The 72,089-nt window shown below is 37.9% G+C and overlaps 1 long non-coding RNA gene across 1 annotated transcript; it reads left to right on the top strand.

Annotated features, from left to right (window-relative positions):
- Positions 1-26,917: 26,917 nt before the first annotated feature.
- Positions 26,918-71,138, top strand: LOC108499925. Its single transcript, XR_001875696.1, has 6 exons — positions 26,918-27,002; positions 28,356-28,495; positions 30,723-30,779; positions 31,647-31,819; positions 63,431-63,524; positions 69,613-71,138. It is a non-coding gene; the product is annotated as an uncharacterized LOC108499925 (long non-coding RNA).
- Positions 71,139-72,089: the final 951 nt, after the last annotated feature.

Below are 72,089 nucleotides of genomic sequence, written 5' to 3'. Positions count from 1 at the left end.
AAGAACTCAGTACACCAGATACAGAATTCGAGTCTTGCTGTTGCACTTCTCTTTTCCTGAGATCCCGAGATTTGGTATCTGAAGCAGCTATCAGACCAATATTTGTGGTTAGAAGAGGAAAAAAAAGGCTTTGGTGGGATTTACACATGATATTTTAAAAACAGTGAGAAGGATTGGTGTGAGTAGTAATGAGTGATGAGGCTGTGGAGGGAGAGATCAAGACTGTGGAGGGAAAAGGAAGAAAGGAAGCTTCAGAGATTAGATAAGCAGCCATAATTTTCATGGCATACTTGATCCAAACCTCAGAAGACATTGTGGTTCATATATCACTGGATTTTGACCTGTGCTGGAAATTCTTTTTAGCAGAAATACTGTAATGAATTGGCAAAACCCATAGAAGTTTTCTTTGAAACCTCTTGTCTTTATGCCAATATAAGCAAGAGAAATGCTTTTACCATAAGCCTTTAGATTTCCTACAACCCGTGATCATTGTTTCACTCATAACACACTTAAGCAGTGGGTTAAGGTTTTCTCCTTGCCTTTTTTTTTTTTAAGCACAGTTTTAGGATTTTTCCTTGTATTGTGGAAAGAATATCCCACTGGCCAATTACTTTCTGCTCATCTTTAGGTCTCTCACATTCAGTAGAGCTTATCAATGGGCAGCACCAAACATTAAAATGCATGAAGCTGAATTAGACTCTTCAGCCCCCAAAATGGCCCCATATGCAGACACCTTGAAAGAATTGTCATTTAGAATACAACTAACAAATAATATGTATTTTAGGCTGGAAGCTAGAGGCATTTAAAGTTTGAATTGTAATCATAGACAGGGGAGTATCAAAAACAGTTGTGGAATGAAGCCAAGAAATTATCAGTTTTTCAAAACACCATTTACAAGAGGCATTTTTGATTTTTCTTTGGTTACACGTCCATAGATATTATGCAGGCAGCATACTGAATCATGACAGAAAGATCCTTGGTGTATGAGGTGATGAGGTTTGTTTCTTCAAGTTTTTCCTTTGCTGCTGTTTAATCTGGAATTCGTTCCTATTTCCGTTAATTTTAATTGTCTACTACGAATTTAGAGGTTTTATGTTGGTATACTTGGCATACTTCCATTTTATCCTTCCTTGCCGTGCTGGAAATGGGCTCCGGATCAGACACTGTGAAGGACATGCATTTGCAGCTATTCTTTTGAAAACAGGCCTATCCCCACAAGCACACATCTGCTTGTTGATGCTGCTTCACAATTCAGAGTGCTTGTCATAGGTGCAATCTTTCAGTGTCTAATAATAGTGGGTGAACTGATATAGAGAGAAACTCGCTCGCTTTACCTTCATAGTTGTTTTTAGACTATTTGTGACACCTGAGGGATTGAAAACTGATTCTGGAGCATTATCCAACACCAGGAGCATTTGTATACTGCAGACAAAAGATGGCTTTTCCTTTCTCTTTGTTTGAGACCTTTCTGGTCAATCGAAGTGCATGCCTTCTTTCTGTATTGACTAACATAATTTTTCTTTGTAAATCAAATACAGCACATCTGGAGGCACCTCCTGCCAGATACAATGCCATACTTACAGAGGATCAATGTTACTTCACTTCAGAGGACAATTCTTCAGTCATGATTTCTCAAGTTTGATTGATCCCAGTAGCACAGAGGAATATGCTGCTTTGTGGAACGCAGAGCTGGTGTTTTCCATAATGGTTCTGCAGATGTGTGTCTGTTCTAGTATGACATATTCCAGTCTGTTCATTTGGTTACTCTGGGGCTGTAATAGCATAGCATGATCTTTTCCATTTTGAGATTTTAACACAATGGCAGCAATTATATTGTCTCTAATGTGAAGGGTCTTTCTGAATTTTTGTAGAGAAGACTGATCTTCAGATTCTGTGTCATATGGTGGGATCAGAAAACACTCTAAGGGAGGGAAAGAGAATTCAGGTGTGAAAATCCATGCAATGTATCCTATGCTATGCACCGGCTTCTCATATACATTCTAGTAAATAATCACTAACTTTCAGAAATAAGTAAATTAACTGGTTTTCTACCACATTGGTATACCACATTCACATGATCTGATTCTATTAGTGCGCATCCTCCTGACTCGCACTGCACTTTTTTGCCTGAAAAATGGGCTTCAAAGAGACAGGAAATCTATCTGTAAAGTCTCCCAATTCCTGCCATGTGACCACATGAAAGTGAAGCAGAATTTGGCTTGTCATGAGAATTTTACTAGTAATACTGTAGAGCACATTTGAAGGAACCCAAAATTTTCTACTTGAGTAAAATTTGTTTTGCTGATGAAATCTGTGGTGCTTAAAGAGGAAACCCTCTTTGGTAACTGAACAAAGCCATCAGGTATGTTATCTGACTTGACAGTCTGGTGTTTGATTAATCAAACTGTTAATTTGATTTTAAATGACTGATGCTCTTTTAGGACTTCTGACTTAAGTGCCTGTTTATAATTACGGTACTGAATCAAAGGCTCTTCCCAACCATTGTACAGATTAGTTTGAAAAGATGTGTTTTGATTTTAGTAGTCGTAAAAACTAGCATTGGTGTTTACTTTAAAGCACAAATATGTTCAAAGAAACACATACTTAAAGTGATGAAGCAGTGCCCTCACACTTTTTATCTGAAAAAGGAATGCAAGGGTGCAATTTTTAATAAGTTATATAAACAACACACTTTATCTTCTTAAAGAGATAACCACTTTGGGGGCATTCATATCAGTTTGATTGGTGGGCACTTAGCTTTGTGTAATGAACATATATCATGCAAAAGTTTTGTAAAACTGCTGGAGGTAGGGGATTTAATCTTATGTGCAGCTGCTTACATCTTATATTTTGCTGGGAATTTGTAAATTCCCGGTGAACTTGGAAATAATGGTATCTTGCAGCCTATAATAATTCTATATGCTGTGGTGTATTTTCCAGTGGATTGCACTAAATGTTCAGATATTAGGATAGCTGAATATTTAAGTGAACAGCATGGGTAAGGTCCTAATCCTACAGACAGCGAAGCACACATTTAATTGAGGTAATCTGTGTAGTCCCATTTGGCCTGATACTTACATGAACTCTTAAATGCAAATCAAATCTATCAGTTTCCTCAGGCTTCATGTATGATTATATCTATAACTGCAGGAGAGTGCCTGCACTTGCAAAAAAGGCCAAAAATCTCTGCAAAAACCACTTTTTTGAAATAGTTTAGATTATGGCTGATCACTAAGGTGGTAAACACAATCTCTAGTAAATGTACGAAGTACTTTAAAAGTATCGTCTTGGTGTAGCAAATAAAAAATGGCTGGAGGCATTATTCCTGCCTATTTTTAAACTCTTCATGTCTCAGATAATACATTATCATCCCTAGTTTTCCTCTCAAGCTGCTTGAATATCTCAGGGGTATGTATTGCAACACTGTAATTATATAGTAGATAATCCAATCACTTCACAATGACATTTTTTCCAAGTGTCTTTTTGAGCATTGTAGTTAAGTGGGTGTTTAAAAAAAAATGTTCTAAATTTAAAGGAAGTTTTCCATGCCTCCTTCTTGGTTACCCAGCTACACGGAGTTTCAAGAGGCTTGATTTGCAGAGGAAAGATACTCAGCACTTTCTGGAAATGAATATCCACAAAGGCAATTCAGGCGTTGTAACAGCCAGAATCATTAGTCATTCTTGAAAATCTTGGCTGAAGGACAGTAGACAATGGAATCTCTATTTCTGTAGGGTTTACTCTTTCCTGTTTCTTTTTTTCTCACATCACAATTTCATAAATTCTTCAGTCACTGCAACTTTTCCAGAGTACATAGACATGAATTTTGACTGTAAAACCAAACCAAACCAAATCAAACCAAACCACCTCTTTAATTCTTCCCTTTAGTTTTTCATATAGCATATAGAGCAGTATGAAAGGATGAAAAATCATTGTTTTTTTCCTTAGCAAGGCATCTTTTTTGAAAAAAAAAAAATCTCTAAAGGAAGTAAATGTGGGGAAATATAGTTTGTCTCTCCCCTGCCCCCTTCCAAACACTAGACAGCTGAATATTCTCACTTAGCATTCCTAAATGACCCTTACTTTGCTGACATGTCACTAGCCTGGATTTTTTTAACCTGGTTTATTGAAAGAATACTGAACTTGGCTGCGTGAATGGAGCTTGTGTCCTTTGATTGTGCTAAAGTCTATCCTGAGAAGTTATATAAATGCATGGATTTGATTTTTTTTTTGTTTTTGTTACATGACTGTCTATTCTTTCTGTATCAAATTCACAAGCAGGTTACTTACAGAGCAGAATACATTTGTGAGAGCTGTGTATCCTCAGGACTCCAGGGTGCACCAATTCCTGGGTCATGCATCCAGAGAGTTACTCTGGGCTCTGTTTTACTTTTTCCATCTGTGTTCAAAAACAGTGCAGGTTTGCAGTAGGGAGCCATGTCATTGTTCATTTTATTCTGCCTTAGACTGTTGAAGATCCTTTCTGGGGACTGGAATAGCTTAGAAATGGGGTGAATTTGAAGTTCAAGCTAGCTAGCTAGAAATGTCTACTGGGAACATTGAATGCAGTCTAAGGCAGTGGCAGTGGTTATGACTTTGTGAAGCCATAACACCAGTGAGAATGGTATTTTCCATAGGTTTTCAGAAGCCTGCAGGGCCAAGTGAAAGACAGGAGCATCTGTCCTACGTGTTTCTTAGGTTTGTGAATAATTTTTTTTCTTTCAGAATGAAAGAAAAAAGGAAAACTTTTTTACTGAAGGAACCCTAGGGATGGGGCCAGAATTAATTTCAACTAATTGTAATACCCAGCTGAGATTAGGAGCCCTGTTCTACAGTGCATGAGAAGAGGCAATTTTAGAGTAGCAACACTGAATTATCCTTTAAAGCTGTCTCTCAGCATTGACTTATATAGGCAACCTTTGTTGATGTGGCTCCTAATTAGGCACCCCAGAGAAATTCCTGCAGTTAGTGAGATGAATTTGGATCTCAGTGAAATAAAACTTCCTCAAATTTATCTCCTGTACATAGCAAAGAATTATACAGAAGAACATACAAGCATTTAAATTTAACACAAAGATGTATTTTTAATCTGGAGAGTTGATCACTAAAACTTACTTTGATAAACTCCTTGTCTTGCTTGGCTAAGGAGATTAGTCAAAGCACAGAATTTTTTTTTTCCAGATGATTTTCATTTGTACCACCTTTAATACTTTCCAGCATATTTTTACAGTCTGAAGTTCAAAATTTCCATTTATATATCATAGTTGATGAGTATATCATATTTGGTGATGCTTTGCAGAAATATTGTTTGATTTGGATGACTCTTTTATGGAGAAATGGAAGTAATGTTACTACATACCTGCAATGGCAGCTGTGAAGTCCAAAAAAAAAATGAGTAATATTTAAGAGACAATAATATTGCACCTTTTATAACAAAATAAGAATAGACTCTTTTCAGCAGCCCAAAATTTGGCATTAGGTTTTGGATATACTTCATTCACTCTCATTCTTCTGCTATCTAAACTTAAAATCTAGATACCAAAGAGCATAATTATACCTTTTTCTTTTAATTTGCATGTTTTATATGGCTCTCTTACTAGACCTGCGTGAGGGGAACACCTAGTTTTCAAACCAGATTAAATGCTGCAATGTGGTAGAAGAGCTCTACATAGAAGATTTAATATTCCTAAAGAAGTGTTATTACTATTCATTTAAAGAAGTCTGTGCGAGTTATCCAGAATAATTCTTGGAGTCTGAAATAGGCATTTTCTTGCAGACAGTGCTATTCACTCTCTTCTCTAGCAGTGACCTCCCAGAGAAATTCCTTCATGAAGAAGATGTTTCTGTGGGGAAAAGGAGGAATGTGAACTTTTATATCCTGATAAGTAGCTGCTGCTAAATTATTAACTGAATATCTCAACCTCAGTTCTGGCAGTTCCAGCTCTTGTTCTCCTTCAGAGCAGCTTTGGCTTTAAGTGTAATAATTGGTAACTACAGCAGGAAGACTGAAAGTGAAGGGAATGGGGGTTCATACTTAACAAAAAATCTTGCTGCAAACCTCTCTTGTTCAGGTGTCCTGACTTGGTTATAAATAAATGACAGTACATTATCATGATTGTATTCATTTTTTTTTTCTGGTGTGGGGAAACAGATTTTTATATATGTAATTAGGAAATTGATCCTGTACTGCCTACGGATTGAAGTCAAATGCTATTAACTTCAAGTATTCACAGCTTTAAATCCACCAAGGCAGAGAATTTACGAGGGAAAAAACACCTATATGGATGCACTACCGTGTGCTAGGTCACACTATTGGAATTTCTTTGGATATACATAACATTTAATGATGAAGTTGGAGTTCCTAAGCAGTTTTATCCATACACCAGTTTTGGCTGGGAGCTTGTGCTGGTTTTAGTACTCTGCATTTTTGGCTCGGACTTGCCAAAGTGCTGATGTTCAGTTCTGGATTGGTCACTGCAAACAAACTCAGCTCAGCAGTTTGCAGTAGTATGGAAGGGGAAGGAATTTGCTGAACCCCTGAGATCTGTGACAGTATGTACAGGGCAGAAGAGGAGCCCAGGCAGCTAACATGACAAGGGAGTTCAGAGGGATTATTTTTTAATGTTTTTGTTTGCACCTTTGGTCAATATATTAAGGATCTTCACTTTGAAGAAGCTGATGTAGCAGTGACACTGCCTAATTGGTCCCAAAAATTCCTACGAAAGACCTTTTTTCCTAGTCAGACCTAGCTGTGTGCCCTACACTGTGTGGCTCCTCCAGAGCAGGATGGTCTTACAGGCAAGCCCTCTGCAGTATTTGCTCCCATCTGCTTGCACTTCACTTTGCTTTCTGTACAGTTGATGGGGTTTGTTAATGCTGCTGGACATTAACATATTAACCCTGCTTGAGAAGTCTTCTCTCCATTTTGCAACTGTTCCGTACAGAGTGCTTGCTGCTACCTCTGCTGGGTATTCTGCTGCTACCTCTGCTTTTAGGGTATTCTCCAGAGTGGATGGGCTATAGGAGAATGACTGTTGAGGTACCTAAACTGACTTTAACTGAGCTAATTTCTGTGCAAGGGTTAATCCAGTTTAGAGCTCTGCGCAGGTTAATGTTGTCCTCTCCCAAATTAGCTTGCAGAGTTCTGTGCTCTGGAGCAAAACTGTTCTTGTCACTTGCACTGGGTGTTTAAAGCCGCTTTGTATATTTTCAGACTGCAAGTAGGTTAGATGTACGTTGCCCCCTTTATGTGTTTAAATCCTAACTGAGGAGCCTGAAAATATGCCTGCCTAACTTTTGAGGATCAGAGGCATCTCATTTTTCCCATATAAAGCAAGTCCCTGAACCTGTGAACATACGGATTCTTCCTTTGTGCCCACACGTCTAATAGCTACTTATTGCAATGCTCTGCATTTGGGCACAAATCCTTGGGGTTTTTTTTCCTTTTTTCTTTTCTATCTGTATTAGTGAAGACTTTGGAAGGTGTCCTGTTGTCTTGGTGATTCTTGGACCATTTGGAGAGTGGGAAAACAAGAAGAAGGTGAGTAGTAAGAGAAATCCTTTGTTTAACCTGTAGAGGCCATTGTGCAAATTATGATCCTAATTTTCTAGTTAGAAAGAAGAAAATGTGTATGAAGTTAGTGGTGAGTAGCTGTCGCTCTACAGTTCAGACTAAATCTTGTTTAGGTTAACTGGAATATTTTCCTTATCTACTACATAAATTGGGATTGGATCCTCAAGGAAAGTTTTATGAATGGGGTATACAATGTAATATTTTAAAGCCTTTTTACCATCTGATGGAAGTTTCTAAACTTTAACAATATGGGAGAGAGAATATTCTATTGAACACAGCTATGCTGAATATGTTTTCTTAATAGATTTGTAGATGAATGTAAGAGACTATTATAATTGTCTATTCTAATGTTACTGAGATGAAAAAAATTTATTCAGTAATGTTTTTAGGAAGTCTATTACTTCTCTTTGAGCAGAGGTGTACAGTACAGGATGTATCATAAATATTTATACACAAATATATGTACATGCAGCCTAAACTTAATGAATGAGAATTTGATTGTGGTCAAATTGAAGACGTGGATTTCCAGAGGGGTTACAAGTGCTAAAGGGTAACCCAAACTAGAAAAGATTAATGTAATTAAAAACAGACTATTGCGGATTCATTGATAATACTTCTACTCCAGAAGCAGAGTTGGCATGTCTTTATTGTTTATTAAAACCCCTCCTTTCTGCTTTGATTCTCTCATGCTGTGCTTACAACATTTGTTGAGGAATTAAACATTCACGTTTGCTTCCTGAGTATTTTCTTAAGCTTGTGTCAGACAAAACGAAAGAAAAACAAAGATTGTCTGGAAATGCTAAAGTAATTTAGTTTTTTAAATCCTTTCTGGAGATCCTGTGTTTACTAAGTGAACTACATAGGGTTAATTTACTAAAGTGTTCTGAAGGACTTGCTCAAATGAGAAAAGAAACATTACCTAGAGTTGCTGTTCTTTGCCAGGAACAAAAGTAAAACAAATCAGTGGCAGGATGAGTGGATCCGGTTAAATAATAATGTTTCTCCAGCAGGAAGTCTGTCTATCAACTGAAAGGTGAGACAGCAACATAATGACAATGCCCTGTGGATCAACCCTGAGAGTAAAAAAAAGCACCTTACAACACAACTCACCCCCAAAAACCCGTCAATGAAAATATAAGATGACAGAATTCACAACAGCATTTTTTCAGTCTTTAAGCTCAAGTGTCTGGAAACACATTTCTTCTCTAGGTTATTCACATGCAGATTCCTCCTTGTGGAATGCCCCAGGGTAACGAGAGAGCAGAATTTGGCCCTTTCTGTTTGCTCACTGAGGCCAAGTGCTGCTTTCTCAGTGAAATACCTGCCTTAGAGCTGTACAGCTGCGATATGCAAGAGCAGCTTTGGCATTTCCTTTTTTTTTTTTGGTATAGGAGGTGAGTCCTGTGAAAGCTGAAGACTTTGTGTGGAAATGAAACACTCAGGGGTAGGTGACATGCACGAGTTTTGGCCTGAGAACTCAGGGTATCGAGGCTTTTGTGACAGCAGAGGTAGAAATAAGACTTATCAGAATTAATACCAAGTTGTTAAAACATCCAAAAAAGCTTTTCAGTCTGGTGCTCTGTTATTTGTATTTCAGTTCTGGATGAGTGCAATGCTCCTAGGATATATGAAAATTCCCTGGAATTCAGCAACGGTTGTAAATGCTCCTTGTCTCTGAGAGAAAATCTAGTTGTTTAATGTGTTATTTAAATATGGATTTAACAGCTGACAGAAGTTTGAAAACTTTGGTCTCTGTTTCTAGGATTTTCAGCATATAATTTTTCAAAATCAGTATACTCATTTTTTTTTAATATATGATGCCTTATCACAGTGGCATCAAGAAATCCCAAATTGCTGTTTGTGTGCTTAAAACATCTGCAGGAAACAAAGGTGTTGGGTTGCTTTGCAGTGATCAGTTCAGATCTCATTTCCATTTGGTAATTGCTGTGAAAGGTTTACCTGCTGTAGTGTAGTTTATTTTGTCTGGAAACGCCTCTGTCTCTGTGTATGGCTGCTAAGCAACAGCCCAGATATTTACTGTCAAACAAATAAAACAAAAGCCTCATCTGCCACTTGGAGGCCCGACATCATTGTTACTGAACCACTCAGCTGGATCATCATATTGGAGAGTCAGCTCTAAACTTAGTCTTCGAGTTTTGCAACCACACAGTAATTTAACTGTAGGAATCCTTTCAGTCCTCACGTTAACTAGCTAGATTAGAACTATATGAGAGTATTCTAATGCCTCATATATTATTTATTTTAAATTGTTATGCTTTTCCCCATCAAAGCAGAAAAGGAAAACTTACCTCATGGACAATCTAATTTTGAAAAGTTACCTTCTTGGTTCCCCTGGAACAATGAGGGATTTCTTTAATAAGTTCCTATTGTGATTAGAGCTGAGCCCTTCCCTTCTTTTACCTCCCTTGCTTAACCGAAAACATAATCAAAATATATTTCTTGGAGCCAGTCTGGGGAAAAAAGAGAAAAATAACAGAAAACCTAAGTCCCAGAAGGAGCAGTCAGGCAGAAGTGCTACTGACAAAGGGAAATTACCATTGAGGCAAGTAGATAATCAATAGTAATCAAGTTGGTGGCTCTAAAATACAGCAGTTTCCCTCAAGACTTGTATTATGTTCATCTGCAGTGGGTCAGAGGCCAAGGCACACTAATTGCAATTGAGGTAAGCTTTTCAGAAAGATCCAGGGGACTTGAGAAATTCACAGTTTTTAATAGCTGGAACTTGTCACCTTCTCCTGGGCTGCAGTCACTAACTGTACCCTCTGTCCCTATGAACACCAGCGAGTCGCTCCTTCCTGTTTCGGCAGGTCTGTGTTAGTGTTCTGGTCAGTTCAGGAACTGGGAGCGACATCTGCCAGGTATGTACACATACAGTCCTCCAGGTGAGACCTGAAAAACACAGAGAGGTTTTTTTGGCAATAATTTCAGTGTTGCTTGTTGCCATAATTAGGCACCTAATATCTCCAGCTCCCATGTACTGTACAACTCCTTGTAGGCATATGCAAATATTTTGATGTAAGGTAAACAAATTTTGGTCTTTTCACCAGATGTGCGCTGGAAATGAGTGCTCCTGGCACTGTGAAAGAAGTATTCAAGGAAGCCATGCCACCAAAATACCGAAGCATTCCAGAATTGCCTTTCGCTGTGGCAGGTTTCAGTATTTGTGGAGCAAATAATAAGCAAGGCCTGAAAAATAAAATCCACTAAACCGACTTCATGGGTTTTGAAGCAGTCAGTACCCATACAAAGTCCTGCTGTATATGGGTTTGGAATATTAATTTTACAGGCTAATCCATCTGGCCATCTGCTCATCTGAAATTCAAACGAGACTGTGTATTGCAAGTTAATACCCTATAACAACCAATAGCTATAAATGATCAGCAGAATATGTCATTCTGTCTTGCTCCTCCATCAGTGAATGACTGCGACATGTCATTTAATACTTCAGCTACTGATTATTCCTGATGGGGAGGAAAGGTGAGAAAGCGAATGATTGAGCTGGTAGTGATATTTGGCATGCATCTTGTGGATCCACTTTTTTGTTGCTCTCTCCTATGGTCCAATTATTATGGGTTGTGCCAAAGGCTAGAGGAAAGACTGTGTTTAGATCTTTAGATTGGAAGTAGTGTGACAAATAATTTCCTCTGAGAATTACTTTCCTGTGGAAAGAATTGGTCTTGACTGGATAGTCAAGACCAATATTTCAAGCTCTTGACTAGCCGGTGGAAACCATGAATATATGCAGTTTTTTTCAAACCTAGTAAAAATTTGATTTGATGTGGTTCCAACTGCCAAACAGAGGATTTCTATGCAGAACTGAGAATACATATTTAGCTTTTTAATTTGTACCTGACTTTATTAAGCATTTGGTAAATAGCTAATACTCTCTGAATCAACATCTTTAATCACGAAGATTTACCTAATATTTTAAAAATTCCAACAGAATAGCTATAACAGAACCAGTATTTATCATTGTTTTTTTTTTCTAGCTTTAACCCTAAATTTTTTTTTTTTTTTTGACAAAGAATTCCTTTGCAAGCCATGTGATTTGAGTAGTTGCTGAATTCTTTGTCACGTCAGTGGTACACTTGAAATGTGTAAGATTGGATATTATGATCATACTCTTTTAATTTCTGTAACTTCTCAATGTGATTATGGCATTAGTTATGTAATAAACATGAAACTCTAAGTGATAGTTACTTATTCATTCTTTACGTTCTTAGGTGCAGTAGCATAACAAGGGAAGGATTTACAGAAATAAATGTGAGGTAGGATCCAGTTCTGAGGCTTTCCATAATGATTTTGTGGCTGACCACCTTCTGTGCCTTTGGAACACTTCAGCTGTGTAAGATACTTAAGAGTCAAACCTTTTTTTTGACAGAAATCTTTCTGCCATTTTGTTACATGAAATTGCTTGATGTGGTGTTTCCATTTCTGATTTTTCCAAATGCATATGGTCAAAATGATGTCACTAAATTCTTTGAAAAAAAAAATTGAATCAGAACCCAAATTTTCCCAGAACCTAAATGTAATTTGCTTCTGGAGTAGTTCCATTAATTTTTCTAGTCTCTATGAGGAGTGGTGGCAGGATCTGAATCATAATGTTTGGAAAGGACTTTAAAGTATTTAGAAAACTATAAAATATTATTAAGTGTGTAATTAATTGCTCAAACTCATAGTCTTCCTAATGGGTTTACTTTGTTGTTTTAGTAAAAGGAGAAGTTAGATTGCTCTAGGAAATACATTTTTTTTGTAAATTTTGAAACCACAGCAATTTAGGTAACACATTTAGCCTAGATTATGGTTATGAGTTGCTGCATTACAAAGATTCCATGTAAAACCACTTCATACCATAAGGGGTAACGCCTTTATGTAGATGAATAATAACCATGAGAAATCAAATGGAGACTCAGAAGAAATAAGAAAAGGAGGAAGACGAGTGTATGTAAATCATAACATGAAGGAGATGATATTTTTGTTTTCTCTGCTGTTAGTTAATACTGAGAGAAAAGCAAAAGGCTTGTTTTTTTCTCTATTTGGTATTGGAGAGGAGTCAGAGAAAGAAATCCTTTTGCTAAGAGCTCTGAATTAACTCAGTTTTGTTTGGCACCATTCAGGTGCCATAGACCAGGATAACAAAGGAAGCTTTCAGTTTACCTTGTTAAGGTTCACTGAAAGAAGAGAGTGTGACTGAAAGAAGAGTTTAGGTAGAGTGTAGGGAGGCAATTATGTAATTTAAATATTTCTGTTTGCTTTTCACTGGAAGACAAGGTAGAGTTTGGAAAATACGCAGCCAAAAATATTGTGCATCTCCCAAGCAAGCCCGTCTTAGCAATGTCCTACCCTGTCATCACCTGAAAGGTAGAAGCAAATTTTGATACATTTAAGACCAATACCAAAATGCTAAGTGCAAATGAAGATGAATGATAAATGATACTAATAATGCAGATTTTAAAGAAACACTTCATAACATTTAACATTTTCTGAAACTGTTCACACAAATAAGTGACTTGAAAATATCTCCTTGTAGATATTAGTAAGAAACTTGCTAATCTGATAAAGTTATTGTACTGAGTACACAATATTTTCTTATCAAAATATACCTGATTTCTCTTCTCCTTCTATGATTATTTTTACTGAGACTTTTCTATATTTTAATGTGACTGGAATAATTTTAAAAATATATATTGAATACTTTCTGAGAGTGTTGAATTCTTGGTTTAAGTTTGGGCCAAATGAACAATTAGTATATTATTTGCAATGTGTTGATAGTGTCTATGTCTGCATGTGTCCCAAGGAAAAATGTAAGAAATCCATTTCTTACTGACTTATTTTCCATTTTTCTGTTTTTGCTCTTTCTAATGCCTATTCTGACAACTCAAAATGTTGAACAAACAAAGTAAATAAGCACTATGGAAACCATAGATCATAAAATATTCATATGCTTAGAAAAAAATACATATTTAAGTTTCTTTTGGTCTCTTCAGGATGACTTTTGTCTCACTGTTTTGGTTTCAATAAAAGAGACAGCATGCACTAAGCAGATAAAATATCCATTTATGTTTGAGGACATCGAGCCAAGTTTTGCTATCAGCTGTACTACTGTAAGTGCTGTAACTTCATTGGAGTTACTGTCGTATTATCTTGACAGAAGTAGACAGCAATTAATGAGGAATATAGTTACTGTATATTTTAGGAAATCTTGAATAGTGATGTCTAACCACAGGCCAGATTTCTCCCTTCATTTCCAATAGAAAACTAAAATCAAATTCAGGTTCTAGGTGCATTTGGTGGATGTTCACGTATTGCTCTGTGATGCAGTGCAGTGCCATACTAGAGCACTTTGATCAAGCTTTAATTTAGTGGTTAGGGCACTTTCTTCGAAAATAGGAGATGAACCCCTTTTATCTCAGGGGAACATATTACCCAAGTCTCCCAGGATCTGATTATATACTTTAGTTTCTCTACTGTCATTTAAAGCAAGGGCACTGACAATTTTTCTATCAATGTTGAAAGTGTGCAGTATTTCTTCTCACAGGAGAGAAACAGGCATCTAGCTCACTGCCTAATGGAGAGTCCCACCATTCATGAGCAGTGGCCATTTGTCTGGGATTTCAAAGAAATAGAGTTGAGAGGTGTGAAATATTTCTACATGAATGAACTTGTGTTAGTAATTCAACTCTCTCCCACCAAAAAAAGAGCAGTGACAGAAACCGGAAACTTTGTGGTCAGAATATAAACTGGATTGCAGGTTTGGAACTATTAGAATACATCCTTTTTGTGGGATACCTGTTAGACACATGGCACAGAACATTAGTGAGTTTGAGTGCCAAAAATTGTGTTTTTGTCAGAGTCATTTACCCAGTAATTCTGTACCTCCTGGATGTGTTTATGCAGGTATTAAAATTAGTAGGGAAACAAAAGATTGAAAAATGCAGTGATTTTTCAAGGTACCATAGAGCAGACATTCCCAATAATAAGAAGAAAGAAGAGGGGAAAGGCACTGTAGTAAGTGAGATTCCTTGGCCATAGACCTTGCTATATTCCAACCAGAGAATACAGGGAATTTGTACCTGCAGTTTTTGTAATCAGTTATTGGGACAGGAGGATTTACATCGCAGGAACTTGTGCTGCTGAAATGTCATCATATGTTCTACCAAAGTGTTTACAATTTAAAATGTAAACAGTCCTAGAACTTCATGTTTTAGATAAGCAAAATCAGCTGGTAAAGTGTCAAAGCTGCTGACCAGAAAGAGCCATCAAGCTAAACTAAATCAGGGGAGATGTGGAGAAAAAGGAGGCACAGGTCAGTAACATGGCAGCTCCTGGGCAGGTAGGAAAACTGCTTTTGTAGTGATGAGTTGGTGTAAATGTGACAAGAGAAATCCTTCTCCCCTTCTCCATTGCATTTAGGAAAGAAACAGTATTTTAAAATCTGAAATGGATACCTTTTGCCAGGCAGAAATATCCCTCAGCTGAAAAAGAATGAATTAAATTTCTTTAAATGTAACAAAAGTCATTAGACTGTCCTTTCTGTTCAAAGTTGTTATTTCTCAGGTAATCTTCATTGTTTTTATTGGATGGTGGAACATGTTTTTCAAGTGCTATGCTATTTACAAAGTTTAAGAAATCTAGTCAGAGAAGAAAAGTTGTACTGTTTGACTGGTAGAACCAGTCACATGGCTGGAAAAGTGAATTCCAAATGTTAAGTCCACAAGTGAATGAAGAACAGCTCATGTGCATCCACTTATATTTGTTTTGTTTATAAGCAGTGAAGGTTGAATGACTATGAATGATTCACAAAAATTATGTCTTGCAAACAGCCTAAATGTGAAAATTGAACCAGTTCCTCATGACTGGAATTTAACCAGATTTAAGTGTAAGAAACAGATGTTCTCTATTTCCATACATATTCAAATGCATTAGTTTTTACAAAAAAAGTGGATTTTTTTATTGTTCACATGCAGCTGAGAAATCCTGAGTAAAGACTGATGACTGTCTCCACTATCTTACATCTTATCTAGAGGCCTTCCCTGTGCAAAACAACTGTAAAATGCTGCCACAGTGATGCAAATATAAATGATAACGTGAGACAGCCACCCAAAGAGTGGTGGCTGTATTAGTAATTTTAGGCCCTGGGTAAGAGTCAAACCAAGTTTTCTTTGTAAAACCATGATTTGTAACCCAGGTTACTTAGTTACTTGTGAGCCCTCTATTTAATCTACAGTAGTTGTAATGAGCTAACTAAGTACCAAGACTATCTTTACTAAATCCAATGTCAAATCTCCCCATCACCTGTTTCACAGATCTGAAAGAAGACTAGAATGTCAATACATGGGATTTAATTCATATGACTATTGAATATTTGACATATTCTATGCTAGGGATTTACCAAAACTGAATCAGAATGAAATAATTTGTAGATGAGAACTCACCAGGGAAGGACAATGTTGTGCAGTGTGAACAAGTCTGGATTACTGTCTTTAACTCTAGAATTCTTCATTGCTATTGATATGTGTCAATGAGCCGTTATTGCTTATTCACTATTAAAAAAAAATTTGATTTTACTGTTGGACAAAAGTATGTCTCCAGATAGAAGCTCCACAAACTCTTTCAGATATTTCATTTTTCATCTTAAGTATTTGGGGGGAGGATTGTTCACTTTAGTATTTAAATGGAAGAAATAATGATGAATTAATTCCTGCTGATTTGGTATAACAAGAGTATCTGCTGCAGTGCTGTTTGCAAATTCATCATCCATCTGTTGATTTTTTCCCCCCTAAAGAAGCAGAAATCACTGTGCTTTTGAGAATATGATAAGTTTATGTTTGTGTAGTCTTGTATTACCTTATATTAAGCCTGGTTTCTTCTTCAAGGTCTGTAGCAAGTGTATGAAGAAAGTCTCTAAGATGATATACAGCGGGAAGTTTCTTGGCACTGGCAGTGGTCACACAGCCATGTTGAAAAGGATGTACACATTTGAGGTTGCCAGATTGGTCTCACCATATTTGAGAGATGTCTCCACTGATGTGTGTTCTATGTGCGCACGTGGAGAGAGTAAATTTCACTTAGAGTGAATAAACTCCTGGGATTATTTTTTCCCAACACTTTTGTGTAATCACCAGAGTGTGCCACCTCCTTCAGCTAATATTTGCAGTAACTTTATATGTTAAAACAAGGCTATGCAGTAGCTGTTGGTAGCTTAACCATGTGGCTGCGAAATTAACCTTTGACCTTTCGTAGCCTAATCAGGAAATTGACTTCAGGAGCTATTCCTTAACCCAGGATATGTGGTTAAAGTTAAACATCACTAATGGGAAGTCTAGTAACAGGAAATGTGTGAATGCTAATCCATACAAACATAAACAAACCTTTGGCTTACATGCAGTTTTATCGGAATTTTCCTCCTGACTCCCTTTCATTCAGTAAGTCAGAAAAAATTACAAGCGGCTTGTTAAAGTCTTTGAAAAACCCGAGTTTTGTGGCTGTAGGTTCATTAGTTTTCTGCTTAAGGAGACTTTAAAACTTGGGTAGAATTTTGTGAAGGTACCTCAGGGCAGGTACATGCAATTCACCTTCACTGCAGTTCTGATCAATGAGGTTATTTAAAAGGAAGAGCACAAATTTTTAGGCAAACAACTAACTGGGAGTATTTCTTTTTGTGTAACAGAACTGGGTGATTTAGAGAGGAAGGGCTTACAAAACAATCTATTTCCATAAGCTCATTTTGAAATCTTTTTAGAAAAAAAATTGTCAGAAAGTCACTGAAATGAATATAATTTTAGTACAGAAAATTAACTTTTAGTATATGAAACATTTTTATTGTTCTCATTGGATTTCTGTTACATTTCATTTGGAAAATAGGCTGGTGTAACTTGAGACTAAACACAAGCCAGTTAACCACTGCAGATATAAATACAGACCTTACCTGGAAACCTCTGACTTTTACTTTTCATACTGAATCAACAAAACCTTCACATTCAAATTGATCTCCACTGAGTTCAGTGTGATGTTGTGTATGTCCATTGACACAGATCAGCTTTCAGGATTAGGGCCAAAGTAATTTTTCTGGGAGGAGTTTCCTTTAAGTCAAAGGAGGATCTTATGGGAACAGAAAAAAAGTCCAGTCAGAAAAAATTCTTTCTCAAAACAGGAAAGAACAAGATAGCTGTAAAACAGTAGTCTACAATCTCTGTAATTCTTCTCTTGACCTCTCCAGGATGGGTAAATCAGTGATATTCATAAAAAAACCCCAGGCAAAGTATTTACTATGCATATTAAAGTAGGGGCTATGTATGGCATGAGAATAGTGTTATATATGTTCACTTCATATGTATTTACAAAGTTGGCTAACCCATGAGGCACACAATTCATGGCCTTACTTTGCAGATAATTTTTTTTCCTAAGGGAACATTTTCAAGAGAGTTCTTTACATGTACTATTATGTTAACTTCAATAAAAATCTTATTGCATGTAAAATGAATATCCGATGATTATCTGAAATGTGGTTAATGATTAACAGCTGTGAAGTAAACTGTAAAAGAATCATATCAATCCAACCTTGTTAAATAAATTTGGGACTAATTCAATTTGCCTTAATACAGTGTATCCTCTAGAGATCATAAAAGCTTCTCTTTGGGGCACTGCAAAGTTTGACTTCCCTTAGAGTATTTGGTTATCTTTCTATTTCTGGAGCCCTGTTTGCAAATTGATGTATTGTAGTCATTCACACCACTGTAGTCCAAAAGCTCTTTGCCTGTGATAGTGAGGCAAACTTGAAAACTTGATTTTGATCACAGCCTCATTAGACACATGCTTTACAGCCTCGTTCCACAGATGCTGAGTGAGGAATATGCAGCCTGCAAGAGCCTTCCCACTTAAATGTAGTAATGTTTAAAAAATGAAGAAAAAGTAACTATGTAAAGGTGTGACTATTTATAAAAGCAACTCTTAGGGCCTGATTCTCTCATTAATCTGGTGCTGTTGGAATCATTCCTGAATTCAAGAAATTTAAATATAACTCAGGATTTGATCATAAGTTAATGGAATTTAATGAAAAGCTGTAAAAAAGAGTTGGAGTAAGCCTCATAGTAGTATTAAGCTATGGGGTTTTTTGCTAGCAAAAATAAAAGTTTTTTTTTTTTATAATGCTACTTGGCAAGGGTTTTAATCAGTTCCCTTGAATAACATTTTATAGTGAATTTCAATCAGGCAATAAATTTAATATTTTAAAATATTTGAACCTTGTGACACTAGTCTTTTTCCACAGGAAAAACTCCTCACTTTTCATATAAATCTACCTTTTCTTTCCCCCCAGTCAATTTTTTTTTGTTGTTGTTTTCTCTTAAAAACCTGTTGGTACCATTGAGAAAGAATCTGTCTTTATGAGGCTTGTTTTTATAGAACAGAAATTGCTGTCAACATGTCTATTTTTACTTCACTGCATGGCATTCTAAAGAGGAATGTAATTTGCCTAATTAAAAGGTTATCTGTAAGATGGAGGTATCCCTTATGCTGTTGGAGTGAGCACAGAACTGTGCCAGTGTACCTGGTGAACCTGGGAATCCCTTGCTTCCCCCAAGAAGGAAAGATCTGGTAATTCACCAGAATATCAGTCCTGAGGCTTTGTCATTCTAGATGCTGGAAAAAATTATGAGGAATCTGTCCCAAGTTTTACACTTCAGGTACCAGATTATCTTCTGATACCTTAAAGGGTGGTGCTGCCATCCAGAGGGACCTGGACAGGCTGGAGAAATGGATGATAAGAACCGTATAGAGTTCAACAAGGAGAAGTGACAGGCCCTGCTCTTGCCGAGGAAAAACCCCATGCACTATTGGTATGCTGGGGGCTAACTGGTTAGAAAGAAGCTTTGCAAAAAACAACCCGGTGTCCTGATGGATGCCAAGTTGATCATGAGCCAACAGTGTGCCCTTGCAGCAAGGGCTAAATTTATCCTGGGCTGTATTAGGAGAAATGTTTCCAGCAGGTCAAGATCCCTCCCATTTCTTAAGCACTGATAAGGCCATTCCTTAAGTGCTGTGTCCAGTTCTGGCCTCCCCAGCACAAGAGACACATGGACATACTAGAGAGAGTCCAGTGAAGTCCATAAAGATGATTAAGGGACTTGACCATCTCTCCTGTGAGGAAAGGCTGATGGAGCTGGAACTGTTTAGCTTGGGAAAGAGAAGGTTCGGAGAGAATCTTATCCACATAAGTAAATATATGAGGGGAAGGTGCAAAGAAGAATGGAACCAGCCTCTTCAGTGGTGTGCAGTAACAAGACAAGAAGCAACAGACACCATCTGAAGCATGGGAGTTTCCCTCTGAACATGAGGAAACACTTTTTCACTGTGTGGGTGACCGAGCACTGCCACAGGGTTATCAGAGATCAGGAGGAGTCTATCCTTGAAGATATTCAAAAGCTATCTAGTCATGGGCTGGGTAACTGTCTGTAGGTGATCCTGTTTGAGCAGCAGTGTTGGATTGGATGTCCTCAAGGGGTGCCTTCCAACCTTGACCGTTTTGTCGTTCTGAATGTGTGCTGTATTTGTTTTCCAGACTTTCATGGGCAGTGAATCCAGTGACAGATTGAATATAGGCTATATCAGTACAGTGTATTGTTTGAGCAGCCATTTACTGATTGTGTGAAATAAAACATGATCAATGTCTTGAGTGGAAATGGAAACCTTAAGCAGAAGAATAGAAGAATGTGCAATATGTGGTTGCAGGGCTTCTAATTTTAGTCTGGTTAAGGATGTTATTACTTCAGATTTGTGTAGTGGAATGAGTTAATGGGCTCACCTCACACCTAATAGGCAGGTATCCTAAAACTGTAAATTTACATCTCAGTTAGTTCCAGATGATGCTCTTTCTGGTGTTTTCAGACTTAGATCTAGTATTAGAAAATTTAGCATTCTGTTAACTTGTCCTCTATCTTTAAAGAATTTTGTAAGAAACACAATGATTACTTATGTTATATATTTTATGTAGGATGTCATTGTCTAGAGACATCAGTCAAGAGCAATCCTTTTATAGAAAAACCCCAATAAATAATCTTGTTTAATTGTTAGGTTCTCCAAAGTTTTTAATACGTCATAAATCACAAAACTGAAGCCTTGGCTTCTACTAAGGTAAACCAACGTTTTTCAAATGGATACTGTTTATGTTACTTTATTGCATACCTAGGTGAGCAAGGGGCTCTAAACAAACTTTTTCCCATCAGAAGTATCCCGTAGCCAGAGTCTGTGGCTCAGTCCTCTTTCTGTCCTATATGAACACCTGCTTCCTCAACTGTAAGAGCTATTTCACTCTCAGTAGTATCCATTCGGAATTAATGGCAGTTAAGGTCCATTAAATTCAAACTGTTGTTATGATAATACTGGCTATACAAAATGTATTTAAAGTAGTTTGAGTAAAGGCTTATACAAGGGATGTGATGAGTTATTGCAGACTTACAGTTTTAGGTGTGCTGAAGGGACAGCAGGAGTTTATTGTATTTCTATAAGGATAAAAGATATGGATATTTCTTATCATAGTATTATGGTGATAGCCAACAATAAATGTGTGGGAAATCCCTCCTAACAAAATCAATACAATCTAAAGAATTGTCTTTTGATTTTGGGTACAGCAAATTCTGCTGAAAATGATCCTCACAAGGCAAATGATTTGGAGGTCCTTGACCATACTGGTATGGTAGGACAGACCTATTAAAAACCAGGAGCTTTGACATGGATGGTGGCTTCCCACTATTATCCCTTCCTCATTACCAACCACTTCCTCATGGCTGACAGTCTAGAGCACATGTATTTGACACCTGTTTAAATTATACAGAACCCCTAAAATTTCAGTTGTAAAATAAAGGAAAAAGGTTTTGAAGCCAGAAATTGGGAGTGAAAAATAAAATTCCCTGCTGGTATTCATTCTGCCTTAGTCTCTGGAATTTCTTTTTTAAGAACTGCAAGTAGCTAAATTTCGGGGCATGGTATTTAGTCAACCCAAAATATTTTGCCACAGCTCCCTTCATTTCCAAGCCCTTGTGGTTGAATTCAGAGTCTCTGTGTTTAGCTTGCACATTTTTGTGGTTTAATATGTTTTCTGCTCTTCCTGATACATTTGAGGCATCTCTGTGCTGAGCTGTCTCATCAGAAAGAGGCTGACAGCATATGAAGGCAGAGAAGTATCCTTTGATGAGAAAATGCAAATCCCAAACAAAACATTTGCAGAACCACTAATCACCATTTCCATACAATTGAGCAATGATATGGTATTTATTATAGAATGACTCAAAGGTAAGGCTCAGTCCTTATAAGAAATGCAATGAATAACTTCATATACACCCCCTCCACTTATTTCTGCAGAGGCTAATTTTTACCTCATTGTGATTAGTGTCAGGACTCCCTCAGTGTTTGGTGGAACTGAGGTTTGATCTCTCTGGCCTAAGAACTGACTTGTGTAGTTTAAGGAGTTGTATAGCAAAATAGGAAACTACTTTGGCAAATATTGCCAAAGGGAGTTTCTAAATTTGGAAGAAGGTGTGGGGCTCTGGATCTGATATTCAGAGATGCTGGGTAATCCCAGCTGTCATTGGTTTTCATGGTAGTGAATTCAGCACTTTGAAATGAGGGAATTGGATTTTTGCATCTGGCAATGCAAAAGTAGAGGTAGCCAAAAGCTTGGAGAATTTGGAAAGTATTGGTCTTATTTTAAATTTTAGTTCTTCGAGTTTGCTATAATAATTATGGCTACTTTACTGCTTAGTTTTCACAATGCCCTTTGATAAAGAAAAATGTGTTTATGTATCTATATCTATCTATCTATCTATCTATCTATCTATCTATCTGTGAGCTTATTTTTTGATTGTTTTATGCTTTCCTTATTTAGTTCAACTTGTACTTTAAAATAATTTAATTTGGCAGAAGCTGTTTTAATTCTGAGTAAACCTTAATTTAAAGCTGTGGACATGGTAATGAGATTTGATTATAGTGAGTATGGGTTTTAAAAAACCTTAGGGTATAAAAAATACAGGGTTTAAAAAACCTACATCAGTTCAGGGTGGGTCTAAAGTCTGATATTCTACTACATTAGATCCTGTTTATTTCTACTAGTAGAGCTTGGTTAGGAAAATGAATTCAAACCAAGATTCAGATTTGGATTTTTCTGTATCTGTTAGAACATAGAACATCCAGATATTCAGCTGTGATTGCCTTAGACAAACTTCCACTTCTCATTTGGATTCACAAGGGTTGAAGAAAATATTTAAACAAAATATCTTTTTACTTTTCTGCATTACAAAACTAATAAAAGGCAGCTAAGATGGAGAAAGCCAAAGGTTCTCTTTAGTGCTGAAAAACAAAGTGAAGTAGCTTCAGTGTAGGGTAAGTAGTGTAAGTGCAGTGCTAGGGGAAGAAGAATTTGGACCTTCTGAGTCTAGTAACCTGCAGTGTTTTGTCTCTGTTGTCAGCAGAAGGTTGCATTGTATGTTCAAAATTTCTGAGCTAATAATTATGTTCTATTTTTCAAGTCAGAAAGAGACTGAGTCATTTGACTTAACAAAATTTAAGGTGTGATCAATCTCATTGTAGTGTAGATCAGCAAAAATAGGTCAGATGAATCATTTTTAAATGCTTGTTTTTCTTCTTTAGCTTAAAAAAAAAAAAGCTTAAATTAACTAGCTCAGATATAGACATATACTCTCTGTGGGATTAAAATATGGTAAAATAAAGCCCCCACAAAATATTCACTGTTCCCAGCTGGATTAAATAGGCTGTAGTATGTTTAGTCTGGTTCAGTCTTAGCTGGTCACATAGCTGAGGCACTGGTCGGTACTGAAAATCTAATTGCCTTAAAAAGCTAAAAGCTTAAGATTTTGGGATATATTTCTGTCTTAACTGTATACCTGCAGGCAAGCAGTGTGCTGGTAGTTGGGCTTATATGTTGACGTAGACCTGCTTAAAGCACTTAGTTGAGTAGAAAGAAACACTGTGTCCCTCCAGATTTGTTTCCCTTCTGACCACCACTGGCTAATGAATTAACTTTCTCAAACACTTTGCAGCCAGCGAAAGGAGAAAGTGTTTGTTAAGAGACTAAGACCAAGGAATGAAATCTATGGGATACTGAGGTGTCTCCAAGTTAAAACATCCCAAGAGAAGGATATTTCATCTGGGAAGCTTTGGGTTTACTTTTATGCTGTAGGAAAGTAATTCAGTAAAGGTTAATGTCATACTGAAGGGGTGGCAGAAGCAGTACCACTAATTGTCACTTCTGTTAAAGATATGTTGCATCTGTTGCCATGCCAATTATATGAGGAGATCTTTTTGTAGGTCAAGTGGCTCTACATTATTAATCCTAGAGTGCATGTATCTGAAAAAAGACAAATATGGAGAACATTAATAAAGTTTAGGTGTACACATCTTATTAGGAACAGAAAAGCTGTAGGAGTCTCTGAGTGTGCTGAAAGGATTATTTTATTAGGCTTTGTGTTTTGCCAGTTCATTCCTTTTGATGTTGAATATCCTTTTTTATTTCTTCCCTTTAATTTCAGACCAATTTTTTAACTTAAATCTGTTACCTTGCACTATCTCAGGGAAAAGAGCTGAAACTTCTCCTACAGTTTTCCAGCTTGTCCCTCTTTATAACTCTATTTTCAGAGTTTAACTTGGGATTTGCCAATAATTGACCATGAGTTCAATTTTTTTTGATCAACACCCCCTTTTTTTTGTAACTTTCTGCAGTTTCCTAAGTTTGCTACTGTTGCCTTGATTATGTATTGTGTAAGGAATTGGATTTCTTGAAATTAAGCTGATTCTTGATTTCATCAATAATGAGTATCCATCAAGCTAGATTTATTAAACTCAATCTGACCAGTACTTGTCTTTAACAAGAGATTAAATGTATACAGTTCCTGAGGTTATGAATGTTCTTTTAATTTGCCTCCAAAGTTGCTACTAAGTTACTTCAGTATTTTCAGAGAGCTACGGCTTCCAAGGATCTGGCAGAGGAGATAGATCTTGCTTCCTAACATTGCTATAATCAAGCTGTAGCCATTTTGTATGCCTTCTCTGGCTTTGTACCAAAAACATACAGTTGGTTCCCCCTTTGGTTCTCCTCCAGTGTCTGCTGCTCTTCCTTCTTGACTCCACAGCTCTGATCCATGCAACCTTCCTGCCATCAAACACCACACTGTTCCAGTCGTGCCTCTTTCAGTTCTCTGGTTCTTCCTGTTAATCTTCTGGTCTGTAGTTGAGGGAGAGGAATTATGAAATAATTTATATTGACATTTATAAACCTTATCTCTCTCCTACTTTAATTTGGAATATAATTGAAGCATGCAACATCCTTTAAAAGGGGCTGAAGTTAAAAACGAGGTTCCATGACCTAACTGGGTTATCCATAGTTTGAAAAAGTCTAAGAGGAAGTAATAGTTGTCTAAGAGCTGTAATTCTTTCAGTGATGGAAGGAGTCATTTTATGACAAATGCTAATATACTTCAAAGGTAGAGGGAACAGGTGAAAGTGAAGCCACTGCTTGTACTAAAACTTGAAAGTCACCCTATCAGTGCTCTTTCAGAGTAAAACTGACAAATCTCATGAAATATCTAGTTCAAATGTGTTTGCCATTGACTATCAGGCATTTGTTTCCAAAGCTGGTAGAAGCAGTTTTCATTCTTCCTGCCTTCTCAGTGATTGATCTGTTTCTTTTTGGTTTTCTTTCAGAGAACTTAATTGCACTATGTTTATTCAAAAACAAGCACATCAAATGTCACAATATTAGCATAATCATAAAAATGTCAAGCATTCAGTGCATTTGCATCAGAGCTTCCTACAGAATATATTTTTTCATGCGATCAATGTGAGTCTCTGGAAAATGCCTTTGAATGGGCATCTCTTAAAAAGGTGACTGATAGTTGCTACAGATTATTCCCATTAGGGAAAAGAATAGTTTGTCCCTAAAGTAGAATAAAATTGGTCCTTAAAAGCAGTAGATCCTAAAGAAATAGACAGACGTAAAAGGTCATCTGAGAAAAGGAAAGTTTACTGATAGAATCATAGAATCATAGAATGATCTGAGTTGGAAGGGACCTAAAAGACCATCTAGTTCCAACCCCTTTGCCATGGGCAAGGACATATTCCACATTGCTGTGTCTGGCTGACTGTATTGATCTCCACCTGCAAGAACCTGGAAACCTGGATCACAAATTTCAGTGCCTGTCATAATCTGGATGCTACCATCTGTATCATGCATAGTATTGCTTTTTAAATATAGATAGTTGATTAATGCTGTATATTTAAGATGACTAGATAAGTTAAAAAGCATCTGATACATACTAATACATGTACTTTTAAAATTGCATCTAAACTTGCACAGACTTTGTTGCACTGCTTGTACTTACTGCAATGCATTATTTGGGTCAGTAATTTAATGGAAGGATTTGGGACTGTGAATCTCAATGGTAAGGATGTAAGTGTGGGAAATGGGAGTTTCAGATACACTATGTAAAGCAACTATTATAACTTTCTATGCAGAGTACCTTCATCTTTCTTGGCTGTTACAGATGGAAATAGCCAAAAATGCAATAAAAAATTTGGACATAGGAACCCAATTTATTATTAGTGCAGTATTTTGCTCCCCAGCATCCTCTTTTGGATTGTTTCCAGAGGTCTTCACTTGGTTCGTGAAAGATGTCTTCATTAAGCTCTTGACTGCAGTTGGTGAGACTGTTATCTTAAAAGATTCCTTGGCATTGTTTTTTCCATGCATGGAAAGCTGTCTTATCATAGACACAGTCTGCAGTGTTCTGGTATGATCCCAGGAGAGGAATGCAAGCATGCCGTGAGCATGGGTCTCCTCATCCTTACAGCCTCTGAATGTCCTACTAGGTTTTTCTGAGGAGTACATGTAGTAGCACAGGACAGCTCTGTCTTACTGCCTTTGTTTGGATTGGCAGAAGTTTGTTTTTTGCACATTTGCCCTTGTGAAAAATACAATGGAATATAAATAGGTCACACAGCTGGCAAAATGTGCCAAACTTCTAAATGTGTTTATGGAAAACAGTGGCCTGGTAAGCCCCTCTGTTTATGCTGAGGACAGAATCATACCGGTGGTCTTTCCTAATGTCTCCTAGTCTTCTCCCTTTAAGGAATAAAATTAAGTCTCCCTGCCTGGTTCTTACTGACCAGTGCAGTAAGTTAAGTATTATTGCACTGGGTAAGAACTGACACCAAATGGCTGGATCCGCATCCTCTAACTGCTCTTCTGAACTGTTCTGTCCTGAGACAGTATATTTATGCTGCTTTTTAATTCCTCTTTTTTTTTTTTTTTCCTACAGATACCTTTCTGTGTCTCACAGCATGTTTGATGTTCATTGAGGTCATGTGTAGCTGCATGTCCCTCTCCAGGAGCAGAAAGGAGGTAAGGGTGGCTTCAGTCTGTGAACTGATTGTGAATGAAGGGAAGCAATGTGCCCACACACACATGGACCCACTGCAGTGCGTGAAGAGGACATTTTGCTCATTCCTTCTAATTCATGTGTCCTTACATTCTTCTCTGGCCTAGGACATTTGAATCCCTCTCCTGTAGTGTTTGAACACGTTTGAACACCTCTACTCTGTGCTAGTCTGCTGTGTATCACTTCATATTCCCTGAAGTGATGATGGGATTGTATCAGAGATGTCAGAGGACATGGATTTGGCAGCAGAAAGCACTGATAATAAAAGAGCTACAAGTCAGATTTTGTAATCCATCTGCTGGACATCCAGGTCCCAAGAATGGATTCAAATATACATGTGAATATTTCAGAAAACATTTCATGTAAGTGAAGTATAGAAATAACCTCCTTCAAAATCCTAAGAACTGAACTCTTTACAATTGCCTATGTAATGTGTACTTTTCTGATAATTAAATTTTGCTCTATGCTAATTTTCAACAAGTAAGAACAGGTCTTGCCTTTACCTCGGGAATATGAAGAGTTAGCAGCAGAGAGTGCTTGCCTGCAGAGCAGTAAGGCCAGTGGAAAAAATCGGGATTTCGGTGTTGAAAAGCAGAAAATAATGTAAATGCATGTAAAAAACATAAGCAGTTTTCTAAATTATTTGCAGTTATCTTTTTTAATCCATCTGCAAAGATGAAAATGTCAGACTTTTCCAAAGTCTCTCTTTAAAATGAGTTTTGAAGGCAGTTTCCAAGTAATGTGCATTTTCCATTCAGCAACTCATGTGATGCCATGCAAGGTTCCTACCCTGCTCCTGCTAAAGGCAATTTAAGATTTGATATTGGTGTAATGAAGACAATAGCAAAATATTTCAGACATACAGTCATCCCTCAGTATGAGGGTTCCTTCCCTGTCACACAGACCTGTGTACACCTGCAGGAGCATGGAGGGATTTTTGGAGAAGAGTCTCTGCACTGCCAGGAGCGTCTTCTAGTCTGATGTGGAGATGCCCTGTGGGAATTGCTGCCTCTGAAGTCAGTAGAAGGGGTTTTAGGGTGTACAGTGTGCAACAAGGGGACAGCTGCAGCTCCTCTGCCCAGGTTGAGGCAGGGCAGCTCATGAGTCATTCTTCCTTGTCCTTTTTCTCTTGTTAATGAGGATTACAAAAGGGAGTGTGTCTTGTTGCACTGCCAGCACAATAGTCACATTCTCCAGCTGAATTTGTAGACTTGCACTTAAATATCCCCAGTCTGCTCTCTGATCTGCTAGCCAAAATGGAGTTTTCACATCAAGTCTGTAGATAATTCATACTGCCTTCTTTTTCTTTCCTCTAGGAGACTATTGGATTTTATTCCTTCGCTAACACTGTCTACCTTTAGAAAGGACAAGCCATTGCATTATGGCCTCATATGAAGTCACTAACTTTTGCATGTCAAGAATAAAAGAGAAATTTATAAACAAAATGGGAAGCATGGTAAGATGTCAAAGAAAGGGGAAACAAAAGAGTGTGATCCAGAATGTTACATCTCTTTGTGGGTGACTTCACAGGTACAGACTGAAGGGACAGTCCTTTTTACTGTTACTCCTCAGAACCAAAAGATAAAAAATTGCTTTGCTGGAGGCCACTTCTTCCTGACTGCATTCATATACAGATGATTTGTTTCGGTGCACAGGGACATATCCTGCAGTGTTAAAATCAATGGGAATTTTGCTGCTGAAAATAGGAAATACATTTTATCTCTATTTCTGATAATTGATGTCACAAGATTTTGGAAGGGATTTTACTGCTCTTAAAAGCAATCTCATCCTGTGTTTTATTCCTGGTACCTAATACCTCCATTGTAAATGGCATTTTGCTGTGTCTGTTACCCAGGATGCTGTCCCTTGTGAATTCAGGGAGAAGGTTACACAGTGGAAAGGCATAAGAAGCCAGCATTTATAGAGAAACAAGTAATTAAGGCAGCTGAATAGAGGAGGACGCATCAAAAATAACAATTTAAGAAAGTAGGTGTCTGAGAACAGGATCCAGAGAGGTGAGGTTTCAGGTGAACTCATAGCACAGAACAGTCATGGTTATACTGGATTCTCGACTTGTTGCACTCTCAGCTGCTCCTTCCTCCCTGGAGTCTTTCCAGGGCAGATGGTGCAGCTGAGGCTGCATGGCCTGAGGCAGAGTGTTGGAGCAGCATGCTGTTAGCTGGCTTAGCACAAATTATTTGTATTTTTTTTCTTTCTCTGTCCCTGAAATGTAAGCTGAGGCCTAACTCTGGACTTACCTTTTTCCTGTTGTTGAATCCATAAAGATTTAGACTATAATAATGGGAACAGATTGTATCTTTTCTTGTCTTTGGATGCTTTGACAGCACGTCAGTGTTAGCAGTGGTTTTCAGAGCAGTAGGGATTACCTGTCTGTCATATTTTCCTTTACCCATTTACACTGATCCCAAAACTGAATTGCCTGAACAGCCAGTCTGAAGGCCTGAAGAGAGAATCCATGAAAATCTTTTTTTTTTTTTAATTTTAAAACAATCAAGGTTTCTTGCACCAGTTAACTTTCTAGAGCCTGTGCAAACCTGGGTTCTTGTTGTTTTAGTGAAGTACTGTCAAGGCTATGCACAGCCACAGTTTTCTAGTTTCTTTCCCAACATCTGACTCCAAACAGGCTGAATCTGTATTTCAGGGAGGTTGGTATTCCCCGTAGTAATATTTCTGTGGACCATCAGCTAGTGGATCATTCTGAAGACCACCAGCAGCAACTCTCATTCAATAGGCAGTGGTTGCAAATTCAAGTAGGGAAAAGAGTTCTGGAAATTTTATCCAAGAATGGAATTTTTCTCCGTATTTAATTTTTTTTCATAGTTCTATGAAAGTTATAGAAAATCATATTTACATGTCACTCTGAAGCCTTCACATCTTCTCTTAAAGTTGTTTTCAATTTAAGTCTTCAGTAGAAGGGCTAATTTTAGGTATTTAGTTATGCTTCTTTTTTCTCCTAAGTACCTATTAAATAGAAAATAAATTTTTACAGGATGCTGTTAATTTTTTTCTTCAGAACTTTAGGAGTGTTAAAAAGATGTCTCTTAATTTGAACAGTAGCAAAGCTGAGCCCCAAACAGAGAAGTATGCAGTCTTTCTCAAGACATGTCAAGACATCCCCCTGCAGCTGTAATAGGCTATCAGCACAACATCTCCACCCTTTCACCAGAGGCAACCTCTTAGAGGCAACTTTGTCTTCAGACTTCAGCTGTATATCATCTAATCTCAACTTGTGTCAAAAGACCCAGTAGCTCTCTGCCTGTCTGCTGGGAACATTGATCCACTCACCACAACTATGTACAAGATGTGAAGTCTTTCCTTCCCTTGCACTCCTTCTCTCTCTCTCTTAAAAAAAAAAAAGCTGTCAGTATTTCAGAAAGTGTGAGCAGCAGATCTTTGTGTACTTTAATCCATAAATAAACATTTCTTCTTTTGAACTTCATTAAAATTGGATGTGTTTTCACTGTAAAACACTCCAGCATCCCTATCATTTAGACATATACGGTGATGAATATTGCAATTAAGTTTTGTCTGTGGGAATAATTGTGGTCTGGAAATACTCAGTTTATGCCAAAAAAGTAAATAAGTATCAGACAACAAGATATATTGCTTATAACAGTAATTTTAGACCAAGATATTAAGCTCTGCTCATGCTGTTTTAACAGGTTGGGCCAAATGCATCTTTGTTATTATGACTGAGCTTGCAGGGAAGTTGTGGAGAGGTGAGTTTGGTTTGACTTGTGCACAGTTATGTCTGACTTTCTTTGGTAAGACTTGTTGATGTATCACATTCAAATCTCCAGCTTTTCCTTCTCTGCCTTTGACCTGAAGAAAGGAATTCCTGCTTTAAAATGCTCATCAATCAGTGCTGCATAGTTAAGCTGATAAAAAAGCTAAGGCTAAGCCAGTGTTAATTTAACCAACTGTTACTTTACTGACAATATTTGTCAGCAAATAATTTTAATTAGACTAGTATAATGAAATCAGTAGTCTAAAACTAAGCAAATGACTAAAATTAAAGAGGGGTTCTGATGACAAACAAGCCCTGATGAGAGTAAGAATGATTTTTTGCCACCAACGTCTGAGTATCCTGTGGAAATGGAGAGACAGCCCTAATCACATGAGAAATCACTCAGAAATGATGCTGGTGTGCTGGAATGCTGTGTTGGTGTCAGGAAGGCTTGCAAAGTTTGGGCAAGTGCAGTGTAAACTTCCTGTGCAGCCTTGTATGTCGCTGATGCTCTCCCTCTGCACTGGTGGGGCTCACTTGTGTACCTGCCTTACATGCTGTGCATGGAACAGGGCAGGGAAGGGTTGTGGAAGGTTAAATTGAAGAGGCAGCAGGTACTCGTGCTGGGAGGTGATACAGTGGAAGGGCAGGTGGAATAGAACCTACAGAAGTTTGTGGCTGTAATTAAGAAGAGGTAGTCAAAAAATAGGAAGAGTAGGCAGGGAAAAATACAGTATTTGCTTTAAGAAAGAAGTAAGAATAGAGAGGCAAAAAGAAAACTACTTTTTGGTGTCTGAGAATGGAAATGTTTGGGCTGAATAGCCTGCTGCTGTATTTGTCTCTTTCTCTCCCTACACAGATTCTTTGTTCTGATTTCTGGTGGAGTATTCTGGCCCTGGTGTTATTCCCCCCGCCTGCCCACCATCTTCCTGAGACCTGGGAGGGAGAGGGAGGTTTTCACAGCCTGAAATGTTGATTCTGAAGTGTGAAGGAAACAGAACCACGCTGGATGATGTGACTCATCTTGGAGAAGTTGGTGTTTTTTGGCTGAGGGAAAGTGTTAAGTTTCAGCCTTGCTAGTCCAGGTGTTTTAATGGATATTGCTGTAAGAGAAACCCTGGTCTGCTTGTCTTGCTCAGTCCTGAATAGGAGAATAACAACTTACATGCTAACATAAATGTTTAATGATTTATGATAAAAAAAAATTAGATGGCAAGCAAAATGCTAGGTTAATTGATTATGGAGTCCTAAATTTCCCAAAATGTAGCATTCCAGCCAAATATGGCTGAAATATCAGCTGTCATATGATGAATATTTTAAAGAAGATTCTATTATACACCTAGGGGTTCATTCGCTTCAGTAATGAGGACAGTTACCTCTAGGGAAAGGAAGCTATATTATGCTTGCCACTTAACCAGGGGCTGGTTTGACAGGCATCAGCTCAGAATATATGTGTATATATAGGGAATCACAGCAGCTTGTCTCTAGCTTACTGAGCAGGAAATGTTGTGCTGTACAATTCTTTGGGTTTCTATCTATGGATTTGTGGATGGCACTGAGTGGGATTCAGACTATTTTTATTCCTGAGTCTGATTGTTGAGGTGGAATCCATCACCTACTAAATATTAAATCAGCAAGTTTTTTAAAGAGCAACACTGTCTCTGCTGACTTGAACATCCTTATGTGGCCCAGAGGAAAAGAGAAACAAAGACAAGATGAGAAAACTATCGTCTTTGGCATTCTTCTTAATATTAATGATTTCTCTAAAGTTTTCAAACTGTTGAAGGCAAAAAGTGAGATATAACTTTCACATGGGTAAGAAATGACCCAGGTGAAAAAAAAGCATACATTATAAAAACTGTGGTGAAACTTCTGGAGTTGAATTATTAGTTGGAAGAGATGAAGAAAATGCATCAACAGATTATTTTTTAAACAAGTTTTGTTTAATTGTTTCCAAACAAACATGGCTGGGAATTATTAGGAATGTGTCAATTCAAAATTATTTAAACACTTTCATACAGATGTAAGTTATGTCAGATTTTACACTGAGTATTGTTTCTGAAACCTAGTGTTTATAAATGCCGAAGTTTTGAGATAACTACCCAACTCTCATGCTGTTGCTCATCTTACCAGACTGACTGGAATTATATGTAATTCCTTCATGTTTTTCTTTCTTTTTAAAGTTACACTTCATAGGCAATACCCAAAGACACCAGTCTGTGAGGTTTCTGAGTGAGTGTTTCTACTGTACCCCTAGTTTTCTGTATGGACACTCATCATGCACCACTGCAGAAATAAAAGCCCATCTCTGTCACCCTTAAAGGGCAAGTAGGTGAAATAACATATTTTTGGTTTTACGTTTTGCAAAGTATTCACATTTCAGTTCCAGAAATCAACATTAATAATTGTTACAACAGTCTTCTAAAGGCAGTGAAAATTCTTAGATAGTTTCTGGTTGCTGACTGCTAAGATGGAAGCTTACTTCTTATGTCACATTTTTAAGATCTCAGATGACATATGAAAATGTCCTGGATGCCTTGATATTTAAAAAGTGCATCCTGTGGCACCCTATGGTAGACAAATTCCAGTCCTTTGCTTAATTTCAAATAATTCTCCTTGTTTAGCCAGAAGAATTATCTGGGTTTCAGAATACAAGTAATTTATTCTGATGCTCATTGTTTGGTAAACTGACCCTTCGATGCAAACAAAAAGGATAAAATGAAAGTATTCATTAAGTTGATGCCTTTGCATATTTCACATGCATTTTTTAAGATCATGTTACATATTCATCAGTTTGTCTTAGTCACAGAGTTGCTGCCATTAATGCTGTGGATATTTAAGCTGCTTTGTAGGGGCAGGTAAGGAAAAAGGTAAGGAGGTAAGGAAAAAAGAAAAAATCTAATATAAAAATGGGGAGGAAATAAGTGAGACTAGGAGTTAGGAGGGACTTGGAGCTTTATAGTTCCCAGTCTGTACATCTGAATCTAGACATCTGTACATCTGTATATCTAGAGGTTGTAGTGTTTCCTTTCCCAGCGTAATTCTTGATGTGTACTGGGAGTTTCAATCAAATTTTGATGTTATTTAAAACCCAACAGTTATTATTTTTCACCTTGAGGTTAAGGGTTGAATAATCTTAAATTGTACAGGGACCATGAACTTCGTTGCCATCCTATCAATTCATTCATTACCTACATTGTTTTTAATTGTGTGTGAAAAAGAAAATACTTGAATAAAACCGTGCATTCTCTTTTGATGGAAAGTTATGTTTCTGGAGTTTGTTTTAGATTTGCGCCCTGCTTGATGTTATGTTAGTAATGTAAGACTACAATATAAAGACTATCAAAACTTGAAAAGTTTGGGAAAGTTTAATTTTTGTTTTTTTTTGGTGAGCTGTTTTTTTTTTTCTTTTCTTTTTTTTACTTTCAATACTATATGGGTTTATTTTTTTACATATTGTGAAGCAAAATAGATGAATATTTCCAGCATCATATAGCTCAGAATTTTTTTTTTCCACAGTGATAGCAGTGAGTTGTGAGAAAGAGTGTTTGGAGTGATAGTCGAATGTTTGCACAAAGAAAGTAATTTCGTTCCAGAAATCTGTAAAAATTTTGCAGGGTGGTGCTTCATTTCAAACAAAGTTTAAATCCATTGGAGGTGGAAGTTGGTGCTAACACTGAAAATCCTAGACCAAAGATTTTTTTAAATTTCTTTTTTTCCCATAATTCCTATTCTCCCAGATTTCTTAGCCCTTTGTCACATCTCAGATTTGATTTGCTATAAAGAAGTAAAGGGAATTAATTTACTTGGCATACAGCAGACAGACACAAGTTCTGCAACTTCCAGAAGGCCTGAAGGTCATCTGCTGTCTCTAGATACGGTTCAGAAATGTCACAGCTGCCTGCAGTGGTCGAGGTGGAAATGTGAAACTTATGTGAAGGGACTGGCCCTGGCCTTGCTGTTTGTTGTGCCATTCCAGGAGCTCCTGTGTCTGTCCTTTGTGTGGGCAGACCCAGCCATGCTACCTCACTTTGAGTGAGTGGTTTTGACTTACGGTGCAGTGGGTAAGAATGGGCGACCATTAATTACCCAGTCTCTAAGAGATCCTGTGGGCAAACCAAGCCAGCTTTAGAACATGCTGCTACAAGTCATAATGAAGATTTCTTGAAACAATGGGGAGGGTCTGGGGAAGTGAGCTGTTGACAGGGCAGTCTGCACTTGAGTAAGCTGTGGAGGTCAAATGAAAGGTGCATGGGCATAAACTTGTATGTTTTTTTTCCCCCAAAGGCCTCAGCATGAACCTGGCACTGCCAGGGTCTGCTTTAGGAACTGTATGACTGACATGCTCTCTGCCTGAGATTTGCAGAAGGCTTATTTAATTGCCACGTGTACCTACCCCCTGTTTTGCTCTTAACTGCTCATTTTTCTTTCCAAGTCACTGTTGTAACCAGTGATTTTAGCCAGAAGCAGCTAAAATGACAGAAATCTATAAAAGGGGTTCATGGTTGGAAGTAGAGCACTACGTGCTGAGTGTTGCCTGCCAGCATTTTACTTGGATTTTAAGTGAGGGGGAAGGAAAGTAAGAGTTCTCATCTGCTTTTTTAATTAATGCAGACACCATTTTCATTCTGAAGTGTCACACACTGAAAATCAAAGGAGCCTTGTATAAATAATAAGAAAAAAAAAAAGGTTCTCTCGATTAGTAATGGAAAACATTTTCAAACAAGATCTACAGAATAATGATAGGGCTGGCACTTCCTCAAGGTGAAAGTCTCTCAAAATCATAACATAAATTATTGATTTGTCCAAGTCGCTTCTCCATAGGAGATTTACAGTCTCATTTTCATAGTTGTCTTAAGGAGGGAGGAGAGATTCTTATCTAGGTCAGAATGAAAGCATCTTCCTTTTACAAAATCATAATAAACCCCTATTTTAGCTAAAGTGAGTTGCTATGCTACAAAATTACAGGGCCTACCACTCATGTCAGGAACAACTCCATTTAAGAAAATATATTTACAGCTATGCAAGTGTAATCAGAGCCAAGCTATATGACATCTTAGATACAAGGAAAGATTGTTGTGAATAGTAAGCAAGATATGTAAGGAAGATGTCTGGCCTTCTTTGAATTGGGCTGATAAAAATTGTCTTCATGAAAAGAGAACTCCACAAAGAGCAAAAGATGGAAAGTATGAAGACTGTGGCAAATTAGAAGGGAGAAAGATATGAATCTGTCCCTTTTTGGCTGCCACCTTCAGTTCAAATACAGCAGTATGAGTCTAGCAGATAAAGAGCAGGAAAAGTAAATGAAAGGCTAAGTAAGGTAATGTGGCATATCAGTGAAGGTTAACATTTCTTGAGGAGCTTACTATGACTGGCAGCAGTTCTCCAGCACTATGAAGAAGGGATCTGGCTGCTGAGCAACCAAAGAAAGTGAAACTCAGGAAGAAAGTAGTTATCTATTAATCACCCCAGGCAGGAGAAGGGGCTACCATTGTACATAGTAGGAAATAGAAGGTGATGAGCAGAAATATACTGAACAAGCAGGAGAGGCATTTGGGCAATGTTGTCTCACCTTCTGTGGTGAGAAGAACCAACAGGCTTCAGATGTTTCCATCTCATTGGACTCACAAGATGGAAATAAGCATGAGAGAGTTAAAATTTATTTATTAAAACCAAGGAAGGACCAGTGAAGCAAAATTCCCCAAGGATTAGCGTTGTATGTCAAAGGAAAAGGAGTCTTCACATGACAGACAATTTAAAGCTAGCTCTCTTAGGTGTTTGCTGATCAGGGTCTTAAAACAGAAAAACATGGCATAGAATTTAGTTCTCTCATACTGTGATAGCCATGAAAGGACAAAAGTACAGTCCCTAAAGAGTATTTTTAATAAAGGAAAGTACATTGTGTGTTCTGGAAGACTTTAGTGTGAGCAATGTGTTGAAAATACCATAATATAAAAGTAAAATATTTGGATATTAAAAAAACCTATGAAATTATCATCTCCAAGCCAAAGACTTATTGTACTCACCATAAATAAATATTATGTTAATATTTAAAAATTAAAAAGGGAATGATGGCATCTCCTCATCAATGTGTTTTTAAAAGTTGATGTGATTGAGATAGATGCATTTATTGTTCGAGAAAAGAATAAAATTTTACTACTGTATTTAGATGTGCATGTTAAATAAGTAGAAACATATACACTGTGACAAGCACCTATGCATATTTGTCGTGTGTAAAAATGGCCACTAGTTGGCTATTGAAGAAGGGAACTGAGGGGTTTAAGAAAATTTTATGAGAGCCCCCAATACAGTTTAGAAAGATTTTATCTTAAAAAAACCCCTTACATGGTATAGAGAAAAACATGAAAGTAGCTATACTTACTAAAGAAGCGGATATAAATGCATACAAAATATATATTTAATTATAGAAAATGGAAGACGGAGGCAAAAACCAGAAAAGGAAAAATCAGCGGCTGGCACATTTAGAACCATAAGAAAGTTTTTCACTTATATAACAAAAAGAATCCTGAAGAATTCTATTAGTCTATTACTAGGTGAGATGGTACAGTTACCAATGACAGAAAAGTGGCACAGGAGATAAAAATTATATGTCTCCTTATTGGTGAAAAAGCAATCTCACAATTAGAAGTACTTTTATTTTCATTAGTAATTTGGAAGATGTTGAGGGAAAGTAAGTACTGAATCGGTTTTTTTATGAACTCATTATATAAAGCTGAGATTTTAAAAAGATGAGGCTGATGGGGTTTTCCAGTCATAAACAGTGATATGTTTTAGGCTACCAGGAAAGTTTGAAAGCACTTAAAATGTTTTAAAATTACATTTAGGTACCATTTCTCAGTGTTTAGAAATCTAGGTTACTTAATGCCTGAATTCAATAACAGATGAATTTGTTAAAGTGCATCAGTTAAGAAGTAAACAGGGGAAATAATGCAATTAATGTAGCCAACATGGATTGGGAGCCTGGAAATCCTCTCAAAATAGTTTTTGTTTTTAATAGGATTAAAATTTTGATTGATAGATCTGTGAAATGAGTGTTGCTTAATAACCAATGACATTTTGATAAAGAAAGGTAAAAAGTACAAAATTATTGTGCTTGAATACTGTGTTTCAAATTATAAATGTAAGTGAGAAAGCCTTAGCACACAAAGATGCTTATATTGGGCTCCTGCAGGGATTAATTCCTGCTCCATTCTGTTCATGTTTTTTCATATATTCTGAAGGAAAAAAATTAAATTATCACAGATAAAGTGTGCAGATAGCTCAAGTACTGGGAAAATTCCAAGTAAGGAACAGAAATGATACAGAGAGATCTCAAATAATTGGAAACAGGCAACTTTATCTTGGAAGAAAGAATAGAAACCAAAGGTACTAGAGGAGAGATTGTCCCAGAAACAGTCACTCTGACTGCAACTAAGTGAGATTCTGGCTGATGGATAAGCTGGATATTAACTCCCAGGATAATTCCTTGGCAAACACGGCTAACATGGTCTTCATGTAAGCAAGAAGAATATATCCTATAGCTGGCATTTGCAATTTCATTTCAAGAACATTATGTTCAGTTGTGTTCACAGTACAGTGAACAAACTGGGGAAGTTTTAGGAAAAAAGAAACAAGAATACTCAAAAGCTGAAAGAATTGGAAGCCTTACATTGAAACCCAAGGGAAATAATCTGGAGATCCTGTTTTTAGACATCCTGCTTAGCTATGAGACTGCTTGTGTGTTGATTAATCCATCTCTCTTTCAGGGGGGTTTAGGTGAGTGTCTAATACACCACAACTTAAATTAATGCATTAGAAAATTGAAAAAAAATATAGAGAAATAAAAGAAAAACTATTTCCATTTGTCTTAGAGAAAATAAAATTACGGCAAGTAGTGACTCCCTGCTTCTGGTTCGCCCTTGTTCAAGCTGGTTACATTTCTGGCAGAGGAACCCAAATTAGTTTCAGGTGCAATAGGCAGAATTAGTAAATACTTTTCTCTGCCACATACAGCTATCAAGGGAACAAATGTATCACCAAGGGCAGTATTGGATTGTCTTATATAACAGTTGTCAGGCATCTGACATAGTCTTAATTTTTTGTTGGTCTTTGAAAAAGAATAATGGCCCTTAAATACGGATACTTAGACAGATCTTTGCAGATCTGTCTTTAATAGTTGGCTTTCCCCCAGATTTCTGGTACTCTGTTGGGTCAAGTCATTGTGGATATGTTAGTAGTGTGCAATGTAGTCAGCCCAAAATGGAGTATTGGAGTGTAAGGTGAGGTTTACTGTATGGGGACTTGTTCTTTCTATGCAATGTTGTAATGAGAAGCAGGTAGTTGCTACATGTGATAAGAACTAAGTGAATACTCACTTGAAAATTGAAGATTAAATGCTGAGATGAGATCAGTGTCAAACAACAGTTCAGGAACTAGCTGAACCTGTGTGGGCTGTAAGCCTATTTGCAAACCTTTCCCATTTGGACTTGCTGCTCCTCACAGCTTCTCAATAGCTATCCTGCATGACTTTGAATATATGTAGAAAGTGTTGCCAGAATACTTCTATTTCTGAATGACCTTTCCATCAGACATGTGCATATTGAATTTTTATTCAAAAGCTGCAACTGCACCTTTAAGTGCAATCATGCTCTTCACACCCAGCTGTGCTGTAATTCCATCACAACTCCTGCAACTGCTGTGTGGGCTGCAAGTGAAACTTCACCAGGATAGTTACTGGGGATGTAAGAGAAAGTTCACATTGTGCTTCAGATTTATCTCAAAAGAACATCCAGCTTACAGGTAACTAATAAAAATGCCCTCTGTCAGTAAAATAAACAGATTTGGTTAGGGTATACAGGAAATAAGTGAGGAAGGAGGAATTGTTTTTACCAGATCATTTTTTCTGACCATGACAATACATTGCCCCTTCCCAAACACTGACTTTATATACTCTTAGTGGAAGAGAAATGTTCTTCTTCATGATTGTAAGATTTCGTACATAAGTGGCAGTTTTATCAGGGGACTGGCAATTGTCATATAAAAAGTAGTTCAAACTAGGAATCCCCTGGTCTAGTGGGTTTGTCTAATGTGGAGCTCCTTCCTTTTCATTCTAAGTGTACCCCTCGGGCTCTTGCCTGGCTTGATTCTGTTCTTGTTTGTGTAAATCAGGAGTAACTCATCACTGCCTCACTGCAGTTCAGGTAAATGAGGCCAGGCTCCAGCACATGGTACTCAACACCTCTATTCTGCTAAAGGAGCTACAAGTGGGTGTTCATCTAGATATGATTTGCATAGACCCTCTGTTTTGTAGTTTTGTTATATATCATTTCATCAGATGTCCTTCCATTGTTTTCTAATAACTATTTCTTACCTTTAAGGTTTCCTTTAAGATTCTGTAAAAGTTTTTACGAACTTCAGTTAACTAAGTTTCATGGCATTCTTGTAACAGCAAACATCAGTTAATCAGTAGGATTGCACAACTGCTGCATCCCATCAAATGTAGCTTCCAGACCAAACGAAAAAGAAACCCCAAACAAACAAACCAATCAAAAGGCATGTTAAGACAAGATTAAGTATGCAGTATTAATTTAAAATGCCTTCAGAACTCACAGCAAGATGTGTTATCTGGCTTACAGGAAACTTTTGGGAGAAAAGAAAAAAAAGAAAACAAGCCAATATGTTTCCTTCCAATTGGATATACAGAAGAAATTTCAGACAGAAAGCAGACTTTGTGGACAGATTGGAGTGAGATTCAAAACTCATTCTGTTTAGTTACAGTCCAGTTGTGGAGTTCCTGCCTTTTACAGTTCTCCCTGAGGGTTTTTCTAAGATATTTAAGAATCTATCAGGAAATCACGAGGCTTAGCTTCCTAATTAGTGTTGTGAAGCTGTGTTTAAAGCATACACCAATTCAGTGACAAAGTGTATAACACCTCTGAATATCCTGCTTTCTCCTCTGCCACCTTTCCTCCTGCCAAGCAGGAACTCTTAGCATGCTATATACTCTGGGCACAACTTGTGGGCTGCTCTGAGCGCCTTATTCTTTATGAAAATACTTGTGTCTTCTAGGAGACAATTCCCACTTTCAGGCAGAGGCTCTCTTGCTTGCAGTATAGGAGTCCCTAGGCATAAAGTGGAAGTACAGGTAAATTTGTCCGGGGATTCTGGCCTAACAAAGCAAATGAGATCATGACACGACCACAAGATAGTACCCAAGGGCATTGAAATGAAAAAGAACTCAATTTTCAGTTATGAAAATTGAGCCTTTGGACAAGTAGGTCTTGATGAAATCTATTTTGTTTTTCTGATGGGAAACAGACACAGTTTGAAAATATATTATGTTGGTTTTTGCTGCTAACTAAATTTTATTTTGCAAAAGTTAAAAGGGAACATTTCCTGGAATCTCTTATTGCAAGTCAATATATACCATTAATATGTACCCTGCTGCAGTAATAAGGAGACCTTGGGACCAAACTGTTACTGATAGATTCTCAAGAGCTCAGCTGGTGGTCCTTGGGCCTTATTAAATGCTCCTCGTCTTGTTTTTGCACACTTATTCCCTTGAGCTACAGCTTAACTGTGTAACTTCTATCGCTACTTGTCAATTCTTAATAAAATTTGTTGAGCATTAAGATTCAAGGTTGGCTCATCCCTATGATTAAGTTTTTTCAGCTTTCAGCACAGTCAGTTATGTTACACTTAGCTTGATTTGCTTTGCTTAAGGCTTTCTGAACAGTTGGTTTGAAAGGTGCTGTTGCTAACCCCAGTTCTAGCCGTGAGATGACCTTTTTCCAGCCCTGATTATTTATGTGTATCCTGCAGTTCACTGGGAAAGTGTATGTTGGCTTCCAAACAAAGATTGCTGTCTATTATATATAACCTAAAAATGCAGCTGTCAACATGTGTAGGAGCTAGGAACATGATTTTCTTTTTCCTGGAGTTTGTTAACATACTATTTTATTTATTTCAAAACCTACAAGATGGATGTTTTTAGAGGTTTATTGTTCAAAAGTTGCTCTAATTGTAACAACTGACAGACTGATAGGTGCAAACTACAACTAATTACATTAATGGGATTTATAAAGCAGTTTAAATTTATGCATTTATATATTGCTATCTTCCCTGGAAACCTGGGATTGCAAGAGGAAATGCCTGAGCTTTGGTAGCTACCTACATGTGCTGGACATTGGTAGAAAAAAATGAATAAATGTATGGGTGTTGAAAATGTCCTGCTACCCAGAAGCAAGTAGAACGAAGTGTTCTAAATCTATGTGTTCATTAAAAAGAAAAAAAAATTCAACCAAACAAAAAAAATCCGTTTGACTAGTAAATATACCTCTCTGCTCCATCTCTTTGCTTTCATTTATTTAACCAGATTTCCTAAGATGAGGCTTAGGTATTTATCCTCTGTGCGTGTAGGTATTATGGCAAGATCAAAAGAGAAAATTTCTGAATATCTCCATGAAGCAGAAAGCTTTGTCTGCAACCCATGCCTACCACAATACCCAATACCAGTCACAGCTGTGGTGGTCTAAAACACCAGGCGTTAATCTGGGCTCTTACAGAACTGCTTGCTTTAAATTCTGGTTAGTAATAAGACAATTCCACAAATCTGGTGTTGGGTAATCAGCTATAGTTTATTTCTTTTTCCTTAAAATATATAATCCTAAAAAAACAGTAATGTTTGATAGTGTGTGAGAGGAGCATAAAATTTGGGGATGATGAGAAAGCCCTCCTGTTTCTGTGTGTGTCCTGCTGCAGATAGGGAGAGTTTTCTTCATTCTGCTGCAAGACAAGGTTCACCACGGCAGTTTGGTGCTGCTGTGAATCAGGGGAGGGACTGCAAGGGATCAGAGTCAAAGGAAGGATGACTTGTTTGGAAATACAAATATATCTTCCCTACTTTTGCTCCCCCATGGATTCTTGCCCGGTCCTGTGAATTCCTGCACAGTTTGCACTCACCTAACCCTAGATATTTGGTGCTGTTATGATGTTTCCACTACTGCAATCTATAAATTTTATTCACTACACCCACTCCCATGAGCATTCAAACACCTGGACTGACACACCATCCAAACACACAGAGCAAAACAATGCAGAAAGTGGTAGCAGGAATTACAGGAATGAGAGAGACATGTGAAATCCGTAAAAATGGCAGGTGAGTGTTCTCCCAGGCTGACTGTGCTGAGAAGAGAGTGGGTGAAGTAGTAGCAGAGTGGAAAGTGGAACTGAGATTGGAGTCTGATGCCAGTTGCACAGGAAGGATGGAGAGAGGTGAGGGGGAGTTCAGAGGGCAGTCAGGCAATGTGAAGGAAAGAGCAACTTCCAGCTGTAGAAAATTTCAGGGAGGAGACCAGAGGGAAGCAATTCTCCCAGACAGTAAACGCTTTTGCCATTAGAGTAACTCAGATTAATAAGTATTTGTCTTATTAAACTGTCCAAAGGATTTGGACCTCACTGGACTGGTCTCTGAGTAAATGAGAAAACTGTCTCATTGGGGCTTCCTAGAGAGATCCAGTGAGTTTATCAAGTGAAGCTGGTGACAACAGGGCAGGATAAAAGAATGCAGGTCTCCTGGGCAAACTGCTGTGCTGGCTCTGTTCTCCTCTGTGCATAACAGACTCTTCTGTGCTCTACACAAACTCCAATAATCTTTGATGCTCTTCAACTACTGCAGCAGACTGGATATATAAAGGGGCACTAGTCCAGCTGATCCTCCCAAAGTACTGCTGCTGCACCTGGTCTCCTGAAAGCAACAATCTCTTGTGCTTTGATTTGACATGACAGAGGTACCACAGACCATCTCCAAACTTTTGAGATGGCCGTGCCCATAAGGATGAGTTTGGGCCAAAGACACAGGTTGGAATAAGCCTCCAGAGGTCCTATAATCTAACCCAAAGAAAGAATAACTGCAACTTTAAGTCAGGTTACTCAGGACCTTGTCCAGTCACGTTTCAAAAATCTCCCAATGTAGATAATTCACCATTTCCCTGGACAACCTCTTTCAGTCCTTAATCACTCTCAGTCTGATTTTTCCTCTGTTATGTCAAATTAGATTGTGTTGCTGCAATTTGTTGTGACTATTGCCTTTTGCTGAGCATCCCAGAGAAGACTTTGGTTCCACCCTTGTGTAAACTCCCTTTTCTGTAGCAGAAGGCTGCTGCAATCAGATTCCCCCATACCCTTCTCCAGGCTGAACAAACATGTTCCATCAGCCTCTCCTTGGATTTAATCTCCTCCAGCCCCCAGCTAAATGGCCTTTTTCTGGAATCTTTCCAGGTTGAAAATATATCTCATGTAGTGGTAAGCCCCAAACTGGACACAGATGCAGCCTCACAAGTGCTGAGTAGAAGCAGTTTCCCCCTTGTCTTTCTGGCTATGCTCTTCTGCTAAGGCAGCACTGTTCACTATTACCCTGACCCCCTGCCCAGGCCCCTCTTGCAGAGCTACGAGCCAGGCAGTCTGTCCTCAGTTTGTACTGCCATGAGGGACATTCCCATTCCCATTCAAGCCTAATGATACACATATTTTTTATTGGTTTTGCCATTCACCCACTGAAATCTCAAGCAACTGAAAACCTGTTGCCTTTCTGCAGCCCCTGGGGTGCACAAGGCATCATACAGTTCACACTATGAAAATCTACCAAATTCACTTCATTTAAAATTCAGCACAGTGTTTTCCCTGTTGGCAGAAGGAGCAGTTGAGTACAGAGATCAGTGTGTAATTTAGTTCCTTTCTACCTGTGGCAAATGAATGTTTCATAGCTACAACAGAGGCTGAGGACTTGGAGGGCCGTTGTCCAAATGCAGCACAGGAGAAGGAAGTGCATCCTGGTTCTGTCCACTGTGAAATATACCTCAGACTTCCATTTCCAGCATTTGTCTCTCCTGAGCATGTAGAAACAAATGAGATAAGACTGATACTTATTTATGGAGATGTAATGCCCTCTGTTTGTGTAGCTGCAGGAATGCTCAGTTTATCAAAACCAAAAGATGTACTAGATTATCTTGAAAAAATTTCCATTGGCTGTTCTTCATTGAGTCTTTCTTTTTTAAATATATATAAGATAAATGCATGAGTTTAAGCAGCCACATAACGGAAAAATTTTGAATGGGAAAAGTTCTGCAAGGGCTCAAGGAAAATCAACTTACATGAGCAGCTAAAGGTTTGAGGAAAGGGCTGTTGGAATGTGGTGCAGAAATGGTTCACAGAAACAGCCTGTGTTATCAATTGATGTTTTATACCACAGCTGACATGATCTTATGGTCTTGTAAGCTCTCTCACACAAATAGCTTGGCTAATCTGAAGATTTTCACTATCTTCACGGAAAATGTGGTAGAATGAAGACTGCATGGGATAGGATTTTCAGTTAGCAGCAAGTAAAGCAGACCCATAAATTTTATGTTGACCCAAGCTCTGTTTTGAGGTATATTTTACAGACTGCAAATGAACTTCTCATCTTGTTACTGTTCATTAACCCAAGAATGTGAAATCATTCTACATATCTGGTCTCTTGTCTCTCTACAGACACCCCTCTCCCTCTCTCCCCCTGCCACCCCATTCCTGTGTAAATAATGCAAGTTCATCCATCACCAGGTAATCAGAAGACTGTCAGGATCTACTGGCTGCAAAATTTGAGAGTACTTATAATTTCATTCGTAATACAGAAGGATGTAGTTGAGAAACTGCTGGAAAGAGAAACAGAAAGAGATGCATGTATTTCACAGAATAATTAGTTCTTGTTTTGCACTAGATTTTCCATTAATTTTTTCTTAATGATGTGGACTGTTTCTTTTCTGTGCTGCTGTTCACATTTGACCTGCTTTCATGTGAGGCTTATAAACAGGGGCTATTGCTGTAAATGAAATCTGTAAAACATATACAAATACATACAGGAAGAAAAAATAATCTTGATACTATTAATCTCATGAAAATTAATTTAACAGAAGTTGGTCTTTAGTCATAGAGATTTCAGATGTGAGGAATTTATTTAATCTAGTTTTCAAGGCAAGTTTTGATAGCTTTAAATAATAAATGTTTTGTTTAAGAAAAATCTCAAGAAAGCCCTCTATCCATTTGAACGTGTGTTAACATTCCTGTGTTTGAGACCTCCCTGAACTGTCACATTCTGTGACTTTTATGCTGTTGACTTTGCCTTTTTTGCTGGTAATGTCAGGCTTACTTGCCCAGTCTAAGCTGTGTGACTGAGGCACTCATTATTATCCATTGTTTGAACAAGGTCTTGTTGTATGCTCTGGCTGATTGATTGCTTATTCTCAATAAACAAAGACTTGCACTCAAGGTCTTTGAAACATTTCTTGCTCAGCTAGCCAACTTATATGCACAGAAGGCCAACTGTCCCTCTATTCATTTATTCAAACAGATAACTTTTTTCTCAGAATCACTACCTTAGAGAGGAAGAGAGAGCAGTCAGGAGGGAGTGTTATTTTCCTAGTTCTACTTATCTTTCTGTTTAAGCTATAGTGTTTTTCTGGGTGCATCTTTAATCTGAAGTCATAGCACAAAATATTACATTAATGAGCTCCATTTATTCTAAATGGCATAAAGTGAAATTCCAGTAATGCTAGGAGAGGAGGAGCACTGAAAACAATTGTATCCCTATGAAAAGAGAGGGCACCCAGAGTTATGTCATGACTATCTGTAAGAGGTGATGGTCAGCTCGAAGCTTCATTTGGGAAGAGTATCAGTTGTGAATATATCAGGTGGTTTAGTTAGTAGTTCTTTACATAGCTTTCCTCCTTTACTGACACAACTGATTAACATAAGAAGTTTTTAGAAATATCCTAGTACTGCAGTGTCATAATGACAGTTCAGTTTGCCCTACTGTGATAAAAAGTCCTGTGGAATTAAGTTTTTTTCCAAGTCAGCCTTACCATTCTATATCTTTAATATGTGAAAGATAATTGCTAAGTAGTACTGTCTCCTCCAATGGAAATATGCAATCTGGAAATATCATTTTACCTGTAGGTTGCTGCCATTTTGCAAAGCAGTAATAACTCCACTGTGCTGTGCAGACACAAAATAACACAACTGCCTGTCTTCTGTACGCACCATTCCCTTCTACCTGTTCCGTCTCATCTAAAGGTGAGGTCAGCAAAATTCCTCCAAATAAAATTAATGATGTCACTATTAAGGGGAACTTTTTATAGCTAGTATATATGCAACTCAAAAGTTTTATGGCAACTCTTCAGTAAGAGTCAACCATATTAAAAAAAAAAAGTATTTGAATAAGGGTCTCCACCCATCCCCTCTTATTCTCTTTATTGGATTTGGATTGGGCTGCGAAGGGAGAAAAAGTATTTTATATAATTTTTTTTTCCTCTTTCTTCTCTGTGGTCATAAGAATTTTTTAATGTTTATATAACTGTCAAAGTCAATGCACACCTGTATTGCTATATACATTAAAATATGTATGTGAACATTCCCTCATACTCCTGCATTCCTTTGCTACACAGTGGAAGTTTATTCTTATGCTTATATTAGTTAAATCATTCATTCTTTTGAAATACACCAGTATAAACATCACTTTGTAATTTTTTAAGTTCTGCATATCATTAATATTTGGAGGAAAATATATATCTTGAAAAGTTAATTGAAAGAGCAGATCAGAGTCTTCTTCCACTTGCAATGGCAGATCACATATAGAGGCAGTGAGATGAGACCAATTCAAAATGGGTGTAAACATGAGGGAAGAGCCAAACTCCATTTTTCGTGCATGAAAATAGTGACTAATGCACAAGAGGCTAATTTAGTAGGAGCATTTAGTCATGGCTTCCTGTAACTGCACCATTTTGTGAAACACGTAATTACACACCAGTAGTTGCAGGTAACAGCGTGCTGGAAAACATAGGACACTAATAGGAACAGACCCCCAACTTTGTAATTTTAAGAAGTGAAGAGCAATTCTTATGTAATCTCCTTTTATTTTACCCACACCCCTTCCTGCCCCTCTGCCTCCCACTGCAATATTAAACCTTAATTTGATTGGTAAAAAGGGATTCTGGCTGATCAGTGCTGTTCCATTCCTACTGCCTGTTATTCTGGAGGTGGCGGTTACTTCTGCATCCCTGTCAGGGGGTTCCTGAGATTTCCACATGGGTCAGTTTGTCTTTCTGCATTCTTATGCCCTGTCCATTCCCAGTAGATTTTCACCTCGGTAATTCTCATCATCTGATAAATAGGCAATTCCATTGCTATGACTGGAACCTCAGGCTCTACTCCCTTCTGTGCAGCTTGTTTATCAATATTTGAACAATGCACACTTTCCCCCTATGACCCTCATTCTATCTTTTTTCCCCCCTGTCAGAGACTGCTCTTTTTGAATAATCATTTGGATGGAATAATCACTTTGTCTCTAGAGACAGACCCTGATAATCTCATTTCCATTTAGTCTTTGCATCCTATGTTTTTTTTATACCACACAGCATCCTGGCTTCCACAGCCACTTTAACCAACATAAGTAACACCTGGTGCATCTGGACTAATTTTTTTCTAAAAGTGGTTAAGTTTTGCAATAAAGTATTTTAAATATTTTTTGAGTATATGAGCATCCCTACACATGTACACATATATTGATAACTGTGTGAAAAACAAGGTTGTTAGGAGGTAGGCTTGTGAGAGTTTGTCCTGTAGTCTTGTGTAGCCTTAAAAATGTACCATTGTGGTGGAAGTCCCAAAGTGCCAGGGGAGTAGCAGTTTTGGCCAACATCTTTATCCAGAGGTTTTAATTAATCTTCAGCCATAAGATATCTTGAACATAGCATTTCATTTTTTTAGCTATATTCAATATTCTGTGGGATGCCATTGTAGAATCTGGCAAACAATGCTGATGTAGATGTAGCATTTCTCGTTAAACATTGCAAGATGTAGTGCAAGTTTTTTAGATTTTGTGGGCATTTCTGATGCCGTAAGACAATACTGGTATTTGAGCTTGAGGACAGTTGCAGTTGATCAGGATTAAGTACTCTTCTTATACTGAAGATGATGTTAAATGACTCTGATGAACTCATAACATTAATTCAGCAGTAGTATATAATTCAGTACTCCATCATCATGGCTAGGCTTTGTGAACAAAGATTTGGGAAGGGCTCTACCCACATTTACTACAAGCGCGCTGGTGGCTAAAAAGGCCAATATGAGATAGACAAGTCTGGTTGCAAAAGGCGCAGCAGAAAGACTCCTTAGATGGTATCGGCAAGGCACGATTCTTTCTGCATTGTCTTTTCTCCTCGAGAATGATCCTGCGTGTGTTCTCAAAGGAAGCAGCAACGTTATAGATGGTGTGTCTCCAGGCCTCCCGATTGGAGGCCAGAGTAGACCACTTGTGTTGATCAATATGACCAAGGCTGAGATGTTGTTTCAGGGAGTCCTTGAATCTTCTCTTCGGGGCTCCTCTCATGTGGCAGCCAGTGGCAAGTTCACCATAAAGCAAGATCTTAGGGAGGCGGTGGTCCGTCATCCTGGAGACGTGCCCTGCCCAATGCAGCTGTGTTCTCAGCAACATGGCCTCAACACCTGTGACTGCTGCTTACTCTAGAACAGATGTATTGGTCACATAATCTGACCAGTGGATGTTTAGAATTGTATGGAGACAGTGTTGATGGAAGCGTTCTGGGAGTCGCAGGTGGTGGCGGTAGATGACCCATGATTCGGATCCATACAAGAGAGTAGACAACACTATGGCTCTGTAAACACTGATCTTGGTGCTTTTTTTCAGGTGTTTATTTCGCCAAACTCTTTTATGGAGTTTTCCGAAAGCACTATATGCCTTTGCTAACCTGTTGTCTATATATATATGTCTATGTATATGTTGTCTATATAATTCAGTACTAATTCATCTTAATTCACTAGTATAGGTCCTCTGTCCTAAGGAATGCACTAGGGCTAAAAATGCTTCCGATCGCCATGTTTCTTGTCACCAGAAATTTCACTGGGATCAGTTTCATCTGGCTGGTCTTTGGTTAGAAGTTATTGAGAGTGGGAGAACTTGGATAAGCAGGAACTGGCCACTGACTGGGAAAGATATGGGCCTGTTTGTATCATATTTTAAGGGGTATAAATTTTCCCTAGTTAAATGATTTTGGTTACAAGTAGTGAAATTAATTGAGGTATGAATATGCAGGATTTTTAAGTTTAATAAGTCTGAACAGGTGTGAAAGATTAGATGTAGCCGAGAATAGCAAGCTGGTGGAAGAAAATCCCTTGAACAAAGACTGAATGTAATAAACATCAGTGGAAGAAAAGAAATCTCCTTGCCCAGGAGAAAAGTTTTAAAATATGGGTTATTTTTTAGTATAATCTATTCTTTTCATAATTAGCAGTTCTTGGGTGATTATCTGAGGAGGCTGTTTGTGCTTTATGATTAACTGAGTACCTGTATATCATACAATTAACTGGAGTGTCCTCGGCTCTTTCTAGTATCACAGAAGGTTAGGAACCAGCCTTTTTCATCTACAATAAATGCTAATTGGCATCATGTTTTACTGGAGGGGCTTGTCCCTGGTCAAAACAGAAAACTGCATTTTTGTAATCAGCAGTCGTGGCTGTCCTTACTTGACAAGTCACAGCCTTGTCCAGACAACCTTCTCTCTGTCCTGTAAGTTGATTGGTGGTGGGTTTTTTTGGCTGTTGGTGATGTTTTGTTTGTTAGTTTGTTTTTTATTCGGGTGATATTAAAACCGGGTGTAGTATTTTGTCAGTGGTTAGAAGTGGAGCATTGCCTTAACCTGTGGAAAAAATATGCCCATAACCTCGAACAGTAAGAATTGATTCCAGTCCAATTTTGAATTGTTTGGGTGTTTGGATATGGGGGACCAACATGATCAAGTATAAAAGAAGATATGAATTTGGGTGAATAATTATTTAACATGAGAAAAAATCCCCTAAAGTTAAAAGAGGACATCTCTTTTTTGATCTCCTCTTTCTAAATTAAAGAGGAGATCACTTCAAATGCAATCACAAACTTTCTGTGCTATATTTTTGTGGATTTGATGGGAAAAGAGCAGAGTGTTGTAAAAATCAGAATTTTTCTCAAATTGATAAGAAGTTTGTTTACACTGACAAGGTTTTTTTTAAGTCTCGTTTGAATGGTCTTTGACCTCTCAAAGCCCTTGATATATGCACACACAAATAACTTTGGCAACTGGTGCCAGAGGGACCAAGCCCAGCCCAGGTATAAGTGAGTACATAGTTTTGCAAGTAAGCACGTAGAATTACAATCATATCTCTCAACCTTAATTGCCTCATAGAAAATAAACACTCCCAGTTACACGATCTCCCCTATTGCCACGACAATACAAATCACAAAGATCTGTGATAAGACCCTGCTTTTAATGAAAAAAGATTGTATTTCTCCTCAAATCCCTCTAAGTCTTTGGCTTGATTTGAGAGGGACGACTAAATTAAATTGAGTTTGAGAAGTATGAAAATTAAAAAGCCCTCTAAGACCTCTGTTAGGATCAGGGTTTGAACAGCTTTGAGGATAAGATGAGAAAATCTTTACCCAGGCAGTCAGCGTGGGCTGGACCTGCTCAGTCTTGCTCATACTTTAAGAGGTGCTGAGCATCCACTAATCGTCTGCACTTGAGGGCTACTGAGGCTGAGTGTCCTCCAGAGTCTCACTTGGGGAAACTAAATTTGGACACTGAATCAAGGCTGTACGCTCCTCCTCTGCTAATGGGTCATTACACTTGTGGTTTGTGATGCTGTAAACAATTCAATATTAGTGTCTGCAATACTCCTCTGAAAAAGCACTTCTTGTTATCCCAGACAGGTAAGGCATGGGAAAGGTTGCACTAATGCAGTGGCACAATGAAGAAAACTGTAATCCATACCAAAGTATTGGGAAAGAACCTCTCAACTACCACCAAGCACTTACTGTGGTTTTATACACTTCATACTGGTTGCCATTTGCAAACATTTGAAACTGGTTAGATATCTTTTCCACCTCTTCGAAAGATAACAAGATTACTTTAAAAATCTAAAGGCTTAAAATAAACATATGTTTTTTGGGATGACTCTTTGCATTTAGCGCCTACCAGGATTTCTGATACTTTTCCATGGCCAGTCAGTGAGGTGAGAAGACTTTTAGCTTCCTTTCTGCCTGTGACTGAGCAGCCCCAGAGGGAGGGAACCTGGTCTAGTGAAAGGTGTCCCTGCAGGGGGTTGGAACTAGATGACCTTTAAGGTCCCTTCCAACCCAAACCGTTCTGTGATTCTATGATCCTATGGAGGAGGCCAGTGAAGGTGACCTGTCGTCTGTGGGAATGGGTGTCCTATGGTGTCAGGACAAGAGCTGAGGGGTGGGAAACTTCCATGCAAAGAATCTGTCCTCATTTAGCACAAAAAAGTGAAGCACAGTGAAAGATTCAGCACAAAAGGAACAAAATTACCTCCTCTTTGCCTGCATCCCTTCTCATGGGGTGCTACAGTTGCTGAAAGTTTGAATCAGGTCCTTGGTAAGCAGAATATAACAGAAAGTACCTTTCTAAATTCACATGTATTAATTGGTATTTTTGTGGGCTTGCTGTGGCTCTGGCCTTCGATAGACTGTCCACCTTTTAATAATGTGTCTGTGATTCAAATAAGGACATTGATGTAGAATTCTGAAGTGATGGTTAAAGTTCAAACTTAGAAGTAGATAGCTGCTCTGCTTGCAAAAATGAATATTGAAGTGTGCTGTATGGCAGCTATTACCTTGCTTTGAGAGTTATTTTCAAAGATTAATTTCCAGTTATAATCACAGATTAACTCACATCTTCATAATCACTGAATGCACATATCCATGTGCAGGAATATTCAAGCCTAACTTCCAAACTTGGCATAATTTAAAAAATAAATTTTGAAGTCACCCATATTTAGAATATGGAAAAAAATGAAAAGGAAAAGACATTGCCTGCTGGAGATGTTGCAGCCAGCTCCTCCTTACAAACAATCAGGTACCTGTTTCAAATGTGCTTTCTAGTAATTTCTCTGTGTCTTCTTGTTTACTGCTTGGAAATTCTGTGAACCTTCATATGGGGCGTCATTGCTTTCCCTGCGGGTGCCTGAGAGATGTGCAATGTTTCTTGCTGCTGTTGTTCTGTGGCTGTCAGCAGGCAGCTGGCCAGAGAACCTTTATTTAGCAAATGTGAACAACTGGAGAATTTTTGTTTGCAAGACTGACGTGACCTGCCTCAATTTACTGAGAGCAACAACAATGTTTCTCCCCCACTGAATAGCTCTAGCCTGAAGCTCCCTGACATTAATAAATGACTAGATCAACCTCTCTCACCTCCCTATCTTCTTCCAGCTACAAGTGTGAAGTATAGAAAGTGAGACATGAGTAATATTTGCTGTAATTTGGTTTAGAAGTTGAAGAAGAGCAGGGGAGAAAAGAAACTCTTCTGGTAACTTTCATAAAAGCTAGGATTACTTATTAGCCAGATATGACTGTATTGTGCTGTCATTTCCAGAAGAAAAAACATTAGAAATCCAGCTGTTAAGTTGTATTCAAGATGTTTGTCAGGTAAGATTGTAATAATATATTTAATTTGAAAACAGTGTTGAGTTAAAACTTGTCAGTGGGAAAATGGAAATTTGGAGTAAAATTCACTGGAAAGACCTTCTTTACAAAATGGTTGGAGTAAATTTTACTTCATCAAATTTACTAATAAATTTGTGACAGTCTTGGAGCAGAAATAGGATTCTAGCTGGGGCAGTGCTGAGTTAAGCTCAGACTACCAACAGTTTTAGGAAGTCTTTATCCTGATCAGTTTAGGACATTTCTTTCTTCCACTTTAGCTACTTGGGGTTAAATACCAGTGCTGGGAAAAGAACAACTGCATTTTTGTGGAGTTTATTTAAAATGACTTTAACATTTTGTTATTCATTTGGAAATGATCAGTTTCTCATTAGTTTACTTGCTGATGAATCTTACTTTCCTTCTTTGTTCCTTCTGATCTACCATGGCCATGCACAATCTCTCTTTCTGTGCAAGGCAGAGGTGTACCTAACAGCTGTGAGATATTTCTGGCTTTTTGGTTTAGAAGGGGACTGTGAAAATGTCATGTCTATTTTGTGTACATTTTCCTCCAACAATTCTTCTGGTATTCAAGTAAATAAAAGGAATTGAGTTAAAAAAAAAAAGAATGTTTAAATTTGGTTTGATGAACCATGTGAAATGACTGACTTTGCAGGTAGATGTGAAAATGGACATCTCTGTAGGTCTCTGTTTGTCTTGAAATATTTCAGTATTTATAGTATGCTTGGACAAGTGTCAGATACCTTTGTGGATCATAAAGAAACCTGACAGCAGGTGAGAAAAATGTTTTACTACAAGAGTTTGGGGCTAGGATTTGTACCCAAGGTTCCTGGGCTTGGGAGTACTTGGATACCTGTATTGTACTAATAAAGCCTGTATCTTTACTCCACAGAGTATCCTGACTTGGAAGGAACCCATGAGGATTGTCATGTTCAAGTCCTGACTCCACACAGGGCAAACTAAAAAGTTAGGCCATATGTCTAAGAGTGTTGTGGGGGCCATGGGGCCATGACCTCTTTTCTGGGAAATTTGTTCCAGTGCTCAATCACTTTCTCAGTGAAGAACTTTTTCATAATATCCAATCTGACTATACTACCATGGTAGTGAAGTATATATGGAATATCACCTTAAATCAGCTTGAAATAGCTGGTGTGGAATATGAAGATCCCTCTTAGCTAGGACCAGTTATAAGTGGGCAGGACCCACAGATTTTCTCTCTAGCATTAGCTGCCTGTTGGTTCCTTGAAGGAGCTGGAAATACAAGTGTAGACTCACAAATCTCTGAATGGCTTAAACCTAATGTCTTGAGAAACTGCACCTTTTCCCACCACAGCAAAGACTGGGGGATGTACCAAGGTACTTTTGGGATTCCTCACAGGGAGGATGTTATCCTTGAGCATATGGGCGATTGAAAAAGCTGATCTTTGGACCAAATGGCAATCTCCATTTACCTGATGTGATATGGGGAATCCCTGACACAATGACATGTATGAGAAAATAAAAGTGTTGTTTAACTGTCCTATCATTTAGTTTGTAAGTCTGGGAGTGCAAAAGTCCTGAATTCAGCTCTTATTGGACTGCTTTTTTTTAGCTTATATCACAAGAACAATCAAGGTTGAAGTAGGAAAGATGTGAAGAGCCTTTACTAAAATATTTCAGAACTGTGAAAGAATTTAACCTTAGTCTGCTAAGAGAGAGGGACAGAGATGTAGTTTTCCTCTTGCAAGTTTAGGGAACTTTAAGGCCAGAATTTTCAGAGGTGAGTGTTGTTGCCTCAGTATTTCAGTATCCAGTAGATCTATTTTAACTGCTTATGGTTTAGCATGTCCTGGGTTAGGTAATTACAAACTGGTGCACAACATTAGTCACTTTTGAAACATTTGCCTAGCCCTGAAACAATCTTGAGAGAGATTTGGAATGACAATACATATTTTGGAGGTCCCAGTCACTGCCTTGAACAGATTATTGATATTAATTCCTAATTGCTTGTATATATGTGTTAACAGAATGGATTATCATCTGAGATTTTTAATTTGTATGTGATATTCATATACAGAATGTTGAAATTTTTTGTTGACCTGATGGGGAGAAAGAGGTCCAACTTTAATGGTTTTCCAAATTTTACTATAAATAGTTCATCTATTTATGCTGAAGTGTCTAAACTGCATATATTTTGGTTTTGTTTTAAAGCTGCATCCAGTGTGAATGGAAACAAAATTTTAATTTCTATGTAGATTTCTATTCTGTGATACTTTTGCTTCAAATACTGCCCTCATGATTTACAAACATAAATGTTCTCTTTCTCTCGTGAGTATGTCACATCCTGGTTATATATGTTTAGCACCAGGCTTGGTAACATTTTCACTTCATATGAAGAGGGTTAATTATGAACTAGACTACAGATCTCAAATACATCAGCAAGCTAAGTAGGTGGTGATTGCTGCAATCAGTTAACTGCAAGGAAATGAAACAGGACTTATTTACATTTAGAGTGATGCCTGAGTTCTTAATCACCTCAAAGCATTTAAAAATTAACTTTACTACCAACAGCTCAAGAGGCATAATGAACCCCAGGAGGGAGTTTTCTTCTCTTTCATTTTCATTGAAGCCATCTATTCATTTACATTAGACTACTTGCACTCCAGTCTGTTTTTCTACTAAAACCTCAAAAGTTTCCTTATTTCATTTTCTTAAATAACTTGTGGTTCCTTTGGTGTGCTTTATCATAAATAAGTATTAAAACTGTGCAAGAACTCTTGGCAACTATTAAAGTACATGCAGTTGCAAATCCTTTAAGGACAAATAGAAGAAAACAGCTTAGTATTTCTGTGTTTTGTTGTAGATGTATCTATGTATTAAAAAGACAACAAAATATCTTTAATTATCATCTTCATGCTTTCCCAAGTTTTGCACCTGCACAAGCACATTTTATGATTTTACACACGGAGAGAGCCATACTCCAGAGAGGGGGCTATGCTGTAATCAAATGAGCAGCTAACAGCCTGAGCAGTAATGACATTTGACAATTGGCAATTTAGAAGATGGAAGCAAAGATATTGAAACTAGTACAAATTCTCCAAGCTTTCTGCCATAACTTTGTTTTATCGTGACTCTTATTTGCCCTGAATCTCCTAATAGGAGCAATCCTTTCATAATAAACTCAGCCAACCCATTATTTCTATATACTTTTTTTCCATTCCTACAAACATGAAGCACTAACACATCCAAAAGTGGCCTGTTCCCTTGGGAAAGGTCTCAGTTATGAGGGGAAAAAACATCTTTTCTTTGGAAGTTTCCCTTTAAGGTTTGAACTATTTTCCTGGGCTATTTACAGCTGAAGTGAAGGTGGTATTTTGAGAGGCAACAGTAATGAAGAGTACAGCAATCCAGCAAAGCTTAATAGAGTTGAAACTTAACAGAAGAAGCTTTTTTTTTTTAGTGATTTAATGGACAAATTGAACTAAAGTGTTTATAAATCTATTAAAATAAGCAGGAATTCTATCATGGTAGATGAGTATCATTATTTCTTTTACTATAAGAGACAACATGATAGACCATAGCAGTTCTGATAAACAGTAGATACATAGTCACACTAGATGTGGACGTATTTATTTAGTAAAGCATAGTTCTTTTAAGAGTTTTCCCATGGTCTACCCTTTCAATGAAATTTTAGTCATACATCTAATAAACTTATAAATGAATTGCTGTAGCAGCTTTTGTTACCTGATTTTTTACAAAGCAATTAGCATATGTAACTGTAAATCTCAGGTCTCTAATTATTTAGGCCTCTTATGGGAGAGTGTCATCAAACTGACCTGAGGTGTTACGGGGATCAGCTGTCGTGTGTGGGGCATCTGAGCCCTCATGGCTGCCGGAGTAACCCTGTCCTGGCTGCCTCCCCTCCCGCTGACCACATTAACTCTGCACCCCTGACCTGCTGAGGTGGCTTGGTAAATTGAGTGGCAGAGTTGATACTTTGGGAAAACAAGTACATTTGTGCAGCCTGGTGTGGTGTGGAGGTGGAAATAAACGCCAAGGAAGGGAAAAAGGGAAAAAGAAGTGTGGTTTAACCCCAGCTGACAATAAAGTACTATGCAGCTGATCAATTTTCACCCCATTGCCTTCGCTGGGATGGGGAGGAAAATCAGAAAAACGATAAAACATGTGGGTTAAGAGCAGTTTAATAATTGAAATAAAATATAATAGTAACAACAACAACAATAAAAATGTAAAGCAAGAAAACAAAAATAGAAAGAGAAATAAAACTCAAGAGAGACCAGTGATGCACACAATATAATTCCTCACCATCCACTGATGCTCAGGCTGTCCCTGAGCAGCAATCAGCCCCTCTCAACCAACTCCTCCCCATTTATATACTGAGCATGACGTTCTATGGTATGGAATATACCTTTGGCCAGTTCAGATCAGCTACCTCGGCCACATTGCCTCTTGGCTTCTTCTTCATCTCCTCACTGGGAGGCGGGGCATGGGAAATTGAAAAGTTCTTGACAGAGTAAGCACTGTGAGCAACAGCTAAACCACTGCTGTGTTATCAGCATTTTTCTCATACTAAATCCAAAACCACAGCACTGTACCGGCTGCTAGGAAGGAAATTAACTCTATCCCAGCTGGAACCAGGACAACGAGCCAGGGTCTATTTTTTTTCAGATAACCATGTCACCTCAGTACTGCCAATCTGCAGCCCCAGTAGAGAAATAAACAGTGGGCTGGTTGCAGCTAAGGGGAAAGAAATGTTTTCATTTAAGTAACCTAGGCACTGATGCTACAATTGTAAGCAATAACTGTCTATATTTATGAAACAACTGTTCAGTCTTGCAAAGCCTTTTTCAGTCAAGAGGGTAACAAGTTTGCTAACAAAATTTCTGTATCATTTTACTGACATGATAAATACCCTGACTGGGAAACAGATGGATTTTTCTGTGTGCTCTCCTGGGGAAAGATGTGACTGCTGATAGCTGTTGCCTTGGGGAAGGCTGGTACAATATCTGCTCACCTGCTGGTGAAGCTTGAGGGATTGTATCCTTTCTTAGCCTAAAGTTGTATACCTGATATTACTCTATCTCTGCAGGAAATGGAATATGACATGTGGTGAGGCTGGAAACAGAGAACTCTGTCTATCTGCTTTGGAAAAGAGTCAGAAAGTTTCTTACAGTGTTTTTAAATAGCAGGGTGCTGTTGTAGTGTTCAACATTTCAAATCTGTAAAATGATTCTTGTGTAACTTTCTCATGATGGACTGTGCTGCCTCTTGGTTTTGATGTCCTCTTTCAAAACCAACAGCTCATTTCCTCTTTACATGTCAAATTGTCCTCAGCTGTAGGGTTTCTGTAAATACCTTACTTAGGCTACAAAGAGCTAGAGTTTGTGATTAAAAAAAATAAATTTGCTTAACATTTTCTTTCTTATCTGTTTTCCTATTCTGTTTCTAACTTACCCCCCTAAAATTTCTTTTTATTTCAGTATTTCACTTGTTATGAGCCCTGCTCAACTTAGAAAAGCCTAAAAATATGTGGTTTTCTTATCCTACGGTTTCAATGCATTTTGATATAGGTGGCTATGCAGCAAATATGGCAGGTCTGAAAGACTGAGCAGAGCCCAATCCTACATTTAATAATATTGTGAGTAGCCCACTTTCCCTGTAGCAAGTACTCCTCACCTCTGCTATTAGTTGCTGGATAAAAGCTCTGAGGAGAGTTTCTCTCCTGTATTTTACAACTGTTTGTTTTTGTAACTAAATATATTTGTTTCCTTACTAGAAGCCGTAGCTGTCTCTGGAGTTTACCTGTATTTTCCTCTATAAAACCATCTATAGTTTCATCTTGATTTATATTTGCTGAGTGAGACGTTCAGATATGTCTGTCAGTTCAGTCAAACTCTTTCAAGACATTTATTCTGTGAAAGGCTTTGATGGAAAACAGTGCATTAAAAAATGGGATTTTTTAGTGTCATTTCATCGAGATTAGTTTTCCTGGCTGATATTACTTGTAGCCAATGGTGCCTGAATCCCTTTTGATTTAGTTTTAAATGACTCCTGATATAAATGTCTTCAGGACTCCTGCCAAACAGTATACTACTATTTCCCTGTCCTTTATTTCAACCAAAACCTTGTAATGTACTTTTATTGTTTTGACTGTTTGTGACATTGATTTTGAAGGATTTTTAATATACAATAGAGCATCGTATTTACTCAAAACATGAAAAACTGCAGTAAATGTTTCTTCATAAACAAGTCCTTTTGTTGGTATATAGGTACTATTAGACTCTATCTAATGGAGATGGTCTGTGTGACCATGTTGGATGTGATGTATAGTATTAAGTCTTTTGTATGAATTCACTGGTAGTTAGAAAATTTATACAATAGAGTGACTGCATACTTTTTAACCTTCTTAAGTCTGTTTTTTTAGTCTCTCTTCATGCTTTCAAAACGTGGGACAGAATTTAAGGTAAATTTCCTGTTGGAAGAATTAATATCTTCATTGCCTAATACAAAAGCAGCTAAAATTACTCTGGGAGGGTCTTACAGGGGTTTGGGATGCAAAAATACTGAAAACATTCATAACTAGGGAAATTTCACTCAGTTATTTGCTCTTAGCCTCTGACTTTCCTGAAGAGTGATTTTATGTGGAGCACGTTCAGATATCATGGTTTTGTAGGAAATTAATGTCAGGTAACAAATTACTGGGAATGAATTATCCAATGTACTAACAATTGTTCAGATCCAGATGCTCCTCAGGCACTGTCAGCATAAACACAGCTGAAACTCTAATTTCTGAGTGTTGCCTGTTATTGCAGATTTAATGTCCTGCTTTACACAGTTTGTACTGAAGGAGCTAGAAAAAGGCTGCCTGGTAGCTGACTCCTTTGGGAATCCCTGCTAAAATAAAATGTATATTTCATAAAGCCATCCCAGAGAACGAAATTTTAAGTAAACATACATTTTAAATGAATAAGCAATTGTCTACTGGGAAACTGTGTATGGAGCTTTATTTTTAGATATATGTACTCGTATTTCAGGTTGGGGAATTACCCACATAATCCACAAATAGAGAACATGCTAGTTAATTCTCAACATGCCTCTAAACACAGTCTTGAAAGCTAAATTAGTAAACAGTATAGCAAGGGTATTCTCTGCATAATGCTCAATTTCACTTCAGTCAAGTCAAAGCTCTATTATTACAGGAGAGTGTTTTATTGACGTATAAACTTTGCAATGGATCTTGCTGAATATTCCTGGAGAGCACATTTTAACTGGAGTTACCTGCAGTGACCCTAAGGTAGCAGTATATTTAGAATATTTTTGAATATTGATATGTATTTGTCTGGCACAGTTTCTGTAGTCATAATTCAAATTGAGTAGGTTGGTTTGTCAGAGGCTGGACACAGTGAATGTTTAATCTCTCATGACTTGAAACATCTGTGGGGTACATGCCTGAGGTAGTTATTCAGGCTCCCCTTATTTTTAGTGTGAGAAATAGATACTTTTGTAATGTATTCAGGTGGTTTGTTTTACCTCTCTGCTTAGGATGAGACCTCTTAGTCCCTGGCCTCTGTCATCTACATTGACTACGCACAGAGACAAGGATGGCTGCTTCAGATCTAGATGCCTGTCTCCAAGTGGTCACAGAAACTCTAGCAATGCTGACTAGCAAGACTTCTTTTCTTTGGGATAAAATGCTACAGTTGCATCTTTAATATTAATAATTTGTTAGAATTCAGCTTGGTTTTATATGTTCGTGTGGGAAAATTGGACCTGAGTGATAAAGGAAGAAAATTCGATGAATTATTCAATGCTTTTCTCTTTCTTCATTTCTATAGTTCAAAAGAGCTATAAATAAAGGCATTTATGTATGTGTGTATGTATATATATATATATTTGGAAAAAGTCTTTAGGACAAGGTGAACACAGCAATTTCTTTGTTGCTTTTTTGCACTGCAGTTCAAGCTTGCTGCTATGATACCTTTTCTGAACGGATTGCATCAGTCTAAAAGAATAGATTGTCGAGTATGTCAAAGAACTAAAATAAAAATAAAATAAAAAGAATGTCTTCAGATCCGGACCCTTCATCCTTTTAAATCCTCTCGCATTTTCAGAAAGCACTCAGATCTTACTGCTGCCTTCAAAAAATAGCCACATTAAAATTAGCAGCACTCAAAGACAAGTTAGAGGACCATTGCAAAAATTTTAAGGTACACAGCACATCCTGTGCCCATAGAATCATAGAATGGCTTGGACTGAAACAGACCTTAAAGATCATCTAGTTCCAACTCCCCTGCCTTGGGTAGGGGCACCTTTCACTAGACCAGGTTGCTCAGAACCCCATCCAACCTGGCCTTGAATGCTTACAGGGATGGGTACATAATTAGCAAGTCACAGGGGGGTGTGGTTTTCTGATTCTTTGTTAATAAGACTTAGCAACTGTACCTCTTTTATATATAATAAGAGTTCTTATTAACAATGAAAGGCATATATGGTTTCAAATGTATTACTTCTCCTTTGTCCTTGTCTTGCACTTCTCTGTGAGTAGGAAAAGAGGTCACTTGAGAATTAGACGCAGTCAAGAGCGTGGTCTGACAGGGCTGTGTTTATTCCAGCTTTCAACCAGGAAGAGTCACTGTGAATGGATTCCTCTGCTGTCTGCCATGTGCTTGCTGCATAACCACACCACTGCCTCCATTGTGAGGACTTAGTGTAGCAGCTTCTTGTCTAATTTGATGATGGAATGAAATCAAAGTTTCCTGGAACTACAGGAAAAACACACAGAAAAGATAAAGATTTCATGGTGCCTTGATCATACATTTTCCCACCTGGTGCCATGTATTTTTTATACTGCTTATATCAATACCCAAAATCACATCAATATCCAGAAAAAGATTAATCCCAAGTTCAACAGGCCAGTATAGAACTAGAAGATTCACTATAACTAGATGTCATTTTATTTCCGTCCTGTGGCAGAAGGGACTCAGTATTTAAAATGTGTATAACTGGAGAAAATGTCAGTGTATGCAGTGTGGTTAAAACAGGCCCTGGCTCGGTGTAAGTTTGGATGATGAACTGTTCAGATTTGAGCAGGCAAACACAGAAGCTGCCAAGATAGAAGGCTGATGACTGAGCATAAGCAGGAGGAAAACCCTGCTTCTTGGACAGTTCTTATTTTCTTCATACTTGGTTTCTTTTTCATTTTATCTTTCTTTTCCTTTTCAATACGTCAGCTGCAGCTTAGTGGGATACTTGGGTAAACAAAGGATGCAGGTCTTACAGTTCACTGGACTTAATAGTTTTCAGTTAAAAAAGAAAGGAGATCACTATTGCTCATACACTGTGATTTGCTATTGCAACTCTTTTTATGTTTGTAGGTGTTGTCATATTTTTTCAAGCACTTGTATAATAGTATAGTAAAGAGGTATGAGGGGTAGATGTAGGTAAACACTGATATATTAATTTGGACCACTATGTGAAGTGTAAAATTTATATTTAAGTTGATGTACAAAATACGTTTTGTGTATGCCGATTTATTTAATTTTTTTGTCTGATACAGAAACTACCTAAATTTAGCATTTTTAAAAATAAAGAACCCATGTAGGTCATGAGATGTTAGATCTCCTTCCTTCCCTTTTATTTCTGGGCAACATGGCAGTAACAAGAGATCATGAGAGTCTTTATAAATAAAATGCGTGCTTTAGCAAACAAAAAAAGATTATGAATTTTCTGATCAATGCTCTTAGGAACTGGTTTTTTTTGCACTGATACTGTATTACAAATGATAGACTACATCATAACTTAACAAAGGCATGTCTGCTCACTTCCAGCTGATGATATCAAAAATAACTTCAAGTAGCAGCATTTTGAATTGTTAATTGTACTGTTGTTCTATGCTGAAATCCTTGACCTAAATATTTATGAGGAATTTGGTTCTACAGTACATTACATTAGTGCCCTGCAGTAGGGCCATGTAAACAAGAGCAACTGTGATTATTCACATGCTCCCAGAGACAGTGGCAGTGTGGGGGAGTGGGAACTCTGAGCCCCTGGATCCTGGAGGTTTCTCTCTTGCTCATTTTCTGTGTCTCATTCTCTCTCTGCAGATCAAACATTCCCTGAAGTGTGGTAGAAGGCAGGAAGAATGACACTTGCTAATTTGAATTTCAGAAAGCACCTAAACCTCATTCTGATCTCCAGGTAAGTGTCTGTGAGCCACTTGGCTTTGACACTTGTTAAAACTTAATCACATATCATTTTGGTGCCAAGCTACCTTATGCAGACCAAAGAGAGGAGCATGAGTGCACATGGGTTTGTGTTTGTGGGGGAGGGAGTGCTTCATTTGTTTGTGCAGACGATGTGAATTGAAAACAACAGTACTCTGGAAGACATGAGATAAGCTTATGAAAAAGAAGGAGAGATTTAGTGACAAACTGAAAACCTTAAACTACAGGTGATCTGATGCAGTTGCTCTATGTGAGATCTCAAGAAGGAAACACCTGGGAACATGTAAATTACTAATTTAGATCAGGCTTTATTTTCTTTTATTCATTCTCTTCCTCTTCCCCCAAAGTGCTTTTTAAAAACACCCTCAGGGTGTCATGGGCTATATCAAAGTCCTTTCTTAAGCCGTAGCTGTCAAAAGTAAAGGAGAAGGAAAACAATTAACATATTCTAAATGTCAATGGTAACTAGGGTATCTCTAGCTATCTCTTTGGATAGCTATAAAGAAGTTTCCAACATGTTATCAATACTGTGAAGCTCAATATTAACTACCTAAAGGGTGTATATAATGACCAGTGATTCAGAATGAAGACTTCTGCTTTAGATGCTTATCCTCATTTTCAGACTGAAGACTGCAAAATATTTTCCATGCTTTCACTTACATTTGGAAAAAAATTCATTTCAGTCAGGACTGGGCTGCTTCTTTTGGAAGTATTTGAGCTATTAATTTTACCAGCCTGAATGCTTGTGGGAGGTCTGTTGCATGATTTTACTCAAATATTGCATACACCAAAAGTGCTATGCTGAGATAACCACCTATGTTGGTGCTGATGCAAGATTGACTCACTGTCTGCTTTAGATATCAGACAGATACAGTTTGGTGCACTAAAATTTAGGAGCCTGTGTTCCTCATAGGGTCAGTGGAAAGGGGTGGGCACCTCTGAAGGATGACTTGTGCAAACTGCCAAGGGGAACAGTATCAGTTTAGTGGTATGTTTAGTAATAGCAGAGTCAGCTAGCCTATTTTATGCTCATTTAAATAAGGCTTAATGAATTCCCAGGCTCCCTGGCAGGGGTGCTGCATGGGATGTGGGGCATGTGATTGGTGAAGCAGGAAAACAGACCTGGAAAATGCTGTGCCATCAAGGTACTGGAGATCCTGTATGACAGCGCAGAAGAGAGCAGAGGTGTGTAATACCTTAAACATATTTTCCATCAAATGATTACATGCAGCAGCCCTGCTGTGTCCCATGTACTCTCTGGAACAGGATGATATATGAACACCTAACAGTTTTGAACTATGTAAAATATTGTTAGCAGGCATAGTGACCTTGTCTAGGATGTTCAAAAGCAAACCAAAAAGGGTGCAAATGAGGATAGTTTGTTTTCCATATTTTTGCTGGACAGGAGAGCAAAATGTTCTTAAACTGTAGCAGAGAAGACTCCAGTGAGACACAAGAAAAGTCTTTCTTAGCAGCACTGAAAGAGGCTGTGTACATGCTGTGAAGTTGTCCCTGGGAATCTCTAACTCAGGAAAATACATCTGGTGTGTCTGCCATGGGGGCTGAGCCACTGTTGAGCCTGTGGTGAGGGCTGGCAATAAGATGGTGGTATCAACAGCTGAGATGTGAGCTGCACTAAACACCCGGGCCATATCCAGGAGATGATTTGCTATAAAGGGCAGTTTTGCCAGGCAAAAAAAGGGCATTTTCTAAGGCTGACACCAATACTCCTCAGTTTCTGTATTAGTGGCCTCAGCCTTCCTTGACACGCAGCCTTGCTTTAGTAGCAGGGAGGAGTGAGGGAGTTTTTGTCAGCAGAGTGATCCAGGAGTTGTGCTCACTGCCAGTTATTCAGACAGCCATCCAGGAAGGGCTTGTTTACCAGAACAGTTTTCTTCAGCGATTTCCCACCTCAGAATGGAGCGTGATACTTTTCACATCTGTTGTGAGCACTATTTATAGCTGAGCAGTGAGAAATGTGCTTGCAGCAGAACTGACAGTCATTTGATGCAATGTATGATTTCTCCTCAACCCCAGATGTAACAAAACACAACCTGCAATATACATTTTATCTATAAGCACAATTAATCTCATTGATTCTCATGATCTCTTAGCCTGTTAATAAGGTGGGGAAATATTGCTTGATAAGTAATAGGTTGAGGAAGGATGTTTCTGAATCACTGCTTTACTTACTGTGGACACATCACTTTGCCTCTTTGTGCTTGGTGAAGTCCCTAGGGATTATTCCATCTTCCTGAAAAAGCTGAATAAGGACAGATTCAGGTCAGGATGTTCTGGAGATAAGAATGTGATCTGTACTGTGCAATATTAGTGTCTTTTCATAATGGTTCCTAATGTGCATTTTTAATATTTTTGAAAAGACAATTTGTTATTTTTCAATCTATCAGTACATGCATAGCATTTTCTGTCATTCCTAAAAAACACAAGTTTGTTTTTAGTCCAAAAATTTGACCTTAAAGGACTTATGGTGTAAATGTTTCTTTATCACTGGAGAAAGTCTGTGTTCGTGAAATGCAAGTTGGCAATGGATGGTGTGAAGCTACTTGGATGAAGCTTGGTAAAGATGTAATATGTCCACTTTCATCTTCTGGATATGTGTCCAGTGTCCAAATAAAGGAGAATGCAGGCTCATTCCTTATCTCCGTGGATCACCAGTCACATCACTTTGTGATGCATGGATCAAAACCGAGGCCAAGAAGGTGGGAAGACAGGTTAGACATTCTCCTTCCTGCACCCTGCTTATCTGGGTTTCTTTCTCCCCTGTGGTACATGCTACCTGTACTCCCATGGGGTAGCAATGACTGTTTTGACAGGGCACTACGCAGGGACAGCAGGAGAAAGAGGCCGGGCATCCTTGCAGCATACAGTCCTTGCAGCATACCATGCAAGCACTGACTGCAGCTTTGCAGTTATTCTTGTTGACAAGCCCTTATTTGTACAGGATATTGTAATAGTGGTTTACAAACATTGTGATTGAGATAGTTGGTGTGATAGCTGGACCTCAAAGCCCAGTGCCCTGTGGCACTGTTGAAGGTGTCATCGAGGCTAACTGTCCTGACTGTCCACCTGCTGAGGGGCACTGAGAACCTGCTGTGAGAGGAGGCTACACCCATGACTGTGTCTCTGAGCTGTGCCTTGTAGGTGCAAGGGTGGCTTCACTGCTGTTCTGGGGATTCTTGTACACAGGGGTGCACCAACCCTCCGGCTTGCAGACCCTCGGTGGCAGAGCTGGTGGTGGTGGCATCTCCACAGCTTGCCTAGTAAGGGGCCCTTGCATCAGTGAGCACCTCTATGCCATCTTATCCTTACTCCATGCACAGGCACAGTCTCTATTTGCAAGTTCAGACAAAGTCAACACTTGGGAAATAGTGGGGAGGCCTGACACTGTGAGGCCTGCATCTGGCTGTGACCATCGTTTCTGCCTCTACTTCCCAGACCCCGTGTCTTATGTAGGGTTGCACAGTAGGCTCATACCATCGACATAGTGTGTAAAATAGGAGGATGAGTGATGGATGACTTATTGCACACCACAAAACCAGTGCCCCAGGATTTTCTCTGTGGATACCCGTAGGAGGTACAGTGATATATGCTGGGAGTGACTCAAACATATTTGGTGTGCAGGCATGCAGGATATTCTGGATGCTCTCAGAAGCTTTCTGTCTGAGTGGTGTAGACACAAGTACCACCTAAAAAGTGAGACTTCTGTTTTCATCTCATTGGCAGAATACGAAATTCAAACCAAATCCACCTCTGTCCTTAAGGTGCTTCCAGACAGCACACTAAGATTTCCTGACTTGAACAGAGCACATGAAATATGGGATCAAGTTTGAGTTTTCCAGATTGAACCAGGATCTAGTCAGGAAAAAAAAAGGACATTGTGTTTGTAATAGGAAAGGGGTACTTGGCTAAGGGGGTGTGGTATATGTTTGTGAAGCCTTCAGACTGTGTGCAGGATGTGTCTCAGGTATGCATTTTCAATGCCAGTAGGCATGTGCTTCTTAAATCCATCTGCCCACCTGAGCAAAACCTGTACTTGCAGCCTGAAGGTCTGCTATATACACCTTGTGTGTCCAGGATGTATACAGGGTTTGAGTGGAAAGTTGCCCATGAATGGATAAAAACCAGACAAATTATAGGAAAAAATGTTGAAAGGAAAGAAGTGGAATTCTGGAGGACGAGGAAGACAAACAACACAGGGGCAGTCTAGCAATGTGACAAACCTAGAGGCAGCTCTAAAGCTCCAACACAATTATTCCTGGACCTTGTCATCTTAGCTGCTTTGGTATGTGGTCCAGTAAATGGGAAAAGGAAATAATGATCAGAGCAGCAATAAGTTGTGGTTTTGTACAGCTCACCACAAGCTTTCTCTTTCCTATCAGAAAGTATGTGTACTTGTTTTTAAAAATAACTTTAAAACCTCTCTCAAATATTATTTTTGATGACATTGATTTTTGAGAATCCTGCTGATGAAGTAGAGTAACTTTCTGAAAGAGTCTTTTTTATAGTGCTACATTTTATGAGGAGTCCCTTGTAGCTCACTTTCATTAGAAAATATTATTTATTAGATACATAGATTTTTTTTCTAAGTGCAAGTATCCATACTCACAAGTGTGATCTTGTGAACACTTTTTATAGTCTATATTTCCCATTGTGAGTAAAGTTGTGTGAATGACTTTTGAGTTTTATGAGTGCACATTAACAGGGACAGGTGAAACATTAGCTGCTTTTAACAGCAGCTATTCTTTGTTATTACCCATTATTTTAAGAATAGGAAGTGTGTTTTATGAAAGAGAAGGACTTTCAGACATAGTTCTAAGTAGTGAGGGTAAGCTCAGCATATGGCCTTCTCACTGTTCGTGGACTTGGTCCTTCCTACCTTGGTGTGCAGAATTTCTCTTGGTCTTGGCATAACTTTTCCACCCAGATAGAGAGGTCTGTTTAAGAGTGCACGTTTGCTATTAAGACACTATAAAGACCTGGAAATTAAAGACATCACAGGCTTAATTAAACACTCCTATGTTATTCCTCTCAGAAATATTAAGGTAAGAAGCGACAAAGAATTGGAGGCTACAGCAAAGTAGACACTATTTAAATATAGTTATGTCAGAGAGGATGGGGACTACCTTCCCTCTTAATGGCACAAGATATAATTTTCATTATTTCAGCTCTCTGAGTAACTTAGAGGAGTGTCATCCAGACTGCTTAAAGGATTTGCCTTCGTGTGGTATGCTGACACATATATCCAACCTATAGGTTAGTTGATAATCATGTTTTTATGATATAAATATCATCAACAGTATTACGTAACTAATGATCTACTGAAAAGTTCAAAGTGGTAAAGAAAGTGATAAAAATTGATATTTCTGAAATAACAGCCATGTCAGAGCTACAGGGTGCAGAAATTGATTTTATTTTATTTACATTTTAGTATGAAAAAACAGAAAATTGTTGAGCATGCAGTAACCTTAGAAGCCAATGCAATATGGACTGCTCACAAAGGCATTCACCTTTTGTGTGTGTAATTAATAATTAAACTCTAATATCTTTGGATCAGTGAAGTATTTGAACAGAAAGTAGTGGTCGACTAAAAAATCGGTGAAAAGCATGGGTATTTTCCCTTTCCATTCCTCTGCGGTAGTCACTAGAATGATGCCGAGTTAAAAGAATTTTGAATCCTTGTTTATGGCATTCAATTTGCTTTCATTTTTCATATTCATCTTACATTACAACACTCTTAATAGACATATATATTTATTACCAGAGTCTATGCAATAGAGCAAGTGTAGAAAGTTGTGTACTGTTTGATTATTATACTTTTTGTGCAATATTTATGAGATATACTAAATCAAAAGTGTGCTTCAAAACAGGATCGATACAGAAAACCAGTCCTCACTGTTTGGCTTACTCCTCCTTAAAGTTTCTAACAATCAGGAAAAATCTCTGTAAGTCTAATACTCGTTGCTTAGTTGGCCTTTCACACTGAATTATTTCTGCCACCTCTAACCCAGTTCTTCCTTATTGCAATGTTTTCTATTTTTCAGAGATTGTGGAAAACAATTCATTATCTGCTGTCACGAAGAATCCTGAAAATTTGAGAACTGTTATCAAATCTTCTCCTAGTCTTCCCCCTCCTGGATTAAGCAAGCTCAGTTCTTGCAAAGTCTTATGCAGGATAACTTTTTTTTTCCCCTTGAGTTCACTCTTATTTCTGTTTTTGGGACTTTCTCCAGCTGGTCGATGTATTGTATCATACTGACATGTGATAACCTGCAGTGATCACAGGGATCCAGGTAAAGAATTACCAGCTCTGAGTAGAATGGAAGGAATATTTTGTGTGCTTAACATAAAATGTACTAATTTCCTCTAAGCCAGCATGATTGCTTCTTACGCAACTGTATGATTTTATTGCTTGTTTGTGATCTATTCTAATTGTCAGATTCTTTTCTACACTGTTTGTGTGGTTAGTCATTCTCCATTTTATATTTGTTCAGGTAATTTCACTTGTACATGTATCTGTGAATTAATTTAATTGCTTAGCTGGATTCAGATTTCTGCTGTTCACCAAGATAACTTAAAGTGTACATTCTGTACTCCAAAAGATTTGAAGTCTTTTTAGCTTAGTGTATTTTAAAATGCAAAGAGCATCTTAATCATCTACCAGTTCATTAATGAATATGTCATACAGCTTCCTGCAGAACCTGACCTGATGTGTCTTGCTCATTTGAAAATGAATCATTGATAACTATTGATGACTAATTCTGTGAATGGGATTTCCCAAATAACTATCTTAAATCTACTTGTCTATGTGAATGTCCTGTGAGATGTCAAAAGCCAGAACATGCATGACAGTATTTATTCTCCTCTGTCCTTAAAGCATCTTATCTACTGTAGAGAGAAATAAATTTGCTCTGACATGATTTATTTATTAAAATTCATCTTGTCTCTTACATACTGGTTATATTCAAGATTCTTAAAAATAGACCTTTTCATTATTTGCTCTGATATTTTTCTGGTAATTGAAGTGAGACTCTCTTCTTTTTGACATTTTAAAAGTAAGTAAATATTTGCTCTTTCTAGTCTTCTGGAATCTGTACTCCCAAAGTTGCTAAAGATAATTGCTAGTGGCTATATATTGTTTTCTGTTTTCTCAGCACTGAATTACACTTAACCTAGCCAACTTGAAAATTACAATATTATCTATGTGAATTCTACATAATTCTTTCACTTTTTTATCCTGATTTTCACTCTTCTATTTGTGATTTTAATGAGATTGACTATGACATTAAAACTGATCTGTAAGCAAAGGCTAAAGCAAAAAGATCACGGAACACTTTCCAGATATAGTGATAATGCTGTAACTGTGATAGCTTAAGAGTATAAGCAAGCAAATGCTGTGGGAAAAAGACACTCTCTTTTATTAATCCAATTGATATAGCTGGAAAATAGGCAAACATCTGTCTCTGGAGCAGGGTTTGTGTTCCTGAAGACTTTTTTTTTTTTTTACTACTTAATTAGTCTAATAATAGATATAAGTTCACTTCCCAAATCCTGTCTTAGAATCAATGCTTTAACCCACTTGCTAGTAATTAACTGTATTTTGTTGTTAACTATTATCTTCATTTTTTCTCTTGTTAATAAAGCACTTAAAAGTCTTTTCTCATGATGTATTATTTCCCTTTCAAATTCTGTCACAGGTATGCTCCTGAGCCCATAGGATTTCTCTTATGGGTTTGTGCCATCCTTTTATACTGTCCTTCAGTAATTTCTGCTACTTCCATAATTAATTGGATTATACATCTTTTTATGTGTCTTTCCTGGGTATTGGAACATTGAGGAATGCATGATCAGGCCAGACCAGTATCCTAGAACACTTCACACATTTCCTTCAGACAAAGGTAGCTGGTGTTGTACAGATGCTGCTATATCTAAAGCAAAGGATGAGAACTCAAGAAGTGCTTGCAATTTAAAAAAGTAAAATAAGACATGAGGGCTGATAATCTGGGATGAGAAATAAAAAGGATACTGATGGTTCCTCTTTTAATGTACTTTTGGTTCACTGCAAAGTAATACTAAAACAATAGAGGAAAATATTGCAACTACCTGAAATTCACTATAGGTGACTTATTGATTCCATACATTGTTTTTGGTTTTCTTTCCCTTCTAATTTAATCATGAAGAAGGACTAGAAAAACTGGCATGTTAACGACACTAACATTTTAATGACATTAAATACCTATGTGGACTTTGAGACATACATCCAGAGGAAACGGATTTTTTTTTTTGTCTATAGAATTATGAATTTGGCGATCATGGGAAAAAATGTGTGTTATAGCAATGGATCCTTTGATAGCTATGTGTCATGCAATTCTCCCAAACTAAAATACCTATAGCTAAAAGTTCCATAAGGGCACAGTTACTGAGGGCATCCTAACCAAGTGAAGAGAAAAGCAGGTAGAGACACGGGATGTTTCTGAGCAGCTGTCATGCTTCATTGCTGAAGCGGCAATTTTTCAGCTGT

The sequence above is a fragment of the Lepidothrix coronata genome, unplaced genomic scaffold (genome assembly GCF_001604755.1).
Source record: "Lepidothrix coronata isolate B3197 unplaced genomic scaffold, Lepidothrix_coronata-1.0 Scaffold80, whole genome shotgun sequence".
In the NCBI taxonomy this organism is placed as follows: Eukaryota; Metazoa; Chordata; class Aves; order Passeriformes; family Pipridae; genus Lepidothrix; species Lepidothrix coronata.
Note: the sequence above shows the minus strand (reverse complement) of the source record. Positions and strands in the feature narration are given on the sequence as shown.